At 45.1% G+C, this 71680-nt stretch overlaps 1 protein-coding gene, 1 long non-coding RNA gene and 1 pseudogene across 5 annotated transcripts in view; 2 read left to right on the forward strand and 1 right to left on the reverse strand.

Annotated features, from left to right (window-relative positions):
• Window positions 1-2879: 2879 nt before the first annotated feature.
• LOC129402713 (U2 spliceosomal RNA) lies at window positions 2880-3037 on the reverse strand (annotated as a pseudogene).
• A 16248-nt stretch (window positions 3038-19285) lies between these two features.
• Window positions 19286-43718, forward strand: LOC101539320 (urea transporter 1). 4 transcript variants are annotated; one of them, XM_055126420.1, is made up of 10 exons: window positions 19289-19354; window positions 20022-20095; window positions 28207-28369; window positions 29807-29996; window positions 33061-33189; window positions 34798-34990; window positions 36001-36148; window positions 36330-36464; window positions 39542-39591; window positions 41682-43718. In XM_055126420.1, the coding sequence occupies exons 3-10, from the start codon at window positions 28234-28236 to the stop codon at window positions 41853-41855; spliced, it is 1155 nt and encodes a 384-aa protein (XP_054982395.1). In that variant the 5' UTR covers window positions 19289-19354; window positions 20022-20095; window positions 28207-28233; the 3' UTR covers window positions 41856-43718. The 4 variants fall into 4 exon arrangements, with proteins under 4 accessions (XP_054982396.1, XP_054982395.1, XP_054982394.1 ...); XM_055126419.1 differs by having other exon boundaries at window positions 19308-19354; window positions 20022-20079; XM_055126421.1 differs by lacking the exon at window positions 20022-20095 and having other exon boundaries at window positions 19286-19354.
• Window positions 43719-71139: 27421 nt separating this feature from the next.
• The window catches only part of LOC129402242 (uncharacterized), a 4566-nt gene continuing 4025 nt past the window's right edge, over window positions 71140-71680 (forward strand). Inside the window, exon 1 of the long non-coding RNA XR_008628601.1 lies at window positions 71140-71522. This is a non-coding gene — a long non-coding RNA (uncharacterized LOC129402242). The remainder of the gene's footprint in view (window positions 71523-71680) is intronic.

Genomic DNA, 71680 nt, shown 5'->3' on the forward strand with positions numbered 1-71680 from the left:
TCCTAGATAATTCCTGACTCAGTGCTCAGAGATGACTCCTAATAGTGCTCTCGAGACCATATGTAGTGCCAGGGATGAAGTTTTAGTGAATTCTCAGCCTGGCTCTCTTGGAGGTTTTTGTGTGCTCACATGTTAGCATCTCTGGAAGTACCCCTGAGGATCTCAGACTGGCAGGCTGGCGGAGTCAGACAGCTTGTTTTAGTGCTATAAAGAATTTTAACTTTTCTCTTTAAGAATTAGGCCACAGGGGAGCCAAAGTTTGGTTTAGCGGGGACAGGAGTCTTTCCTCTTTAACCAGGTCTGAACAAAGTTGGTTAACCTATGAATTCCTCCGGTATTCCTTTTGGAAACTGGTTTAAAGTGTACTGTCTTATTTTAATTTTTTATTTTATGTATTGGGGAGGTCCCAAGCATCTGCAGAGGAGAAGGGGAAGATTCAGAGATAACTGGAACCAAGAGAATGTCTTTCTTGGACCCTTTGCGTGGTGGTCTCCTCAAATAGACACCAGAGGGCGCCAGAGCATCTTCAAAGTGGCACAAGAAATTCCTTCTCCAGTCTCCCTTCCCAAGCCTGACTCCCACCTCTTGGGTTCACTGAAGCATATCAGCTTGTACAGCTACTAAGTCACACACTTACTAATAGGGAGGTCTAGGGGTATTCACCTGTTAACCAAGTTTATTATCCTAAGAAGCAAATAATGCGAGTCTGTTATTGTTGTTCTTTTCATGGTTAAGAGCAATAACAGAGATGAAACTCCTCCTACCTGTGATGATTCTTCTTTCTCCTCCTCCTCCTCCTCCTCCTCCTCCTCCTCCTCCTCCTCCTCCTCCTCCTCCTCCTCCTCCTCCTCCTCCTCCTCCTCCTCCTCCTCCTCCTCCTCCTCCTCCTCCTCCTCCTCCTCCTCCTCCTCCTCCTCCTCCTCCTCCTTCTTCTTCTTCTTCTTCTTCTTCTTCTTCTTCTTCTTCTTCTTCTTCTTCTTCTTCTTTCACCATGAGGTACAGTTACAGGCTTGCAAACTTTCTTGCTTGTGTTTCAGTCATACAATGATCGTCTCATTATTCTTCTATGCTTTGTAATTTGCATCATGAGGAAAACAGAAACCTTGAATTGCAAAACTGTATATGCCTAATTTTATTAACAAATTGTAATAATAATAAATATATCTAAGTTTAGTCTCTAACTGTCTTATATTCATATCCTCAGCAAACTTTATATCTCCTTGATAATTTTCACACAAGACCTGGTCACTTTTCATGCAGCCTAGTTCACAACAGCGACTGTGGGCAGAAGTGCTGAGGTTCACCAGAGGGAACCTCCTTTCCACCCGGCAGCCAGACCCCTGCCCCACACTCATGCAACTTTTTTCCAAAAGCCATGGCAGGTGCCAAAAATACAGGCATCTGATACATGTGGTCTCCGATATGTCTGCTAAAGTTAACATCATAGAATGTTCTCTAGGGCAAGGGCACAGTGAAGGTGATGGAGATGAAGACAGAGGTATTGGCTGTGTCGGGGAAGATGGAGGTGGAAGATTGGCAGTGTTCGTGGCGCAGTTTAGCTTGCATTGGAATTTTTGCTTTGTTTGTTCTTTGAATTAAAATTGTTTTATTAAAAATAGCTGGAAATTATCACACTGAACAAGAACTGAGTGTTAAGAGTAGGTAAAGGGATATACCTGATAACCTTTCAGTATCTATATTGCAAACCACAATAGCCAAAAGGAGAGAGAGAGAGAGACAGAGAGATAGTGAGACAGAGAGAGACAGACAGGCACAGAGACAGAGACAGAGAGAAAAGTGCTCACCATAGAGGTATACTGGGGAGTGGGTGGGGGATGGTGGGAGGGAAGCTTAGGACACTGGTGCTGGGAACTGTACACTGATGGAGGGATGGGTGTAGGAACACTGTATGACTGAAACCAAATCATGAACAGTTTTGTAAGGGTCTAGCTCACAGTGATTCAATAGTTTTTTAAACTATTTTATTGAGGAAGACTAATTCTAAGGAGAGTGTGGGATGAGAGAGACAGACAGACAGACAGATGGAGAAGAATGGCCAGAGTCGGGGCAATCCACAACTTTTTTTTAAACATATAGGTCTGTCATTTTAATAGTAGATTTTTTTCAAGTCACTCATCATCTTTATTAGATTATTTTTTATCATAAAGGATGCTTGCTTTATTTTCATCATATAATTTTTCCCTTTTATTATATGAAATTGGCCAAATACAATTTTTTGTTTTTAATTATTATTAATGAGTCGCCATGAGGGTGCAGTTACAGAGTTTCATGTCTGTATTACAGTTATACAAAACTCCAACTTTAGGGAGAAAGCAGTAAGGGGAGCTCCAGACACTTGCTGCCCAGGGGTGGAGCCTGCTTTGGATCTGGGCAGAGGCGCGGTCTGCATGCTTGCTCCTGCTTCTCCTGCAGCCTTGCCGGGGCACCGCCGCCACCAGTAGCATGGCGCATCTTCAGCCTCCTCCCAGAGCTCATGTCATCCACCCTCTCTGCTGCCAAGCGCCAGGCGCTTCTCCCCGTGGCTTGTGCTCTCGGTACGACCAGCCATGTGTGTCTGACACCAGCTCACATTTCCTGCGGGTGTATTCCCGGAGACGGGGTAGGCCTGGGACCCCCCAGTTGGTTGGTTCGAGGGTGATTCTCCCCATGCGTGTCCCTGGTCTGCACCTTCCCTGCCACAGCCTACACGAGTTCCAGTTGCTCTGCTCCCTCCCCAACACTCGATGTCATTATTTTTTCCTTTTTAAAAAATTCTTCCTTGCCCTTTTTTTTCTTTCCCCTTTGGTGGGGGTCACAACCAGCCGTGCTCAGGGTTTCCCAGGGCTCTGTGCTATGTGTGCATTGCCTTTTAGGCAGTTGGAAGTTTATTTCAGAAGTTTAAGTAATATCAAGCCATTCACTACACTTCTAACTTCCAATCCATTAAAAACTACTATCAGAGCAGTTTTTGAGGCACTACTGTTAATTTTAAACTGATAAGAACAGATACTACACTTGATCTTAGCCAAAAGGGTTTACTCCTGCCTCTGTGCTTATGGATTACTCCTGGCACAACATGTGCTATGCCAGGATTCTAACTGGGGTCTGCCAGTGTACGACAAGGAGCTTAACCCTTTGCTGTTTCTTCAGTCTCTAAAGCAGTTTTTATCAGTCTACCATTTGTCACATTAAAAGATAACCAAGAATTTCAGTATCAGAATAGTTTTCACTGAAGATCTAGATGAAGAGATTTTATCAGTTTTCTCAGGGGGGTGAGGGTGTGCTTTTAGGTCACATTTGGTGGTGCTAGAATTTTCTTCCGACTCTCCCTTCAGGGATCATTTCAGAGTGATCACTGCCTGCAAGACAAGCACCCACCCGGACAGCTATACTATTGCTCCAGTCCCGAGTGTATTATTTTCTTGCCAGTTATGTGCCAGACGTATGAGTGCCAGGTACACTTTACTCAATACATAAACAACTCTAATACATTTTTATTTACTCACCAGGAGGGATGTTTTCCAGCATCATCCTGAGAACAGGATGTCCAGAGATCAATCATATGATCTTGTGTCCAACTATTTAGACTCAAGTTACAATATTTCATCCTGTCAGTATTGAGAGCCACCAGGGCTACACCTGGCAGTGCTCAGGGATCTTGTTTTGCTGGGGTTTGAACTAGATGTTCTTGCATGCAAGGCATGTGCTCAACACTTTGAGTTGCCTCTCTGGCCCTGTATAATTCCATTTAAAATTATTCTAACTGGGACAAGAAAGACAGTACAGTGAGTAAGACGCTTGCCTTTGGCCAGCCTGTATTCAATCCCTGTGATCCCATATGATCCCCCAAGTTCTGAAGGAGTAATTATGACACATTTTATTTGAGGGTCACATCTGCCAGTGCTCAGGGCTTATTCCTGACTCTGCATTCAGGGATCCCTTCTGGTGGGCGTGGTGGACTGTAAAAAACTAAAGCACACCGACGGGCGCCGACGGGCATGTGCACTCGAGGGCTCTCTGGGTGGCTCTGTCTCACCGCCCACATCAGAGCTCTGGGACCGCTGTGTGTGGCTGTTGGTCAAGGGTAGGCGATGGAAGGAAGAAGGCCAAACTGGTTGCTCGATCAGTTTATTTTGTTCTCTCTCTCTACTTCTCTCCCGGTTCTGGATCTCTCTCTGGATCTTCTTCTGTCTCCTTCTTCTGTCTCCCTGGTCTTCTGTCTCTCTTCTCTGCCCCACATTCTCAGTTTATATAGCAAATTACATATGGCAGTAGCACAAAGGTGGGTTTAACGTCAACAAATCAACAAAGTAGGGTAAGACCATTTCTTGAAGAGATTAACAAAATCTCATCTAGGGAAATTTCATCTAAGGAGATCCGCTCAAGGGTGTGATTCCAAACAAGGGTGTGTTAGGGTGTGAGCTAGTAATCTGCTTAAGTAGTTATAGTAAATCTACTTCTAATATTTCTAGCAATGTCATTCTGTATGAGCACAGTAAGAGATATAAAGTTTGGTTCTTCCTGAGGACATCTCACTATACATTCCAGACCACAGTCCTCAGGCCAGGTTAATCTTCCTAACCTCAGCAGGGTCCTAGTCTCGTCGTTACCTTTGAATTATGACAGCATTGTCCATGATCATTACAGTTGAGTATTGTGGCCCTTTGGCCTGGCCCATTTCGATGCCAGGGTAGCTCACAGCTTGCCCTGGGTCTATTCCATCCCTCGTCGGGAACCTGCTTTTGGGGTACTAGGAAAGCAGATGCCCAGGAGTAAATATTATTGGAGTCAATCAGCTCCCAAGTTACAAAGCATAATATTAACTGTCTTCCTGTGTCCATACAGAAAGGACATTGCTCTAAGGTAAACTAAGTTCCCTAAGGCAAGGCTAAAAGGACAAACCCCATGTTATCCTACAGTGGACCATATAGTGTACCAGGGATTGAGCTTGGCTCAGTTGCGTACAAGGCAAGTGCTCTACCCACTGTACTACCTCTCTGGCCCTGGGTATATTTTTTCTGTTTTTCTGGGACTAGGGGCTAGAGCGATAGCACAGCAGGTAGGGCATTTGCCTTGCATGCAGTCAACCCGGGTTCGATTCCTCTGTCCCTCTTGGAGAGCCCGGCAAGCTACCAAGAGTATCTCACCCGCATGGCAGAGCCTGGCAAGCTATCCATGGCGAATTCAATATGCCAAAAACAGTAACAACAGGTCTCACAATGGAGACGTTACTGGTGCCCACTCGAGCAAATTGATAAACAATGGGACAACAGTGCTATAGTGCTACTGTTAATTTAATACAGAAAATGTTTTTGATGTGGCATGAAATGTGATTTAAACAATGCAATTATACTTTGTGTATGGGGAGGCCTGGATTAAATCCCTGGCACCACATGGATTACTACTACTGGGAGCCACCCCAAGCGTGGAGCTGGGTGAGGCCCCAGTTTTTTTGATTAATGTTTTTAACTGGAACATAGTGTAGACTACAGATGTGTCTCATAGCTTTTATGAAATTACAGTTGCATGACATTAACAAACATTCATGGCAGTTTGATTGGTCATTTCTCTGGGGACCATATGGGGTGTCAGGGATTGAACCTGGGTCAGTTACATGCAAGGCAAGCTTGCTGTACTATCGTCCCTGCTGTACTATCCTTCTGACCCCTTGATGCCATCTTTCACTCCCTCGTCCTATATCCCAGAACTATTCATTTGTTTTCCCTCCCGCATGATCTCTAACTGGCATCCCTGTAACTGCCACACTCCTGTCACACTGGCAGCCAATGGTGGGGCCTTCAGCTTCCTCGTGAACCCCTCCCATGTTCCAGACTCAATCCCACGCATCCATCCCCAGAGCTGGGCTGTGGAGTGCACTCTGCATGCTTATCTGGTTTGACTCTGCAGACCTTGACAATGACCAAGCTGAACCCCATCTCTCCTTTCCTCCTGCCACACCTTCATAATCCCCCACACTCTGCACCCCAGTGCCTGCATGCCTCTCCCTGTATGCCTCAGACGGCAGCTCGGTTGGCAGAAAAACGGTCTCCTTTGTGAGATTCTGTAAGAAACTCCCAGCCTGGCAGAGCCTCCGGGAGCCTGTTCCCACACCCTTGTGGCCAGAGAAGTCCTAACTTACAAAAAAGTTTTTAAGAATCCTAATGACCTTGTAGGTGTCCTTATGACTTTCATAAAGTCACGTGTTACTGGCTGGTAACATGTTTATTTGTTCTAAAATTAAGGGAATGGGATAGTGATGAGAAGGACAATTGTTAGCCCTGCTTTTACACATGCCTTTGAAACCTCCCATCATTGCAGAGAAGCAAAGAAATATGTTTGTACTCGAGAGCAGGCACATTTCCCCCAGTCCTCCTGAATCTTAAGAAGGCAAAAAAAAGCATGTGTATCGTTTGTTTGCAGTATCTTATGATGATTGCTTGAAATAGACTTTACACAAGGACTTTCCCCACCCACAAAACTTATGTTCCTACTGTTCCTATTTAAAACAGAGCATACATTTACTATTTTCATGACCATCAAGGATCAGAGTTGGCATATTTTAATCACACATGACTTTTATTAACCATACTTGCTTGGATCCTGATCCAAGGTGGGGGTTCAATGCCTGATTATTGAATCGCATGGGAAGCAAATATCAACATGCACTGTCAATCTGATGCATTATACAAGCAAGATGGAGTGATATTTCCCTTGAAGACACCAACAGAAGCTGGATTCATGGACCAGGACTTCCAGAATACCACACAGGACCATCATGAGATCACTCGGTATCCATCAGTCTGCTACATTCCTCTCAACTTTCAAGTCTCTTTCTGGAAGAGGGTTCTCCCCTGGACTGGGAGATAGTACACGGATTAGGGTACATGCCTTGCACCTGAGTTTGATCCCCAGCACCTCTGAACATGCTGAGTGTACCCCCTGAGAGCCCCCCAAAACACCACCAGATTAACCCTGGGGTCCCCAGCACCGCAGAGCCTGAATAGCATGTGTCCTTCCTTGAACAGTTGCATTGAATTGCATGGCCTAGCTGGCTGAGAATCAGTAGTCCCCAGGCCCCCAAAGTATGACTTGGGAGCACTCCACAACCGAAATAAACAACAATGTTATCTCTCTTCCTGCTCAAATGCCAGGAGTCTTCCGAGGCCCATCTTCAGGCCTCTGGGGCATCATTGCAGGCAACCAAAGCCACATCTCCTTCTGCCTACTCAAGAAACAACTGATATTACCCAAACTCATTTGCCCTCAATCATATCTGCTCATTTTTGAGCCCCTCATTGCAAGTCATCTTTATCAGTTAAGGGAGTTTGGGGGTGGGGCTTCCCTAGGGGTGCTCAGAGAACCAAGTGACTCCTCCTGGCAATTCTTGACCACTGGGCCAGTGGTTCTATGCAACTGCTGGACTTCAAATCTCCTGTAAGTCCCAGAGAAATATTCTGAAATGTCTTGCATGGGGTTAACCTCAGTTCAATCCCTAGCACCACATTATTTCTCAAACATCGATCGCACCACTGGGTGCAGCTCTAGAGACCCAGAAGTACCTCTGGGTGGCTTGGATAATCCCTGGCATCATAGGACCTGAGCAGCACCATATCCCTGGGCCCTCGCCTCATGCCTGCAAAGCAGGTGCTCTACCACCGAGGCCCCCTCATCCAGGAAAAATGCTGCAGAAAGATCCCTCCCCCACGGACTGGGAAAGGTGGGTACCCCTATAGAGCAGGGGATGTGGGTCCTGTGGGAGGCTGAGACCTCTGGCTGGGCTTTAGGAACCACTGCCCAGCTTCTGGGACAGGAAAAGGCTTGCCCTGTGCGTGCAAAGAGCGGCCTCACGTGACCTGTGATCACCTGCCAGGTGATTGATGAGGCACACAAAGTCCGTGTGGAGAAATTTGCCCTTCAGAGGGTGGGACCTGATGGGGTGTTCTGATAGAGATAGAGGATGAGGCATGTGACAGCGTGCTGCTCCTAGAAATGCGTGACTCACAGCGACTCACCATGGCAGCTCCAGTCGAGGCAACCTGGACTTGGAAACTGTCACCATTCCACATGCTTTTGGCTTCAGCCCTTTGCACCAAGAACGAAAAAGAGGCATGCTTTAGAGCAATGCTCCCCAAAAGAGAATGTGTGTGCAAATTCCCTGGGGAGTGATAAAAATGCAGATTTCATGCCAGAGAGATAGTACAGGAAGTCAGGCTCTTGCCTGGCATCCTGTCCCTTCATACAACCCTGGTTTGGATTTTTAGCACTGCGTAAGGCCCCCTGAGCACCGCCAGGGGTCACTCCTGAGCACAGAGGTGTCTCTTGAACACTGAGGAGTAGAGCACCCCCTGCTCAAGAATTAATGAAATAAAATGCACGTTCCTATTCTAACGGTCTGGGCAGAAATTAGAAATGAGATTCCTCATGGGGGTCTGAGCTGCCCTTGCCGCAGGTCTGTGGACCACCCTGTGCAGTAGCAGAACTTGAGAATAAGAGCAGATGAAATTCACCTCTCCCTGCTCAATTAGGAGTGAGGATGGCCAGGACCACGCTTGGGTGCTGGTCAAGCGTGTGTGCCGAGTCTATCAATGGGGATGTGATGACTCAGCATCAGAAATGAGCAAGTCACAGGTAGGAGCTGGGTAGGGGGGCACAGAAATAGACTACCTTGGCTTGAATGTCTATCACATGCCACAATCTCAGTTTGATTTTTACATTTAGCAAGGCAGTATTAATGATTAATAACCACCATGAAATTAAGGTTTGGAAAGAAAAAGTCTTTTTCTCCAAGATATTAGAGCTAGCTGGAATTTGAAACAGGTCTGTTAAATCCCTAGATCCATCTGATCCCACCATTCTTTGTTTGGGAGGAACTAAAATGTGAGTGGTTCTGCATGTAACTTCACTTGTCACTTGTCACTGGTCATCCCGTTGATCTTTGATTTGCTCAAGCAGGCGCCAGTAACGTCTCCATTTGTCCCTGTCTCAAGCTAGTGCAGCCCAATGATATCTGCTTGCTCCAGGAACAGGAAGAGCCTCAAATTGTTCATTCAGGGATTTGACGAAGAAATCTGACCATCTAGTTGGTGGGCGGCCACGAGGTCTTCTGACATCCCGTGGGATCCAGTTGGTAACAGCTCTAGTCCAGCGGTCGTCTCTGAATCGCATTACATGACCGGCCCATCTGATTTTTGATGCCTTGGCAAACAAGACAGCGTCTCTGATTCTTGACCGTCGATGGAGGTCAGAACTCCGGATTCCTTCTCTCACTTGAGTGAAACGTGATACTCCTAGCATAGCTCTTTCGATTCCTCTTTGGGATACCCTGATAGCGTTCTCATCCTGTTTGGGTAGGGCCCAGGTCTCGGAGGCATATGTTAGTGCAGAAAGAACAGTGGAATCAAAAAGATGTGCCCAGAGTCAGAGGTTCTTTTTTCTCTTAACCACTTCTTTGATGCTCTTGAAGGCATTCCATGCTTCTCTCTTCCTCCTGCACAGTTCTGGCACCAAGCCGTTCTTCATGTTGATTTCTCGACCCAGGTACATATAGCTGCTGCATTTGGAGATGTTTGTTCCATTGAGAGCAAATGGAGCTTCAAGGACCAGTTCGTTTTTCATGAACATCATGTTGTTGAGATTCAGCTGCAATCCGACCTTTCCACACTCGTGGTTGAAGTCGGCCAGCATTTGTGCCGCTTGGCTAATGTTTGGTGTTATGAGAACGATGTCATCAGCGAAGCGGAGGTGGTGCAATTGCCGACCATCTATCTTCACTCCCATTCCTTCCCATTCTAGTCGTCACATGATGTTCTCGAGGGTGGCACTGAAGAGTTTCAGTGAAATGGTATCACCCTGCCGCACCCCTCTCTTTACATCAATGATCACTTCCTTGTAGAATGATGAGATCCTGTGGTGAATCCACAATACAGCTCAAGGAGGATTTTGATATACTGAATTTCAAAGCACTGTTTGTCCAGGGCTTCACTGACCACCTTAGTCTCAACAGTCCTCTCGGAAAGCCCGGCAAGCTACCAAGAGTATCCCGCCCACACAGCAGAGACCTGTGGCTTATTCAATATGCCAACAACAGTAACAACAATTGGCCTCATTCACCTGTCACCGAAAGAGCCCCCAATATAGCAGCGTTAAGAAAGATGAGCAGGGGCCGGAGCGAAAGCACAGCAGGTAGGGCGTTTGACTTGCACGAGGCCGACCCAGGTTCGATCCCCGGCATCCCATATGGTCCCCCAAGCACTGCCAGGAGCAATTCCTGAGTGCAAATCCAGGAGTAACCCCTGAGCATCGCTGGGTGTGACCCAAAAAGCAAAAAAAAAAAAAAAAGATGAGCAAGGAGAGGCTGAAAAAATCTCGGGGATGAACTAGACTGCTGAAATGAAGAAAGACTAAAATGATTGTCTATACTTTCAATGCACGTACGCTGGCATCAGAAGCATCCATGGAGGACCTGATGGTGCAAGCGCAGAAGATCAAGTATGACATCATTGGTCTGACCAAAACAAGGAGACATCAATCACATCACACCATTTTTGACACTGGAGAAGAATTGTTCCTTGGAACTTGCGACAACAGAGGTGTGGTTGCATTGGTGTCCTTGTCAACACGAACTTGGCCATGAGCATTGATTCATTCGAATGCCTAACAACCTGAATTGGACGATTACACTTGAATAGATGTGGCTCACTGCCTGCAGTTTCTATCTTCGTCATCTACACACCAACTTCCAACTACGATGAAGAAGAAATTGAGTGGTTCTACATGGAACTGGAGAAGTTCTATAAAGAAGACCACACCTTCTACAAGATCATTGTTGGTGATTTTAATGCCAAGATAGGTTCGAGAAGGTCACCCGAAGAACTCCACATTGGGACACATAGCCTAGAATGGAACGATCAGGGTGAGAGACTGTCTGAATTCATCATGTCGACCAAGACCATCCATGGTAACTCACAGTTCCAGAAGGCCGAATCTAAACACTGGACATGGGAGTCTCCTGGTGGACAGTTCCACAATGAAATTGACCACATCATATTCAATCGAAGGTTTTGCCTGACCGATGTCACTGTTGTTCCAAAATTCCAAACAGGATCGGACCACCGTCTCCTTCATGCAAAATTCTACTTCACGGAGTGGGGAGAAAAGTCTGCAAAATTTAAGTCTAAGAAGGCAACTCCCAGAATGACCACCAAGTGGGAGCTCTTTGGCACTATTGCAGCGATGTGGGAAGATGCTGTCCTTGACAACATCAACGAGGAATACAATCCACTGGTTCAGCACCTCCATGACTGTTCGAAGAATGCCAAGTGAGAAAGCCACAAACAGATGCCTGTCTTCGGAAACTCTTGAGCTCATTCGTCAAAGTGGTTTGGTGCGAGCCTCAGGCAACGACAAGCTAACGTCCGAGCTCACAAAGCTGTGCAGAGATGCGATAAAGGAAGACCTCACAGAGAGAAGAGCAGCAGTGTTGGCTAGTGCAGCAGAACCCGGGAAAAGTATTCACAGTGCTCACCTGTCCTTCACCAACTACAAGACCAAGATGACTGCACTCTGATGTCCCGATGGATCTATCACATCTTCCAGAAAGGCAATGGAGAGGATTATTCACGACTTCTACTCAGATCTCTTTGACAGCCATGTCCACCTGCCCACATACCAAATTCCACAGGATGGATATGTTGTTCCCAACATTCTCCCTTCTGAAACCTGACACGCCATTTCATTGGTAAAGACGCGAACAGCACCTGGTCTGGACAAGGTCAGACCCAAACACCTGAAGAATCTGCCACCTTGACTTAAAGCAGGGCCCTATTGCTTCAAGCACTGATAAGAAATGATGCACGGTAGGCTCTAGAAGAACCTCAAACTGTTTATTTCCCCTCCATTTAAATTTTCACTTGGTGCTATCCATTCTACTACTAAAATCTCCTAATCTTGGAGCAAGAGAGATAGTACAGCGGGCAGAGTTCTTGCCTTGCATGAGGCCAACAAAACAAACGACAGACAGCAGGCAGATTGGGTGATAGTTGCTGATGTCGTGGGTGTCTCCCTTCTTGTACAACAGAATGGTCCTACTGGTTTTCCACTGAGACGGAACCTTGCATTCAGACAGGTAGCATGTAAAGAGTTGAGCCAGTGTATTGATGAAAAACGAACTGGTCCCTGAAGCTCCATTTGCTCTCAATGGAACAAACATCTCCAAATGCAGCAGCTATGTGTACCTGGGTCGAGAAATCAACATGAAGAACGGCTTGGTGCCAGAACTGTGCAGGAGGAAGAGAGAAGCATGGAATGCCTTCAAGAGCGTCTCATCAACCCAGAAGAAAGGCTTAAGGCTGTACACAGTCTCCTCCAAAGAAATCACAGATTGTACAGCAAACAAAGCTCTGCGTCACCAGCCTGCACCCAAGACTGCCGTTAGGGTGACTTTCCTCTCCCTTCAGGCTGGACGATACAAGATGTTCATTTAAAGTTAGTTTCTCTCTTCAATTGTGGACAAGAAGCTACTAAAACATGGGTTGTAAGATTTGCACGGACTATGATTCTAAAAATGATTCTATGATTCTGTACAAACATGATAGACAAGAAGCCAACGTTCTGAATGTGCCTTAACATTAAGAGTGAACACGAGAATGTTTTGTTCAGCATCTATTAATTTCTTTAAAATTTTTACTGGAGCCATATGCCTCAGTCAGCAGTGTTAAGCTCATTACCAACGTCATGTGTGAGTTTCATTATTAACAGAGAGAGAGACAGTATGTGGGATCATACACTTGCATTGCGGACAGTCCACCCAGGTTCAATCTTCAGCACTAACAGGAGTGATCCCTGAGCACAGAGTCTGGAATAATACCCAAGCACAGTCAGGTATAGTAAAAAACAAACAAACAAAAATGATGAACCTAGACTTTTCAAAATGAACCGCCCAAGGGGCCAGAGCAATAGTAGCACAGTGGATAGGGTATTTGACTTGCACACAGCCAATCCAGGTTTGATCCTTGACACCCCATATGGTCCCCTGACCCTGAGCACCACTAGGAGTAAATCCTGAGTGCAGAGCCAGGAGTAACCCCTGAGCATAGCCAGGTGTGCTTTCCCTCTCCCCCCCACCCCCAAGAAATGAGCGGTCCATAAGCTCAGTCTTAGTATCTTTCTCTCCTCCCCCATCTACATCCCCCTGGCCCACTCTGAGCCTTCAGGTAACACTTGAGTGTAGTTAGCCAGAGGCCCAGAATGTTCTTCCTGGCGAGGGGGAGGGTGGTGGTGGTAAAGAGCTTCTCAACCTTCTCAACAATCAACTCAGGGCTTTGACACACATCGGCACATTCCTCACCCCCAGCCCAGCCCACAGCTTATAACTAAAGATTAGACCATACAAATGGGGGTTCATGAAACAACATGGGCTCAGCAGAGAATGGACTACAGGTGGAAGAGTGATAAAACAAGGTTCTGCCCTTTCCTTCTGGACCCCACTTCTCCCCACATCTCTATTTCCCCAAGACCTGGACTAGCCACTCACTTGGGAAAAGGTACCACATGCTCCAAGATGCCTGGAGCCTGGCGTCCTCTGTTTGAAAAGTGAGTAAATCAACCAAGTATTCCAATAGAGTTGAGGATTGCTGTGTTTTCATTAAAATTCAGGATTTGTGATTGATCGCCAAGCCTTCCTCTAGTTATATCATCATTTTTACATCTTAACTTTAAGTAAGAAATTATTTTTTTTAATTTACAAATAGTTAAAGACTGAGAATAATGTACTGATTTTTTTTTACTCTGAAAAGAGCTGAGTGCATATATGTCTTCTCTGTTGTGTTTAGTTTTGGTTTGAAATAAAGTGTGGAACCATGTGTATTCTTTAACCATAGGACACATTGTCAGAGGGACAGGGAAATTCTCTGTCTGCTGCAGAGTCCACAACTGCGATTACAACCTCCCTGTGCGGGTGAGGAATGCCAAGGCCCTCATACAAATTTATGGTGAATTAGATTCTAAGAGCTCAGTTTCCCACCTCAGTGCTTGAAGCAATAGGGCCCTGCTTTAAGTCAAGGAGCCAAACATTGAACAGTTTGTCCACAAGATCCCTATGTCTTTGGATTTTAACCCCAATCTTAGTAGATGCCACCAGTAAGGAAAAGAGAGGCTAGAGGGATAGGCAGAGGGAGGAGGGCCAGGAGGGCCAAACCCCTCTCTGGGGTGAGGCAGTGGGATGATAACAGGGAGCACATTTCTGATAAGCACCAAGAGTCCTTTCAATCATGCAGAGCTGGCAAATTGCACCAGTGGCAGCAGCTGGAAACCCCAACTGGATCAGTCGTGAGGAGCCTGAGTCAGTGGTCAGCCCCCTTAGACGCAGCCCTGCCAGCCCTTGGCAGTTCTTGGCTTCATCCCTGCTGACTGGCTGCACCCAGGCTGCAGTGGGTCTCAGCCCCTCCCACTCCCCCGAGTCACAGAGAGCTGACGTCTTTGCTAAGAACCCCCAGAGCAGCCGCCTGGCCCAGAATGGGGCCAGAAGGGTCATTCATCCCCCCTCCTTTACCTGGCCCAGGTGGAAGCAAAGAGAAACCCACCATGCTGGGAACAATGTCCTGATGCTAACCAGGAGGAAGCCGTGAAAGGGGTTGTAAATGAGAGAGGGTCAGGGAACAGGGGCGTTCCACTCCCAGCAGTATTGTTTCCCCAAAACATCAATCCTTCCCTTGTTCAGCCTACTAATCTAGAGAGACTGAGACTATTCTCCTGACTCTCTCCACCCTGTCTCTCACTGGAACATTATTAGCACTGTAGCACTGTCATCCCGTTGTTCATCGATTTGCTGGAGCAGGCACCAGTAACGTCTCCATTGTGAGACCTGTTGTTACTGTTTTTGGCATATCAAATACGCCATGGGTAGCTTGCCACGCTTTGCTGTGCGGGTGTAATACTCTTGGTAGCTTGCCGGGCTCTCCAAGAGGGACAGAGGAATTAAACCCAGGTCAGCTGCGTGCAAGGCAAACGCCCTACCTACTGTACTATTGCTTCAGCCCAGAACATTATTAGTACTCTTAGTTCTCAAAGTTAAAAAATAGCATCAGCAGGGACATTGCTGGACAATCTAGCTTCTTTCCTTTGTGCCCCACAGGACTGGTGCCACTTCCTCGAGCTGTCAGAGCACCACCTGCAGGAGCTGTGTGGGACCCTCACCGGAACATCCCGCTGTCCTTGGTTTCTCTGTGCAGTGCACAACCTGCACCCCCTTAGGCTGTGAACTCCAGGGACCGCAGGACCACGTGCTGGGGCTCTCATGGGCCTACATTTGGTATCAAAGGCAGAATAACTTTGGAGAGATACTGCAGTAGGAAAGGCATTTGCCTAACAGGCAACCGACCCCAGTTCAATCCCCAACATCCCATAGGCTCCTCCAAGTACCGCCAGGAGTGAGCCCTGGGCAGGTGTATACTCTGAGCACAGCACATTCTGTGGCCCCCAGACCATATTGCAGATGCCAATATGTGCAAGTGGATGGCAGCAGACACTGGCATCCTGGGAACTTGCATAGGAGAATGTGGCAGCTCCTGGCACAGTCCCTACCCTGGGTGCAGGTTCCTGCCAAGTTGCTCTCCACATTCCCCACCGGGCACCTTTGGATTCCAGGACCACGTGCCCCGAGAGTGCACTGGTGGCCCTGAAGCCTTGGATCCCGTTGCTGCCACACAGAGTGTGCAATCCCTGGCACACCTCAAAACCAGATGAATTAATTAAAAATAGAAAGGTGATGCATGCGGGCACATGATAAAGAGAGTGAGCAGAGATGCCATCTGCGTTGTACTCACGACACTGTCGGCTCTTGAATGGAACCGAATAATTGAAGAGTACTGATGGACTCCAACCACAGGCACCACCAGGCCTTCTCCCCTCCCCCCACACCCCACCCCCGTCCCTGGCATCGCACTCCCCTGGGAGGACGGGGGAGGTTGCAGAGAGACACTCTACTAATGCCCACAGCGTGCTGTTTGGCCGGGCTTCTAGGGAATGCCTACCACAAAGAGCACCCCCCTCCTTCAGAGTGGCTTTCTGGGTCACCAGGGGGGTTGGCTCCCATCTGGGCCTCTTTGTCTGACTGTTTACGAACCCAAATGCCGTGGACTCAGAAGACACTGCTGCAGAGAACGCTGTGTCCTGGACTGGCGTCCCGGTCTCCCTCAGCGGGGGGGCGGGGGGGAGTGCGTTTACTCCTTAGTAATCTCTCTGCCATTGAGAGGAACTCTGGCCGGGACCTAGGAGTGCTCGCTCCTGCAGCATTCTCCTGCGGGAACTGGTCCCTTCTCTTACCTGCTGGCGCTCTCTCTCTCTCTCTCTCTCTCTCTCTCTCTCTCTCTCTCTCTCTCTCTCTCTCTCTCTCTCTCTCTCTCTCTCTCCCCCTCTCTCAGCACACACAAGAGCGGGTGCTGTCCCATGATGTGGTCCCCACAAAGAATTTGCATAACAACCTATTTATAGAGAGCTGGGAGCCCGTGGAATGAGTGTGAACTCAGAAATGAGTGTGAACTGTGGCTTGCCTAGAAAACAGACAGATGTAAGAGATTGTAGAAAAAAATATTTGAATCATGCCACTAGCCAGAATTTAGTTCTCTTTCATCCCCACGTTTTCATCTCACTCCCGGGCCCTCTTGCACAGATATTGCGCACTGCTTCAAGCCCTTCCTAGAAGGAGTTGTGTCATTAATAAAGAGAACTCTGACAAGGCAATCACGTCCTTCCAGTATCTTCCGGTACTAGTGGGGCTCTGCAGTCTAAAATATTATTTTAGTTATTGGCGAGTCGCTGGGGTCCCACTCAGTGGTACTCAGTGCTCAGAAGTCCCTCGTGACAGTGCTCGGGAGACCATATGCCGCTAGAAAGCAAACCTGGCCTCCTGCATGCAAAGCATGTTCTTAGTTTGCTGTGCTCTCTCTCCAGCCCTAACATTTGATTTTATATAAAACATAGCCATGGTTCCATGGCAGGGCAGATGTCCATCCAGTGAGGAACAGGGACATAAATTGCTTTAAGTTCCCAAGAGTGGACTCTGGACGGGGACTGGGATCAGGGTGTCATCTGCTGGGACAGCCAGATGGAAGAGGAAAGAAAGCAAGTGCAAGAGTCTGGGCTGACTGGAGAGAAAGAAACTTCTAGAAGCAGGAACTCTATGAAGAAGGTCAAAGAGGAGACACTTTTGTAACATATTCCCCTGTGACTGAGCAGACAGTAGGTGGATGATGAAGTCAGAGGACAAGGAGAAGGAAGGATTTGTTGGCTGAATGACAGGGGTGTTTGGGGGGCTGGAGGAAAGACTCAAGGATACCTGCTCCCTGTTACCTGGGAGTGGGGTGGGGGAATCTCATCATTTCTTCAATCATCCAAAGCCAGGGCAAGTGGATGGCAGCAGACACTGGCTATCCCGGGAACTTGTGTAGGAGAATGTGGTGGCTCCCAGTACAGCCCCTGCCCTTGTCCAGGTTCCTGCAAACTTGTCTCCACATTCCCCACGGGGCACCTTTGCCTGCCAGGACTACATGTACTGAGAGTGCACTGGCAGCCCTGCCGCCTTGACACTTGTTGCTGCCACACAGAGTGTGCAATCCCTGGCACACCTCAACCCACCAAAGGTGCGTGAGCACCACTACCAAGAATGCAACCACGGTCAACAACAGCAGCCACCCAAAGGGAAGGGATGGTGGGAATCAGGAACTTTGGGCTGGTACCTCAGTCTGTCCTAGCACACACCTGGTTATCAGACAAGTTGCCTAAATGCTGTGGGCCTCAGTTTCCTCACCTGCAACATGGGAATAATGGAATGTACCCGGTGGGATGTCTGTGACGGTTGGGTGTTTCTACAGAGGGGAGCACAGGGCCCCAAACGGGGCCGATGCTTTTCACACTCTCATTGTTCCTTGGAGGGTGCGTCCATAAGGAGTTCAAGGAAACAGAGCCGCTTCCTTTCATCCTGTCCCAGGCTCTGTGGCTGCTTCCTTGCTTCCTTGGGATTCGTATTCCTCCTTCTGGGGAACACATAGCCTTATTGACTCCTTATTGTAGCAGGACAAGAATATTAGGCTGGGAGGGGTAGAGTTGCCTGAACCTCATGATTCTAATCAATGGCCTGGACCTATGGCCTTCCTCCCAGGCACACATCAGAGTTGCAGGGGGCACCTGGAGGGAGGGCGGACACCCCCCCCCCCCCCCGCCCCGCACCCAGAGGACAAGGAACCCTGCGGTTTGGCGGATGTCCAGGGGGTGGAGCCAGAGAGTTGCCTAGGGCCTTGCTCAGTGTGACAAGGGCTATCAGCCGCTGCAGGCGGCCAGGCGGGAGGTCAGGATGAAGGGACCCATGTGCCCAGCAATTTAGATTTTACTCTGTGAAATTTCAAGACACGTATGCCATGCTTTGCCCTAATGAAAAGAGCCAGGACACTGAGGTTTTAAGAAGAATGGAGAAGGAAGAGGCTCGTCGCCTACGTCTAGAATGTTTGTCTCCTGACTTTTCAAAGGGAAGAAGATTTGATCCGAGATCCTCACCTGGTAAAAGGAACATTCCAGAGGACCATTTCTGCTCTGTTATTTCCTGCCTGGGGAAAAGGGCAGGTTGATTTCCAGACAGCAAACTGGACGCCCCTGGTCACCTCCGCCTCAAACCACGCCCCCCTACCCCCCACCCCCTGCCCCAGGCCTCTCTAGAGTCTCTCTATGCCTGTACAGAAACGGTGTCCAATGAAAGAGAAAATTTCAGCCCGAAGCACTCACGACTCTCCATGTATCTGGAGACCACTTGGACGAGTGGTCGGGGGGTGGGAGGTGGTGTTGGATTTAAGCAAGACTCTCTGGTGACTTGAGTTACAAATCTCCTGCCCCCAAGGATTTCAGGGTGGAAACAGACGTTAGAAGCAACAGCTTGGAGAAGAGAAAGCTGAGCTTCTGTAGGGTCACGGCCTGGCAGAGACCCCGAAATGGTATGAAAATGATGGCAGAGCTGTTGGCACCATGTCTGGAAGAGAGAGAGAGAAAGAGAGAGAAGAGAGAGAGAAGAGAGAGAAGAGAAAGAGAGAGAGAGAGAGAGAGAGAGAGAGAGAGAGAGAGAGAGAGAGAGAGAGAGAGAGAGAGAGAGAGAGAGAGAGAGCGCCAGCAGGTAAGAGAAGGGACCAGTTCCTGGGCAATGTTTTGGCACTGCTGCCTATGGTGGGAGGAGAAAGCCAAGCAGGGCTACGCAGAGCGGGGCTCTGAGTATAAAACCATTGGGTGCCTCCTCCCAGCACTATCTCCTCCCTTTGAATCGAGCCCGGCAGGGCTTTATCAGCCAGTGCCTTCTGCCACCAGGAAACCAGCTGCGGTGAGTTCCCTGTTCTTTGTAGTCGGGGCAGGGGCTGGTTTGCCTCTTCGTCTTCTCCTCTTTCCACTCATTTTCCCCTTCTTTGCGGGAGAAATAGGTTTCGGGTGATCCGGACTGAGTAGAAGCAGCCAGGGCAGGGTTCTGGAAGACGAGCAAGCAATTTTCCATAGCCCCCGGCTCCCTGCTGGAACATGGGAAGGGGTGTCTTTCGTTCAGGATTCTGAAGCAGGGTGCAAGCACCCCCCCTGACTTCCATAGGAAACAGGATTTTCATGCAGGCATCCTCCTGATGTGGAAAAATTAATTCTGGTCTTAGCCACAGCAGTTTGGGGCTGTGATCTTGAAACAACTGAGTTGGAGATGTATCAATGACTCAAAAAAAAAAAAAAGAAAGAAAGAAAAAGAAAAGAAAGAAAGAAACCAGGGCACTGGGCAGGGCCCTTTCCAATTATGGTTTTATGCCCTGCCTGCATGCGCTGTCACGCTGAAAGAAGGAGGGACTGGTGGTGACAGTGAAGCCACGGAATTGGCAGAGTCTTTACAACTTGCACTTAACTGTTGTGGAATTCAGACCCCAAGGCTCCTTCGGAGCGGTGTGCTCTGAAGAGAAGTATTTTAATCAGGAGCCAGGAATATTTGACAGCATTTTCTTTGTTTCCAATTACAGCGTTAAAGAAAACCGTCCCGCAACTAAAATAAAAAAACTGCCTAAAATAAAGATTATTGTAAGTACCAAAGAAGGTCAGTGCTGGGAGACTCTATTGTGACAATGACTATTTAAGCACTTTCTTCTCTATGCGAAACTTGGGGGTTATTTTAATAAGTGGCGCTTGAGGCAGAGCCAGACTTTTGGGTCTCTCTGACTTCGGATATTTCTAATGTGCTGTTCAGAGAATGATCTGTTTCGTAGAATGCAACAGAAAATACTGGCCAATGACATCTTGATGTTGCTTATTGTAGGGATGAGTAACTTCTTCGTTCACCAGTGATCAGAGCTTTGAAAAGCACTTTCTGATGTGTGCCGGAAAGCTCCCGAAATATTCTTGGGATGTTGGCTTTAGCATATTACAGACTTGGTGTGGAGAGATGAGTCCTAGGGGTACGTGTGGCTCATGTTGAGGCATGGGGAGATGTTTGTTAGGAGACTCTTCTTTCTGCAGGGGCAGTGGTGAAAGGGGACGGTTGAAATTGTGGTTGTTCAACCCCCAGGGGTAAACCAGGATGATTTCAGTGTGTCAGGGAGGACTTGCTGTGTTTACTCCCTCGTTGTGAACCTAGACTTTGAGGAGCTGTTCCTTCACTCTCTGTCGGCTCAGGGAGAATCTTAGGCAGCATTCAGGGACTGACTCTGCTGAGTAAACTTATATGATCTCTACTCTGAACTGCGAGTTTTCCATTCTGGAAAACAAAGGCTTGTAGTATGTGCTCTCTAAAACCTCACCCAGCTCTCAATTTTCTTGCATCTTGTGACTCTGAACAAATTGTGGAGTTGAAGGACTTCACTGTGTCCGTGATATGTGTGATTTAAGTGGTGGGAAACATACAGGAACCTTTTAGCCACAGAAAAGGTAAGTACCTTCACTGAGGGACTGTGACAATTCTCACTGCCTTTTATTTCTTTTCTTATTTTTTGCAACCACGTATAAGAGGAAATCATCCTATTGGACTGATTATTGTTCTCTATCAAACAAAAATATACCAAATGGAGTCTGCAGAACCATAGCTTGTTACTTAACTAGCCAAGCGGTTTAAGGGTGGAGTGAAAATACAGACACACAATTCATTTCTAAGACATGTCATGTTTTCCACCATTATGGATTTTTTCTGAGTCATTTAGTTGAGTGTAAGTTTTTCACTTTCAAACCAAGCCAGTAGGAAAAAAGTAAAAATTTAAAGGGGAAGAAAAAAGAGAGACACCAGACATACAACCTTTCTAGAATATCTGTAAATGTAAAAAACTTTTATTTATTTTTGGGACCACTCCCAATTGGGTTCAGAGCTTACTCCGGCTCTGCACTTAGGCCCCACTCTTGGAGGTGCTCAGGGGACCATGTGTGGGTGCTGGGAATTGAAGCTAGGTCAGCCACATGAAAGGCAAGTGTCTCACTCATTGTACTATCTCTCTGGCCCAATAAGAGTCTTTATTTATTTTTTTTAAAAGAGAGACAAAAAATTGGAGACACACCCTCACTAACTGAGCACAAGCTTTGCAGGAAGCCCGAGTTCCATCTGACACCTCAAGGTCCCCTGAGCACTTTGAGAACCATCCTGAGGACCCCTCAGCACCACTGGGTGTGGTCCCCAAACTACATGGACACCAAGTGGGAAAGAAAGAAAAATGAAATTTAGAAAAAGTTCTCACACTTGTGAATTCCCCTAAGTACACAAACATTGTCTATTATTATTTTAATTTTTATTGATTGCAATTTTGTGCTTTACAATACTATTAATAATGGCTTCTCATGCACATAATTTCAACACCCCATTGTCACCAGTGTGCTGTTTTGCTGACTATTAAGTTTATGCCAAGTATTTAATAATTCTTATCTAAATATGAAACAAAATGCCATTTATCAGTTCTTTTATTATGAATTTATTTGGTTTGGGGGCTATGCCCGGCTGTGCTCTGGACTTACTTCTGGCCCTGCTCTCAGGGATCATTCCTGGTCGGGCTCAGAGAATGACCATATGTGCTGCCAGGGATCAAACCCTGCTGGGCTGCATGCAAGAGAAGTGCCTTTCTCATTGTGCTATCACTCCTGCGCCCCTAACAGTCTTCCAGACTGGCATTCTGCTGTGCATTCACTGTTTGATTGCCAAGTAAATATGTATATATTTATATATACATATATTAATATAAAAATAAATAAATATATGTATAATTTAGTATGGTTCTGGAGCCAGGGCTGCTTTTCCATATTTCCATGTGTGACTGGGGGCTGGAGCAATAGCACAGCAGGGAGGTAGTACAGCAGGAGGGTGTTTGCTTTGCACACAGCTGACCAGGGTTTGATCCCCATATGGTCCCCAGAGCAACACCAGGGGTAATTCCTGAGTGCAGAGCCAGGAGTAAGCCCTGAGCATATCTGGGTGTGACCCCCACCCCAACCCCGCAAAAAAATGATGTCCATGAGTGTGGCTACCTTGCACACCACACAGTGTGTCACAGCAAGCCACCAACCCCAGACAACCACAAAAGAAAACCCGTCAACTGCAGCAAGCAAATAAGTTGTTTATTGTTGTTGTTGTTGTTTCAGTAGTAATATAACTTTTTAAAAGACTCTTATTTTTCCTATGCATTTGAGGGGCTCAGGGTTCCTGGGGTGTGCAATACAAGACAACAACAAAGAGAAAGCCAATCCACAGCAGCAAGCAAATAAGGTGGGGTTTTTTGTTTGCTTGCTTTATGTTGTTTCGTTTTTAGTAGTACATGTATCTTTTTAGAAGACTTATTTATACTTTGTATTTGAGGGGTTCAGGGTTCCTGGGGTGAATGACTCCTGGGAACTCAGTCAAAAGGCTACAGAGTTGCTTAGGGGCAGGGGTGGGAAGTGGGGGGTCCCGGGGGGCGCAGCACCGGAACCTCCCAGGCCACTCCCAGGATCCTGGGGGGTCCGTGCAACGCAGGGGCATCCCGACCCTCAAAAAGAATCCTGTGACAGGAAATAGAATCATGTCACAGGAAGTAGAGCCCGCAAGGATCTTGTAGCACCCGTAAATAACCAAACGGCAGGCCGGGTTATTGAATTACCAAAGTGGAACCTTAAGTAGTGCCTTGGCAAGTCCCCCGGCCACCCCTAGAATGGAACCCTCCCCCTACCCCCCCACCCCCGACCTCCCAGAGAAGAACAGCCTAAAGCAGGCGTGTGCGTGCTCGCGGCTCTCCCCTTTACCGTGCCGTTCTCGGGGTCTTATCCCAAAGCCGGGGAAGCCCTCCCCCACCCCCCAAGTGGAGATTCTCTCTAGGGCGATCCTCCGGCATCGAGGGGCTGCCCCCATCGGGATGGTGGTGCGAACGTGCAAGGGCTTGGGACTGAGTCTTGCTGCCATGCTCTGGGCGCAGTTTTGTTCCGAAATAAAATGCACCCTTGGCTTCTGTCCTCAGCAGCTTAGCTCCTGTGGATGGGGAGGTCCGCCAGGTTCCTGGGGAAAGCTCTCGGGCTAGGAGGTGCTCGCTGCTCCCGGAACCCGCCTGCCCTCCTTGTGCGGTGCACGTGCTCCCCCAGACCCCCACCCCGCACCCCCAGCACAAAATACTCTGTGTCAAGGAGAGAAAGGAAGGGATGAACAGGTTTTGATTCCCGGCGCTGGTGCCATCCCCCATTCTCACGGCCCTCTTCGGGCAGACTCTTTAGAGCATAAAGCCTCGCGCCGGCAGAGATCACAGCTGGCTAAAGTTGGAAATGGTCCGTGGGGTCCAGGGCAGCCGTGCTCTTCGTGTTGCAGCCGCTGGTCCTGGGAATGTCTGCCTGCACCCCAAGTTCAGGATGTCTTCTGAGCATATCTGCACGTGTTATGATGCCCAGGGCTGTGCCTGAAGCCAGTGATCCAGAGTGACACATAGCACTCGACTTGCTTTTGGTGCTAGACTGCTGGGATTGTATGGAATTTGTTTGTTTTGTTTGGGGGCCACACCTGGCAAGGCTTGGGGCTTAGCCCTGGAACTTTGCTCAGGCATCATTCCTGGCAGGGCTTATGGGACCGTATGTGGTGCCAGAGATGGAACCTCAGTCAGCTGTGTGCAAAGCAAATGCCTTAATGCTATCCCCAGCTCACTGCATGGAATTTTGACAACTGGCAACGCCAGGGGAGGCTCACTACAGACTGCATCCAATCTTTTGTATATTGTTGGAGTTACTTGCCTTTATTTTCCCCTTAACCTTAAGTTCCATTAGGCTGTGGATTTTTAAAGTTTTCTAAAGAAATACCAGTACCTGATGTGACATGTTAAGGTGAACTATAGCTTTAACTTACTGGTTTCTCATGGCCAGTTCTCAAGCCTGAGCTTTTTATCTCCCCACTTTATTTAAACACTGTGGCCTACAAAGGTGTTCATGATGATTTGTTACAGGTATTCTATTCAAACTCCAATCCCACCGCCACCCTCATCGTCCCTCCATCATTGTCTCCATTTTCCCAACCACCCCTCAAGCCTGTCCCTGTAGCAGCCCCACAATAATTTATTTTCTAGTGCTCATTACCACTGACTATTTAACAGAATGATTAAAAAATACTTCTGTAGAAGAAAATTTGTGAAATTGTTGTTTCTCACTATGGGGACATGAATTCCTTGTCTGAGGGTTTACCAAGCTATTGTTGCAAGTTAAGCCTTATGTGTTCATGGTTTGTTAGTTTATATTGTTTGGCTTCTATGTTACATCCCATCCAATGCAGTGCACTATATTGTGTGTCAATGTTGTAGAGTTTGGAGATGTCGCAAATGTGGCCGCATGCTACAGAAAAATCCCGAATCTTTCATTGTACCATCTGTGAGACTCAGTCCTGAGGTGGCAGAATCCTGCCAGAAGCATGGTGGCAGCTTTGGGTTGTGGAAGTGACTGCCTGGGCTTTGGTAGGGCAGAAGCTAGCCTGTCCCCTCCTCAGATTGCCCTGGAGGTCTCAGCCAGGAAAGGGCATCTGAGAAACTTCAGTAGCTAGTTGATCTCTTTTAAGATTTGTTTATGAGTCAGGTCTGAGTTTTGGAACAAATAGTCAAGGCTTCCTGGGGCTCCAGAGGATCCACTGTATAGAATAAATGGTTCCATGAGAGGCAAGGAGACTGCTCCATGGGCTGAGAGCAGGAGGTGGGGTTAGAGCTCCAGCACCACCTGGTGCATCTCCCTCCACCCCCATCACACCCCCATATAAATAAATGATTCCCTGGGGCAACGAATAGTCACTGTCCAGCTCCTGGAAGATCTCTCTCATTGAGACCTGAATATCCTCTACTTCACCTCAGTCTATGGATGTTGGAGTGACACATGGCAATATGACCTCTCTATTAGGCTATACCTTCAAACAAAAATAGTTCAGTCTTGGCTTAACTGCAGGTGAGGGTGGGGGGAGGGGATTCTAGCCACTCAGGTTCTCAATCAGGTCTGGCCAGTTATATTATCGAGTTTCACATCTGTATCTCCAGATCTCTGAGGTGATGTATTTAAAATGCTCTAAAATAAATAGGCATATACCGGAAGTTTTGCAAACATAAATTTGTTGACCCGTAATAACTCATACATAATTGCTTCTGCAGGGGATAAAAATGTCACTTTCCTGTTTTTATTCATTACTCCCTGCTGTAGAACTTGACGAACTCAGTAACAGAAACTCAGCAGTTGTAGTTGATTTGGTTGGGGGCCGTTCCTGGTAATTCCTAATCCTGCACTCAGGGATCACTCCTGGAGGGGTTGGGGAACAATATGGGGTTCTGGGAATTTAACCTAAGTCAGCCATGTGCAAAGCAAGCATGCTATCCACTGTACTATCATGCCAGTCCCCACTGAGCTGTTTGGTGTTTGTGTGTCTGTGTGTGTGTGTTTGTGTGTATGTTTTCCAAGAATTAAACCTAGGTCTCACACATGCAAGACAAGTGCTCTAATCACTGAACTATATGTGTGACTTAAAAACAGTAAAAAAAAAAAGCCCTTCCTGGGGCTAAGAGATATGTCAAAGGGTTGAAACATGCCCAGCTGGCACCTCCTGGTATTATCCTAATAGCCCCCAAGCACAGGCAGATGTGACCCCTGGCCCCCAGCACTACTGATGCGCTCCCACTGCCAGGAAAAGGTAAAAGAATTTCTTGGCTGAGACTATAGCTTCAGTAGATATGAAATCTTGAATCCTGTGTTCCCTTTCACACTCCACACACACAAATCCTTAATGCAAACCTTCATAAGAGAACTAACCAATGATGACGGCTAACACTCTTTTGCCCAGACAAAATTAGCTTTGTTCAGAACAGGATGCATAAATCACTCCTTTATGTAATGATTAGTGGTCTGCCATTGTTTCAAAGTGAGATGGTGAGTTGTTCCCCATTGGTTTCCATCCTGAGATTAATAGAAAGTCCAAGTAGAGTCAGTAATTTTCTTAAAGGGCATAACTTTTTATCTGTTGATAATGATTTGTTGGCTCTGGTAAATGAAGCAGTGTTAGAGCCCCAAGGAGCTGAGCAGACACCTCCCTTCCAGTGAGGCCATGGGAGACAATGGCTGATTTAGCTGCTTTGGCTGGGGGTGGTGCCTTGGCATCTCCCAGGCACCTACAGAGCCAACATTTACCATTAGGCCTTCAGGGTTTAGAGGCGGGGCACGCTCTACACTCACCTGGCCAGGCTCTTGACTTACCTTACACACAACGTGCTTTTGCTCTTGGCTGTCTTTTTCCCCTCACTTGGATCCCATCCTCAGGGTCCTTTTGTTTCTGTCCTTGACACCAGGACCCCTTCCTTCCGTTTTGTCTGCCAAATTGTAGGGTTCCATGTTATGATGCTCTGAAGGCACACTGTTGTTCCTATTATTCAGGAGATTGGAAGAGCATCTGAGTGAGCACAGCCATGGTTAGACTCTAGGTGTTTGCCTGGAGCACATTTCTTGTCTTCATGCCCTGTCCATTCCCTTTCCCTTAATCCCCCCTACCCTCATGATTTCCCTTGGTTGTTGTGATGACTGAGGGTTGCATATCTGCTTGGTTATGGAGCTTGAGCTTCCAGTGACGATGCTTGAACACCTGCCTCAGTACTCATAGAGGTCATGCACATGGGAGCCAAGATGCTTGTGTGCATTATGCCCACACAAAGCTCATGTGACATCACTGTAGTGTTTATACATATGCTATATAAGTTGGCCAGGTGCTCACACACACGCTCTCAGGGTTCCGACTTTGGTATTGAGCTCAAATGCCTTTAGTTGTGGTGCTATCTGAGGATCACACACTCGATTTGTGCTCGCCCACACCTGGTTGTGCCCCAGAGGTGGTGCACTCGGCTGAAATGTCAGGTCGGTCTCACACAGCAGAGCTTCCAGGATCACATTTGGTGCACATGGGCCTCACCAGGGATGGAACTCATGGCCTCACAGTGCAAAGGAGGAATTTTTGCTGCTGAACCATGCCTGGATCTCACGTACTTTATTATATTACAGCTCTATAGTTTTCAGCAGCTCTGTCTGTCTCTACCTTCTCTAGCTCCTAAACCGTTGTACATAATTATCCTTGCATATAAATAAAAGTGATGTAGCTGGGGCAGTTTATCAGGGGTGAGGATCTAGTCAAATCATCTTGCCTTGAAGAATTGCTATCAGAGGTTACACAGTCTGTGTCAACACACTGTTTTGAAACGTTTTTTGTTCCTTTCCAACCTTTGAACTACAAAACCTAATTTTTTAAGATGAAATTTTAATTTCCAAAGACTGCTTGTCTTAGAAAGCAATGGATTGGTCTGCATTGGTGAGCAGATCATATGGTCACTTGGTCCCTGGTTCTTGTGTCAACAGGGGGCAGCTTAAACACTGGAACTTAGCCCTTTTGACATTTTTCTTTTTGACTCCTTCCACTATAACTCCCCATGTTTCCATCTTTCCCAGCAGATGGAGTCTTTTGTGGATGGCATGTAGTACAGTGCTTAACCAACATGTGCTGAACTAAAACTAGAACTTGATGAGATCCAAGGCCAGAAATGTGTCTTGGTAGTAGTGGTAGCAAAGGTAGGAGAATCTTGAGATGAGGGTGATACTAAAGGAATGATGTCAGGGTCCAGAAGCAGTGCCTTTGAACCTCTGATTGCTCTGCCCAGACACATCACTAGGCAGTCCTAGGTGTTCTGCACCAGGGGTTGAACAAATCTTGTTCTTTTCAAGGAGCCTGAGAAAGAGCAAGCAAGCCTCATGGAGGACAGTACCAGGATGGAGAAAGAGGACTCAAGTGAAAGCCATATGTCAGCATACCGACAGAGACGGTGCATCCCCAGGGTGCTAACCTACATCACTGGGGATATGAGAGAGCTTGCCAACTGGCTGAAAGGTATGTGTGCCTCCAGCCCTTGGAGAGTTGGGAGAGTCACTTTGGGAAGCTTTTTTGCTGGTTCTCCTACTTCAATCTTTAGTTATAGTCTCCTGCCTTAATTTTTTAAGCACAGAAAAATGTTTTGCTATCAAACATGATTCTTTTATTTACTTATTTATGCTTTATGTTGAAAGGATCACAACATGAGATTTACCCTCTTAACAATTTTTTTTAATTAAAGAGCCATGATTTATAAATTTGTCCATGATAGATTTTCAGGGGTATGTTGTTTCAATGACACAACTCACTACAGTGTCAATTTCTCTCTTGACAATGACCCCAGGTTCCCTTTCACCCCCAGCCTGTCTCCATAGCAGGCACATTTTAAAGTGTGTTTAGAGAAGTTTGGGGCTCCTTTTTGCAGTGTTGTTGGCTCCGTTACTTAGACATATGCATACACCTCACCTCTACACCACCAATGTAACAGGGCCCCTGGCCCCTACCCCTGTTGCCTCCCTACTTCTTACTCACCCCACCCCTCAATTTCTTTCCTTCACTGTTCTCACTTCTCTCATATTCCCCTACCTTTCAATGCATTTCTTCCTTCCCCATTTTATAACATTTTTTGGAGGAGGGGTGAGAGATTGAGCAACACCCAGCTGTAGTCAGGGATCACTCCTAGTAGTACTTAGAAGATTCAGTGTCAGGGATCCCATCTGGATCAGCCATGTGCAAGGCAAGTGCTTTACCCCCTATTATATGTCTCTGGCTTCTGTTTTATAACTTTTTAAGTGGTCTCTTCACAACCTGGTTCTAGCCTATAACTTTATTTCTTGAAAACTGACAGTTTAGAGCCAGGAGCTAGTATAGCAGCTAGGGCACACACTAGACTTGATCCCCAGCAACTCTTGGTTTCTCAGGTGAGACTGGAGATTGCCCTGGAGGGACCCTGCTCTTGGCACTTCAAGGACATAGCAGCATCGTGTCCTCAGACACTAGCATTTGTCAAAATCACCAGGAGTAACCCCTGAGCACCTTTAAACTGAACATTTAAGGGCCTGGAATATAGCTCAGTGGTATGGCATGCTCCTTTGTGTGTGTGAAGCCCTGGGTTCAATTCTTACATAGCCACCCCACACATCCTAAAAGTGGACTGTGTAATTCATTCCGTTGATTTAAATCTGTTTCTCTGAGCACAGTAAATCACTGCATTCAAGGCTTCCTGAAGCTCGGGTTCTAGAAGGGTTTGTGTGGGTAAGCATAAAGCTTTCAGAGACTGGGAATCTCTAAAGGATTCAGAGAGAGCTTTAAGGAATTGAAGATCATTTTCACCTTCATTGAAGGAGGAGTTGATGGTTATGTTCAGGACTTAGAAAGTTGTTTTGCTCAGGGTGATTCCTTGACTTAGTCACTTGCACCCCACTTTCTTAGCACCATTGATCTTGTGTCTTCCAGACAAACCCCTGCTGCTCCAGTTCGTCGACTGGATTCTTCGGGGCATATCCCAAGTGGTCCTCATCAACAACCCCATCAGTGGAATCCTGATTCTGGTGGGGTTCCTGGTGCAAAGCCCTTGGTTGGCCCTCACTGGCTGTGTGGGAACGGTGGTGTCCACCCTGACGGCCCTCTTGCTCAGTCAGGACAGGTAGGTGTGACCCTCTAGCCTGAGAACACAGGAAACCCATGAGTGATTTTGGGTAATAAAGCCCCACCCTTCCCAGGATAAAAAAAAAAAAGATCTTTGTCTCAGAGAACTCTCTATTTGCCTTTAGTCAGGGCTAAAGGAATCATTTATAACCTTTTCTTCATAGCACTTGGGGAGGTGGCCAGTCTACATGAACCTAGGTTCTCATGGCAGCTCATGGTAACCAGAACTAATCTACACTTAATTCCCAAGAAGTGTCTAAAGAAAACTTGTTGGATGCCTGATTAATTATTAACATTTTTATGAGAAAAAATGTCTATTTTTCTGGAGCCAGAAAAATAGTCCAGTGGATAAGGCATTTGCCTTGCATATGTCTGATCCAGACATGAGACCCCTTCATTACATGTGGCCAACCCAGGTTTGATCCCCGGCATCCCATATAGTCCCCTGAGCATCACCAGGAGTGATTGCTGAGTGTAGAGCCAGGTGTAATCCCTGAACAATGCCAGATGTGGCACAAAAACAAATAAAAAATATGTCTATGTGTTCATGGGGAAAAAATGTCTTATTGGTTTGAGAGTATCCATGATAGCTTGTTTCCATGATTATTTTATCAAAATCATTCTTCATAAATAATGCAAAGTTTAGCTCAGCTTATAAAGACATGAATGAACACAAATTACAAGTTCTGCTTTAGGAAGTATTGATGGGTCTTCTGAAATACGTTTTAGGTTTAAAATAGTATTTCTATAGGTGGGTCCATCATTGGATAAGGAGTGAGATAACTCCTCTGGGGAGAAGATAGCTAACTACTGACTAACCAGTTCAGTCTTTCAAGTGTCCGAGATCAAGGCCTAGTTCCCAGAAGATGGTCCACAGAAACTAAACTCTTCTAACTCTTACTGAAAGTTGCCTGAAGTGGTTCTCAGGAGTCAGCCAATATTCCACTTTCCCAACAAGTCAAGGAACCTGATTTGTTCTCTGTCAGTGATGATGTTGTATCTTAGTTTAAACCCCATTCTAAGGCTTGTGAGAAAAAGAAATAGACTTTATAGTTTGGGAGTGGGTACAAAGTTGTGCCATATTGAATAAATTTCTTCACTGCTTTGCTCCAGCAGGACATGCTTTCCTAATCAGGTTCTGCCTATAAGACCAGCCATGACTGCAGGTGTTAACTTGCAGACCTTCACGGTAGACTTTCTGAAGTGCATTGAAGCCACATGAATGTGGGAATTTCTATCATAAGAGACCGTATCCTACTGCTGTAAGGCTGCCATCTGCGTCCTGCAGACACTGCCCTCATTTTCTGTTGAGCACATCTATGCACTTAATCTCCAGAGGGGAGGACAAGTCTTTGCACAGCTCCACCCTGTCATCGGAGAGTCCCAGTGTCTAGAGGGCATTAGCACTTCCTGGGCTAAACAACACAAGTTTCTTCCCTCCCACATGTCCTGAGGGATAATTTAAAGGAGACAAAAGACTAGAACAGGAGTTGCACTTCTCATCTCTCCCAAGATGAATGGAAGTGACTTCACCTTCCTGTTGATTTGGAGACTCCATTTCAGAGCAAGCCAAGTAGACACTCATGCCATCATGTTACCTGGTCCCACCCTGTGCAGTGATTCCAGACTGCTTCACCTCCCCCTCAGGTCCTGCACTAGACCCCCCTCTCCCTTAACCATATTCACACCCATCTTCACAGCTGCAGCCCCAAAAACGTTTACCTTGAGCCTTCACGGCGCTCTCCTTTGTCACATCTCAGAAGTTCAGGAGACCTTGTTGGTCAACCGTTTTACTCAGTAAATAAGCTGGAGGGATTGTAGAGCCAACTAGGCATTTTCCTTACACAGAGTTTCCACAGGTTCCATCTCTGATACTGCATTTGATCCCTGAACACCACCAGGAGCTATCTCTGAGCACAAAGCTAGACATAAGCCCTGGGCACAGCTGGGCATATCCATCAGGCCTCCATCCATATGCACACAAAAGAATTATTCTGAAGAGAGTACAGAGATAGTACAGGGCAAAGGTGCTTGCTTTACATGCAACCAATTTGAATCCCCAGCACCACATATGGTCCCCTGAGTACTGCCAGGAGTCACTCCTGAGCAGAGAACCAGAACGGTCCCTGAGCATGATAGGGTGTGGCCCCAAACCCATCTCTTTTCCCCAATAAATTATTCTATAAAATATGTCCTGCTCTCACCTGTGGGAAAGTTACCGGTAGAAACTTCCTCATAGGACTTTTTGGGTGGTTTGTTTACTTTCTTTTTAAATTTATTTTAAACACCATGATTTACAATACCATTTATGATAGGTTTTCATACATACAACATTCCAGCCCCACACCCTCCACCACCAGTGGCTGCTTCCCTCCACCATTATCTCAGTGGAGGACAAGTTTCAGAAGTGAGATTAAATTCTGTGAAGTAAAAGAGACATTAAAAAGCCATGGGTGTGAATTCAGCAGTCATTCCATGGAGTCCCTTGCCATAGGAAGGCAAAGTCATTGTTTTCCTCTGTAATCACGTGAAAATATATACTCAGAGGTAACACTTGGATGCCCTGGAAGATGAAAATATATGCTGAGTTGGAAGATGAATGCTAGTGAGTTCAAAGACACTTATGAAAGTAAATTTACTTTTCAAGCATCTTACATCTTGCACCAAGAAAATCAGACGTAGGAAACAGTTTCATGTAAAAGTTCCATTCAAGTCAGTGGCCTTTAATGATTTAAAAGAAATACTCACTTTTCAAAGGAAAGGCTGAAAGGAAGCAGAACGGGTTGCTAATTTCCTTTTCCTCCCCTGGATGCTAGAATTTCTATCTTTAGCTGGGATGCCTTAGTCCAGGAGTCATTATCTGCACATTTGTAGTTTTAGCTGTGTCTGTTGCACCTTATCAGTATGTGTGTGGTTCTTCTAAAATTTTGAAATGTATTGCCAGGTAATCACCTCATTTTATCAGCAGGATCCGGAAGCTATACCCATCATTAATCAGGGAAATGCCCAAGTGCCACTGCCCCCACCCTCTAAAATATTCTCGTTGTGCCTCTTGTGCTCAGGGCGGCCATAGCGGCGGGGCTCCATGGCTACAACGGCACGCTGGTGGGGATCCTCATAGCTGTCTTCTCACTCAAGGGAAATTATTTCTGGTTGCTGTTAATCCCTGTGACTCTGATGTCTATGACATGGTAAGTTGTACCTGGTTTTCAAACACGTTTTAAAAATAAGGATGAGGGGGTGCAAGGTGGGGGTGGTGGGCGGGCAAAGAATGGGGAGTTACTGTTTAAAGGGCGCAGCAGTTTGATTTTATAAGACAAAAACTGTGAATGGAGTTGGAGTTGATGGCTATTCAAAAATGTGTCCTCAAAGCTCCTGAACTGCACCCTTGGAACTCATGAAGGGACCAGGGAGATGACTCAAATAATAGAACACATGCCGAGGCTGGGCATGGCTCTGCTTTGATGCCTGCTCCTGTGTGTCCCTGAGCTTCCCAGCACTGCTAGCTGTGGCCTCTGTAAAAAAAATTAAAGTCAGTATATGGTCAGTTTGAAGTGCTCTGCATTGTGCACATACTTTGGGGAGAAACAATAAATAGAGATTCAAAGTGTGTCTGTCAGAATCTACTGGTGCATATGATTTTTCCACATACTCCTCGTCCACCCCCAAGATGTTGGTGTAATGGGTCTGGGAATTGCCCTGGCAGTGGGACTTTTAACTATACTCCAGAGAATTCTAAAGGACTCCTAGAGCTCAATTCGCTTCCTAGGTCAGAGGTCATCAAAACTGCCCACTTTGAGAATTGATTGCTGTTTCTCTCCAGTCCTGAGGTTATGACTGGTCAATCTAGAGCAGGGCCTCAGGTTATGCTTTTCCCAGAGGTTCCCAGCTGAAGCTGGTGTGACTAACCCAGGAACCCCACTCTAAGAGCGTGTCTCGCTGCACTTCACCACTTTCCTTGCTCCCTTCTAAAATGCTCTTTATTGAATTCAATTCCTTTTTTTTAAATTGACCCTAAATTCTTTAAACTAGTTTCTGTGTTGACATTATCTTAAATCCTTTTTCTGGAAGTCAGCATTCCTTTCTACTATGGTAAATTGAGAAGTAAAATATGAGGAGCTGGAGACATAGCGCAGGGGTAAAAGCAGTTGCCTTGCAAGCAGCAAGTCCAAGATCTATCCCCAGAACTGCATGGTCCCCTGAGCACAAACCCTGAGGAGTCTCACCAAGTATGACCTCCAAACATAAAGTAAAACAAGTATGGCTACATGTGATAAGCACGGGCCCCTATGGGCAGTGTCTGCAACCTGCCCACCATTCTAACGCGATTTGCTCTTAAGTGGTGGTTGCAAGTCTGGGGGTCCATGAGAGCAAACCCAAGAACTCCGGATCATGGGATCTAATCACCTTTTCACACACAGGGAAACAGCAGCTTGCCCAGGGTTGACCCACTGCTCCAGGCCCCCCTCTCTGCCCACTGCCTGCACACTCTGGACAATTGTTTCTGTTTCAAAATAGATATTCTAAAGACTTATGGAAGGGCTGGAAAAAGAGCCCCATGGATGGAGTGCACAGTTTGCCTGTGGGAGGCTCAGGTTTGATCCCTGAGCACCACCAGGTGTGACCTTGAGCATTACTGGGTTCCACCACCACCCCATCCCCAAAAAGTGTATTAAAAAATACTAGTGGAAATGATGTCAAGTCCAAGGATTTGTCAAACTACTCCAGCATATAAATATTTCCTTCATCTGCCTGACTTCTCCTATTATTCTCTTCCTCTGGGTTATTACTGTTTTCAGCCCAATTTTCTCAAGTGCGTTGGGCTCCGTGCTCAGCAAATGGGACCTGCCCGTCCTCACCCTGCCCTTCAACATGGCACTGTCCATGTACCTGTTGGCCACAGGACATTACAACCCCTTCTTCCCGACCAAGCTGTTCACACCTGAGAGCTCCGCTCCCAATGTCACCTGGTCTGAGCTCAGCGCCCTGTCGGTAAGAGACACAACTTTCTCCAATTGACTTATTTATGGATGTGATTTCCTCCAATTCCCCTGCCTTCCTCCAACTCCAAAGCTTTGGTGTCCATGAGCCTCCCTCCTTTCCCTAACTCCTGGAGAAGTGCCCTCCATTGGAAGCCAAACATGCATGCAAATGTCGCCCTAGTTTGATCTAGTGCAGATGGGGGGCAGTGCTTGCTAACAGAGGCCTCCAGTCCAGGTTTAAGTCTTCTTCAATCTGCCTCCTTCCATCAAGGAGGTGCTTCCATTAGATCTCATTATGGAACTATTCTGCTTTTCCTTAGAGTCACTCTCATAAAATATGTACAAGAATTCAGGATTGCTTCTCAGCTTTGGCAGATATCAGAACCATTGTTCTGTTTGGCTGCTTTGTTTTACTGAGGTAACTGGTTTACATAACCATATATGCCTTGGGGTACATTTCCACACCTCTTCAAAATGTACATTGTACCTAGGGCAACGTAGTTTTGAGGGTGGGGGTGGGGACAGCTCCCTTCTGGCCTTTATATCCTCAGTCAAGTAGCAGGGAGTAATACTCTTCCCATGTACATAGACATGTCTGGCTCCATATCCTGGCCACATGCCTGAGAAAAGTCCACGGGGATAGAAGTGTAATCTGGGATTCCTCCCATCCTCAGTGCAATATGAGTGTGTGTGTGTGTGCGTGCATATGTGTGTGTGTGTGTGTGTGTGTGTGTAGGGTGATAGCAAGACCACCCTAGGAACTTACCAGCCAGCGGAGCAGAGTGTCAGTGTGTGATGGGTCAGGAATGGGGAGGTGTTTGGAGAAGGTGTGCCTACCCAGCACCAAGGAAAGGTGGGTGTGTCTCAGGGTAAAGCAGAGCAAGTTGGGTTTTTCCTCAGTGAAAAAGATTCCTGTGGTTGCTAGAATAAATCTATGACTGCACCCCATGTGTTTGTGGGTCTCCGGTAGGTTTCCATCCTGCTGTTTTAATCCCTTCCTTTTCTACGTGGCTTTTGCAGCTGTTGAAAGCTGTGCCTGTGGGGATCAGCCAGATCTATGGCTGTAACAGCGCATGGACCGGAGGCATCTTCGTGTGCGCCATCTTCCTGTCCTCCCCACTCATATGCCTGCATGCAGTCATTGGCTCGCTGCTGGGGATAGTAGCAGGTAAGTCAGGGTGCTGGCCCCCAGTTGTGGACTTCTTCCTCCATCCTGGGTCCCTGTCCCCTACTCCCTTCCTAAAGGGTCTGCTTATTGGGGGAACAATGCCTTCCCTTACATCTGGACCCCACTTGGGAGCATTCCAAGTTCTCATCCTGCCTCTGATCCTGCCCACCTTGCCCACTAGGACTCAGCCTCTCGGCTCCATTTGATGACATCTATGATGGCCTCTGTGGGTTCAACAGTGCCCTGTCCTGCATTGCAATCGGAGGCATGTTCATGGCACTCACCTGGCAGACCCACCTCCTGGCTCTTGCCTGCGGTAAGTAAGCCCGGGTGGGGAGAGGGGCCAGTCATTTGTTACTCTGGGCTTGAAAGCAAGGAAGGACAAGTTGTTAAAAAAAAAATCAATGTGATAAATTTAGAGTGGGGCTCCAGTGAGGATCCCTTTTCTAAGTATGTACCCAGGTAATACCAGCCCTGTAGGAGGCTTGAAGCTAAGCTGCTGCCCCAGGGGGTGTGGTAAAGACAGGCACACCCTGTTGGGCCCCACTAGCCAGCTGCCATACCCCTATTTGAGGAGTAGCCCTGACTAGCCCTCCGTCCTTCCTGAACTATTTGACCTAAGGAACCCAAAGGAAAATGCTTAAGCTAAGTCTGGAATGCATTGCTCCTGGCCAATGCATGCCATCATCTAAGGTGCTGAGGGAACCATGCTAATGCAGCCATTGCCAAATTTGAGGGTTTGGCAGGAAAACCATTTCAAAAGCGTATTGGTCGTTGCTGCCCCTCCCCCACCCCTTCCTGCTCTGCTCCAGTGCCTGTCCTGGTGTCATTGCTGGGGAAGTAGGGGAGGGGTTATATTTCTAGCGAGGTGTCTAATGGCTCTGAGACTGCTCTGGGGGGTGGGGGGCCAGGATGTGAAAACCACTGTGTTAATGAACCCCTTCAGAGCCCCTACTCTGACCAGTAGTGATACCTCTGGAAGGGATGCTGGTCTTCCCGCCACATCCTCCTAACTTGGGGTTCTGAGCCCAGAGAAGTAGAGTAAGGCATCAGAACAGCATAAATGCCAACTCAGACCCCGTCTTCAAAGTTAACTTCCCTGTCTGTTCCACCCCAGCCCCCTCTAACCCACCAAGTTCTCTTCAGCTGTCACAGAGTGACCTTCAGTCCCTATGGCAAACCCATTGGTGTCAGAGCCTCTCCCCAAGGGACAAGGGTGGCAGACTAGAAAAGGTGCAGAACTTCATTTTAATCTAGTGGGAATACTTGTCCAGACTCTTCATCACCTGATGGATCAATCCAATAGTAGTGCTGGGATCGAACCCGGGCAGGTCATGTGCAAGAAAAGAGCCTTACCCGCTGAACTATTTCTCCAGTCCCTGACCAACTGACTCTTGCCAGACATGGGAAGGGACACAGCCCTCCCTGGCATTTATTTGTGTTCCCCAAAGTAGGAATGTCTCCATCGTTTTCTTTATTAAAGAAACTGGCTGAGCTTACTGAATAAAACAAGTGAAAACTCAATGCAGATACTAGAGTAGGAAGCAGGAAGTGAGAATATTTTTCTCCTGATTCCTGAATAGAGCTTTCTGCCTCCTCCTAATCAGAACCCTGGGATTACAGTATGTTCACTTAGATATTTCCAGATCATCTCCCCCATCTCAAAATCCTTAACCAAATCCCAACCAAAGAGTTGCTTTTGTGGAATAGACATGGGTTCTAAGGTTGAGGAATGGACATCTTCGGAGGCGAACATTGGCTTCCCATGCCTTCCTCTGCATAGTTCAGACTTTCTTTGCTAAAACAATGTAATAGTTAAGCCACTGCCCTGAATTTGTAAAGGGCCAAATTCCAGTGCCAAAATCCCAGCTCTATTCACTTAAATTTCACCAGAAGACAGCTTCACCCTCAGAAAAGTCATACCAATTTTTCCTTTCATTCACATTATGTGAGGTTCTGTTTTATCCTCAGTGGGTACTTTCGGCCTCTTTAATCTTTGAACAAGAGACACATTTTGAGACAAATTTCCAACCCCTCTTGTCAAGACAACCTCACACGTAGAATACCATGACAAGTTTCAGCTTGCCCATATCACCCTGATACTGCCAAGCAAATGACCAGCCTTTATTTGTCAGCCAGAGTAAACAAATAACAGTCATTTACTGTGGAACTGCTCTCTTCACTCTCTTCATCATTCTAATGACTCTTTTGGGCAGAGAATTCAAATAGAACCTGGGGTCATGCTGCCTTTCTCCAAACCTGAAACTACATTGCCAAGGAACATTTTTACTTTCTTATTTTTTTCCAGCTTTTTCTAGCAAAACTATAAACATGTTTTGTATCTCTTTCTCATGGTTAGATTCTCATAGTGGGATGCACTCATGGAAGCCTGTTGGGAGAAAGTTTGTTTACAAAGAACTGAAAGGCTGTTTTCCCTTAAGCACTTAGCACACGCAAAGCATATACTCCAGCCCTTAGCCATTTCCCTGGTCCCTGGGTAACAGTTGTTCTTGAGCGGAGGGGAGAAGGCAGATGGAATAGAGAAGGGATCACTAAGAAAATGATGGCTGGAGGAATCAGTCGGGATGGGAGATGTGTGCCGAAAGTAGATAATGGACCAAACATAATGACCTCTCAGTGTCTGTGCTGCAAGCCATAATGCCCAAAAGTAGAGAGTATGGGGAATATTGTCTGCCATGGAGGCAGGGGGAGGGTGGGGAAGCGGGGGCATACCAGGGATATCGGTGGTGGGGAATGTGCACTGGTGGAAGGATGGGTATTTGATCATTGTGTGATTGTAACCCAAACATGAAAGTTTGTAACTATCTCAAAGTGATTCAATAAAATTTAAATAAATAAATAAATAAATTGCTACCTTGCTGTATAAACCACTGCTTTCATGGTGTATAGATAATCATTGTAACCCTGAATTTTTAATCACAGATGTAGAAGGATGGTACAGAAACCACATAGCTCAAGAAACACTTAGAAATTTCATTTTAATTCAGCTGTGCTTGAATAAGCTCACGGGGAGCTTTGTCTGCCACAGAAGGACCTAAGCTACAATAATACAGCAACACAATAGTAACCATAGACAAGCCACCTTGACTGGGCACTTTCTGTCTGCCAAGTCCAGACATTAACTCCTTTCATTCCTATACAATCCGTGAACGATATTTTCGTTCTCTTCATGGCACAGGCAAAGGATTAAAGGCAGCAAGCTCCTAAGTGGTAGAACCCAAATCTGAACATCGAGTTGCAAACCCTAAGCTCATACTTGTAGCCAGGGTACAGGGTTAGCTGGGAAGCCGGCATTCCTGGGGATTTGGGTCAGGAGGAAGTCTCTCTGGTAAAGTACACCATCCATTGTTCTTTCCTCTTTTTTTGTTGCAGCCCTGTTCACTGCCTACTTTTCAATCAGCATGTCCCATATGATGGCTGTGGTGAGTCCATATGCTCCTGCTTCAGCAGCACAGATCAGTTCTCTGTCTTATGGCAATGCTCCTGGGGGTCCCTTGGATGGTGACAGGGGAAGGGCACAGGACACTGACACTCGCTGCTGCCTGGTCTTGCTCCTCAGCTTACAGTACCAAGGAAATGTCAATCCTGGGTACTAGCACCAGTGTACCCCGGTAGGTTTTCAGCGTGCTGAAAAACAGTAGATGCTTGACTTCAAGGAGGGAAATTTAAGTTAAATAATGTGCTACCTATCATATTCTGATTGTCACAAAGTTGAATTCAGAATAATCCTTTCCCCTCCTTCCCTTCCTCTGTTGATACTGTGTTGCCATGATATGGTGTCACACACTTTACTGCTCAAACATTTAGTTATAGTGTTGACACACATGCCTGCCGGGGTCACTGTGGTGTTCCCACACCGGCTTATGGGGGGTCAGCATGGTGCTCACATGTATGGTCTTCAGGGGTCGCCCCAAAGGTCGCACACATTCTCCCCAGAGGACATACTCCTGGCCATAGCACTGGTCCATCCTTCCCCCCACCTTTGGTTTTTGGGTCACACTCAGAAGTGATGCTCAGATACAGGATGCCAGTGACTGACTCTGGGTCAACTGCTTGCAAGGCAAGTGCCCTAGCTACTGTACTATCTCTCCAGCCGCACTGACCCATCTTTTTAGCTGCTGGCACACACCTGACTGTGGCGAGGCCGGAAGTTGTTCACAGCATAGAGCAGCTCCTACAACAGAGCCAACAGCCATAAACGTCAGAGCTGCAGAGTGACACTCAGCCCCATGGCAGCACCAGACAGCCTCACACTTCCGAGGCTGCCATCTTGATATACTGAGTAATGCCACTTTGAGAATATACTTCAATCAAAATCCCAGTTGTTGATTTTTTTTTCTATTTTAATCAAGTCAGTAGTTTTTCACACCTCTTGTCTTTGTGTAAAGCCACACTTAGTCATCAAGACATAATTGGACCCATCTCCTGGCTGAATTATTTCATAGGCAAAATCCTTGCCCATTAGCTGCCTCCTGACACTGTCCTTCCATTTCAGCACTGTCCTGCCCGTGGATCTTCTCCATCCTCTCTGCTGAGGAGCTAGTGCCTCCTGACTGCTCAGCGCACTGCCCCTCTCAGCAACCTAAGCTGTTTCTCTCTCCCTTCACCTAGTAACTGGTGAAACAAGCCAGTGTCTGCCAGCCCCAGCCATGGGTGTGAGGTTTTGACTACTAATGGGTCAGACTGTGTCGAGCCATGTCAACAGCAGGCAGCAGAGTTGATCTGGGAGGTCCTTTTGCAGATGCACTGTCTGTGTGGCAGGAAGTCAAATCCCTGTCACAGGCCCTCCAACATGTTCACTGGAGCATTGTGGACCCCTTTACATGCCAACAGAGGTCCGAGGACTCTGATCTCTGGGCCAGAAGCGGGAAGACTATGCCCTGGCATCAGCGAGGGGGATTTCGAAAACTACAAATCCTTAGCTTCTGTTCCTTGGCATTTCTGATAAAAGTGGCTCTTGAATGGGGCTTGGAACCTAGGTTTTTAAAACAACTCTTCCAAGGGATCTTGTCAGGCAGTCAGAATCCCACCCCAGGAGCCAGATCCAGGGCTTAGCTTGGCTTAAGAAGGACCTACCCTCGTGGAGTTTAGGATGAGAAGACAGAATAAGGAGGAGCCAGAGTGAGAAGGAGAATAAGCAGAACCTAGGAGCTAGCCTAAGAGAGAGAGGACCCCATCGGCTGAACTAACAAAGGTGGCTGTGTGCATGTGATGAGTGGTTAGAGACCAGTGGTGGTTTGTTAAGTGCCCAGACTCATCTTCGTATCTCTAGTATGGGACGTCTTAGTGGAGCGGGGGCAGGGAAAGGAAGGCAAGATAGACATGTAATAGAGCAGCAAAGAATGGAGGATGATAAACAAAGATTTAGACGTGCTGCACACCCTGATATCTTAGTCTCTGTAGGGACAAGCCCGGGACTCACCCCTCGTACTGAAAAGCACAGGGAGACACTGTGTGGGTTCACTCCCTGATAGGGCTTCCAAGAATCACGAGCTTTTCTTTTCTTCCCTAGTTTGGTCTGCCAGCCTGTACCTGGCCCTTCTGCTTGGCCGCGCTCCTGTTCCTCTTGATCACCACGGGAAACCGCAACATCTACAAGATGCCACTGAGTAAAGTCACCTACACAGAAGAAAACCGAATCTTCTATCAGCAAGCTAAGAAAAGGATGGTGGAAAGCCCTTTGTGAGAACAAGGTCAATGTTCACCACGGCCAAGATCACAAGGCATATCTGACTCCCTGCCTGGCAAACTGTCTTTTTCATTACTAGTAACTTTCATACTAACTGTTCGGCAATCTGTTCTTAAGATATTTTGGTTTTTCATTTTAGACTCCATGAACATCTTCAGATATGGGAGCACTCTAGCCCATGGGTGTGCTCTGGCTGGGGAATTTAAAACTCTAATGGGTCCTTGGCACTAGGACTGTCACATGCTTATGAGTCGTGGTGCTCCAACAAAAAGACGGGAGACTGGAGCTAGATATTGATTTATTTTTATGGGTTCATTATATTTGATTGCTTAGATGACGCTAACAGTATTAAACATTAAGCTCTATGAACCAACTGAGCCTCAGGTGAATGGAACTCACAGTCACAAAATCAAGGTCAACCTGGTATTCTCAGCTAAGCAGGCTGGCTTGTTAAAATCAATATAAGTTACACATTGGAGCCATGGTTAGCATTGGGGATGGGGGTGGGGAGACAGGAGTGGGGCAGATTGTTCACGGAGCTTATTCCTGTCTTCCTCAGTCTTGATGTTTGGGGATGGGAGATGTTGAGGGTTTGTTTTTTCAGGCTGATGAAGCTGCAGGAGAGACAAAGAGATTTAATTAGTACAATTTTTCTGTTTTGTCACTTTCCTTAGAAAGCTGAAAAGGTTTTTTTTTAACTGTATTTTTTCTTTCTTAGAGTAGCTTTGTTTTTCAGTGAGATAAAATAAGAGAAGTTCTTGGCTTACTCAGTTTCTTGATATTTAAGAACGTTTCTGTTTTTATAAAATACCATAGTTAGATTTGTGTTAGTCCCTAAACTGATTTTTTAATGCCACCAATGCATTAAAATCAAGTCATCCACATCCAAGGAGCCCTTACAATCACATTTTCTATTCATCTGAGGTATGATGTGTTATAAAGACTGAAAGTGAAGGCCAACGCTCCTCCAGAAGTTTTGAAGCTGTTGAAAATCTTTACTTTTCTACTGAAAAAACAAAATCATTCTTGTCCACATATTTACCAGACTCTTGCTCAGGAGCCAAGAGTATCTGAATAACCAAAGAAATCCAAGTAAGTAAAATATTGTGCTGTTTTGCCAACTAAACATTACCCATTCTATAAAGATCCAGTAACCCGATAGGCTGAAAATGGTGGTGGAAAGTATGTTTATCACCTTCCACCTGAATTTGTATCAACTCTGCATTTTGGAGGATGAGAAATTGTGACAGTCTGGAATCCTCAAGGTTTTCCTGAGCTTGCGATGCTCAGTGCAAAATGCAGTGTGCTGGACGAAACAATGACAAGAAAGGAGAAGTCACCTTACTGATATGTGAAGGAGAAATTCACTTCTTTTTCTCAGGAAAACACTGTTTCCATCATAAAACCCTGTCACCAAAGAATCTTCGAAACCATGAATCTGAAGCAGTCATAAAGTTATGTATATTTCTGTGGGGAAAGTCAATTTTCAATGTTTGAACTGAATTTATTCAGAAGGGAATTTATGAAATGAAAGATGAGGGAACAGATGTGGATAAAGAAGCAGCATCAGTTAAGACAACCAGCAGGGACACCAAGGGTCCATGTATTGGATGTAACATTCAGCTCATGTGCTAAGTACATGCTTCTTCCCTGTGTGCTCTCAGACTTGTAAATAGGAATATTGAAAGTCTTATATATTTGCTACTTTAAATGGCCTTTATTTTCCCAAGCTATTTTTGTTATTGAGTATTGTTCTAAAATTAAGTATTTTATTCATTTTTTGAGAGAACCCTTGAATTCTTTCATATTTTTCATTTAACCAATTTCTATGCAAGAGTGTTAATAAATAATACAGCTCAGTTTTGTGTAAATTATGTTTGTAATTCTTGTGTACCTTTTGACTAACATGTATATTTGCAACCACATGTCCAACTCTGTACTGCTTATATTTCCAAGTGTCCACATTTTTAGACCTTTCTTATACTTGATAAAAACACCAGATGTGTGACTGAGGAAAGCCCTACTTTCCTACTCAATTTCAGATTTATGAACTCATCCTTATGAGCTTTCCAAGTATCCATTGTTGAAATGAAAAAGTCACAGATGAAAATGAATGAATTGTTAAGGGCTATTCAGGGCTTGTTCCTAACATCTGAGATGAATTATTCTGAGATTCTGCTTTCGTAAGTCTCCATATTGGCCATAGATGTCCCAACCAAGCTGATGAGTTGATCCTGGACCAGTATGAGTGAGAGGAGAGTAAGGGAAGGAGGAGGGTCAGCATTTTAAAATTAGTGACTCCTCATATTCTGTCCCTAGAGTCAAAGTATTACTTTTCTCTGCCACCTAAAACACTTGTCCTCCACTTCCCTTTGCCCATGTTTAACATATGTGAAAGAAAACATGGTAAGAATGAAAATTTAGCCCAGAAAATGTCAAAGGCAACCCAAGAAGGATAGTAAGAAAGAAGGAAACAAGAAGAAGCCACAATGGACAGGTCCCTTTGCAGTGTCCTGTCAAAACAAAACCTCTCCCATCAATTGCTATTGATTCAAGATAATTAATTAAATATCTCAATTGGTCTGAGGTAGAAATTTTCAGAAAACTGAAATTTTTTTTCTTTTATTGAATCACCATGTGGAAAGTTACAAAGGTTTCAGGTTTGTCTCAGTTATACAATGATCGAACACCCATCCCTTCACCAGTGCACATATCCCACCACCAGGAATCACATTATATCTCCACCCCGCCCCCCCTACATCCCCAGCCCCCCACCCTGCCTGTGTAACTGATATATTTCACTTTACTTTCACTTTACTTTGATTACATTCAATATTTCAACACAAAACTCACTATTATTGTTTGGAGTTTCTCCCCCATAAAGTCGGACATGTTGAAAAGGAAGCATTTGATAATTTGTTTTCCATTGCTGAGAATGAAGCGATATGAGGTCGAGTGGCTGCACTAGCAGGTGCATGGTTTTGGATTTCTGTATTTTAGTATTTTAGTAACTAAGTCCAGAGAAATATCTGCCAGAAATTGCATCATTGCAAACTTGTACTTCTCAGCTATTTTATATTCCACATATGAGTGCAATCTTTCTATATCTGTCTCTTTCTTTCTGACTCATTTCACTCAACATGATACTTTTGATGTTGATCCACTTATATGCAAATTTTATGACTTCATGTTTTCTGACAGCTACATAGTATTCCATTGTGTAGATGTACCAGAGTTTCTTTTGCCAGTCATCTGTTTTGGGGCACTCTGGCTTTTTCCAGATTGTGGCTATTGTAAACAGTGCTGCAATGAACATAGAAATGCAGATGTCATCTCTACTATACCTTTTTGGTTTTTTTTTAATAGAAGTATTTATTTATTTATTTATTTTTATTTTTTTAATTTAATTTATTCTTTTATTGAATCACCATGTGGAAAGTTACAAACGTTGCAGGTTTAAGTCTCAGTTATACAATGCTCAAACACCCATCCCTTCACCAGTGCACATATTCCACCACCAAGAATCACAGTATACCTCCCACCTTCCCCCCACTTCCCCAGCCCCCCACCTCGCATGTGTAACTGGTAAATTTCACTTTACTTTCACTTTACTTTGATTACATTCAATATTTCAACAAAATACTCACTGTTATTGATTTGGAGTTTCTCCCCCCTAAAGTTAATCTGCTGAAAAGAAAGCATTCGATAATTTGTTTTCCATTGCCGAGAATGAAGAGATATGAGGTTGAGAGGCTGCACTAGCAGCCGCACGGTTTTGGATTTCTGTATTTTAGTATTTTAGTAACTAAGTCCAGAGAAATATCTGTCAGAAGTTGCAACATTATAAGCTTGTACCTCTCAGCTACTTTATATTCCACATATGAGTGCAATCTTTCTATGTCTGTCTCTTTCTTTCTGACTCATTTCACTCAGCATGATACTTTCCATGTTGATCCACTTATATGCAAATTTCATGACTTCATGTGTTCTGACAGCTATGTAGTATTCCATTGTGACTACTATACCTTTTTGCCTCTCCAGGATATATTCCCAGGTGTGGTATTTCTGGGTCAAATGGAAGCTCAATTTATAATTTTTTTAGAATCGTCCATATTGTTTTCCAAAAGGGCTGAACCAGTCGGCATTCCCACCAGCAGTGAAGGAGAGTCCCTTTCTCCCCACATCCATGCCAGCGCCAGTTGCTTTTGTTTTGGGGGATGTGGGCCAATCTCTGTGGTATGAGATGATATCTCATTGTTGTTTTGATCTGCATCTCCCTGATGATTAGTGATGTTGAACATTTTCTCATGTGCCTCTCAGCCATTCGGATTTCTTCTTTGGGAAAGTTTCTGTTCATTTCATCACCCCATTTTTTGATTGGGTTGGCAGTTTTCTTCTTGTGGAGTTCAACCAGTGCATTGTATATCCTTGATATCAACCCTTTATCGAATGGGTTCTGCGTAAATATCCTTTCCCATTCTGTAGGTTGTCTTTGTACTTTGGTCACTGTTTCTCTTGAGGTACAGAAGCTTCTTAGTTTGAGATAGTACCATTTATTTATCTCTGTTTTCACTTGCTTGACCAGTGGCTTGTCAGCTTTGAAATACCTTTGGCTTCAATGTCGTAGAGTTTTGCCGACCTTGTCTTCAATGTACCTTAGGGATTCTGGTCTGATGTTGAGGTCTTTAATCCATTTTGATCTGACTTTTGTACATGGTGATAGGTGGAGGTCTAAGCCCATTTTTTTGCATGTAGCTGTCCAGTTTTGCCAGCACAATTTGTTAACCATGCTTTCCTTGCTCTACTTCACATTTCTTGCTCCATTATCAAAGATTAGATGATCATATATTTGGGGGGATGTGTCAGAGTATTCAACCCTGTTCCATTGGTCTGCAGCTCTGCCTTTGTTCCAGTACCATGCTGAGAAAACTGAAAAATTTAAGGTCCTTTTGCCAAGGACTCCAACATTATATACCATGAAGAGCTGCAGGTGCCAATTTGTTCATTACTCATGGTACCTGGCTATCATGGAGTATGTTGGGATGGTAGGTCAAGTTCCATGAAAAAATAAGAACTTCCAAGGAAGTTTCTGACAACCTTGCAAGAATATTTATGTGCTTGGTAAACACAAGTGGAGGTTTTAATAGCTTGCTCCTATCCAAGAACTTCCTTCCAAAGGCTTATTCTCTAGAGTATAGTCTCCTTTCCCTACATTGATAGCTCCACCAGCTATCAGAAGGTACGGAGCTCTAAGACCAAAGAGTGTTATCTGCTAAAATAATCTGTGGCATAGATCCTAAAGAAATCTAAACAAGAATAGATAAGAGCGCTTTAAAGGAAAAAATAGGGACTGAAACAATCATACAGCTGTATGAAAGGCACTTACCTTTCATACAGCTGACCCAGGTTTTATCCTTACTGTCCCATGTGATCCCTGCAACCACTACCAGAAGTAACTCTGGAATGCAGAGCCAGGAGTTTATCCCTGAACATTTCTGGGTGTGGCCCAAATTCCCCAATTTTTTAAATTTAAAAATAAGTAAGGGAATACATAGTTTCACTGGAGTCCTCTTTCTCAGCTCTTAAAAACAAAACTAGAAAATACATACTCTACATCAGAGAAGATAAAAAAAAATCTTTCCGGAAAAGATTGCTCCTAGGTCTGACCCTCATTTCCTTAAGTAGTAGGCAGTAAGTGTAAACTTACCTAAGCAAGTCTGGGGTATGACAGGTCAACTACTGAAACTTAGAAGTTGAAGGCTAGTATAGGCAAGAGATCTTCATCACTGAGCACAGTATCCCAGACAGTGTAAAAGGAAATCTTTGTGATGAACTGGACATAGCGGGGTCCCCTGGTTTAGCAAATAATCATCAAAATCAAGCAGCTAATGCCACTTATCTTATGAGCTATTTGGCTTCAGGTGCAAACTTGTCTTCTGAAGAAATAAAACATTCCCAGGAGTTTCTGGTATTTGATGGTGGCTCTTCTTATTTTAACTGATAACCTAATTTTGATATACAAGTCTGTTTAGGGTTTTATTTGCTTATAGAGGTATTCAAAGCCCAATAACATGATGGTGCTGATCTGACAAAGTTAAATTTCTGAAGTCACAAGGCCAATAAAGTTGAGGAATGACAAGGAAGGTCTTCATGAAGTCCTGATGTTTTGGCTGAAGTTGAAGAATGGATGGAGGAGATGGCAGGTAAACTAAGGTGAAGGAAGACAAGAGGGTATATGTTTTGGAGTGGAAGCATGGTTTAGGTCTATGCACAGTGGTTTTTAGGGCTTATTCCTGGATCTGTGTTCAAGAATCACTCCTGGTGGGGGAACTATATGCATTGTCAAGGATCAAACCCAGGTCTACCACATGCAAGACCTTATCCACTCTACTATCTGTCCAGCCCCAGAAGTTGTGTTATCTATCAAGGGAGCCTTGTGAAAAAAGCCTGTAACAAGAAGATGGGAACTTTCAAGGAGGGAAAGAAGATGGTTGTTGCTGGGATTATAATGAGTGAAGGGGCTTTGCTGTGAATTCAAGAAACCAATTAGAGGAGATAATGCAAGATGTGGTGAGTTTGAACTCAAAGAGAGGGCACAAGGAGGATTTAAGAAAAAGAAGGTATAATCTTAGGACAACGGATCTATGTCAGGAGTGAGGCGAGAGAGGTGTCAAGGATGGTTTCCTTATTTCCATTGGACATTCTGTTGGACACAAGCGGGGGCGGGTGATACCACAGAATGTGATGGGAGATTGGAGCATCATATTCATCCCCATAACCTCTTTCTTAAGTATTGGTTCAAATCTTATGTGCCAATCGCTACGGGACTTCACCAAAACACAGCCAGGACAAAGCTCATCTCCTTCAAGGCTCTGTTTCCCCTCCCATGTTGACTCATCCAGAAAATTACCACCCTCCAGCCAGCCACTGATGCAGACACAGAGTATCACCCTTGACATCATTTTCACCTGCAGACAACAGCCAAACTCTAGAGATTCTGCCTCCAGATAGGCACGTGAATTCATCTATTCATGGGAACATAATTACTGAATGGCTTTATCATATATTGAGAACTGGGATGACAACGGCGAACCAGTCTGTCATAATCTCCTTCTTCACATAAATCTTATGGGGTGTATTGACAAGTTAATGAGTGGATGGTGTGTTGAAATGAGGAAACAGTCAGGCAACAAGTTCGAGGGAAGTATATTCCAATGACCTCTCCCTTTAAGAAAAAAGAACAGATCATTTAATACCCTGCAGCCAGAAGTTGGATGATTTGGGATGCAAGTAAAAGAATCTCTAAATATAGGTGATTAAAACAAGAATTTCAATACCCGAAAATTGTAAATTCTATTTCAGATTGGGTATGCTCAGTGATATCACCAAGGATGCAATCTTCTTCCATTCTTTTACCATCTTTAACATCCTTAAGAGACTTCCCTTTCAGTCTCATTTCTTGCTTCGTGAGCACAAATTATATCAGGGAGAATGGAGGAGAAAAGAGGGGCAAATAAGTCCTGTTTTCATATTGATCTTATTTATGAGAGAGACAAATCTTTCCTCAAAATACTTTCACATGTGTCTTTTTGAGCAGAATTTGGTCATATGGCCCTTCCTGATTGCAAAAGCATCTGGGAAATCCTTTATCTGGTATTATCAGCATCCACTGTAGCAGGCAAGCACTGCCATATTGCAGCAGAAGTAAGAGAAATGTGGTCAACATGTGGTTAACATGGTTAGACATGTGGTCAACACATCTGCCTCAGCAGCTTAATAACCCGCCCTGTTCTCCTTCTGTATCCAGGACTATGTGCACAGATCACACTGTGGAAAGCATATAGGGGCCCATAGTATATGGCTATCACTTGGGAATTCACAGAGAAATTTGGAAGCAAGATCTATCCAAGAATTTTCACACAGAGACATTTTATGGAACACTTGCTGGAATATTCCCAGAATATTTTTAGGCTATTCCAGACTCATCCAAGGTTTTGTAGCCTCTGACTAACAGGATCCTGAGCAAAGGATAAGATGGTCAGTGATAATGATCGGAACAGGGAAAGCCTAGGACCAATTCATGTTCTAATTAGTTCTCTTGATCTAACAGTTGAAACGTCTAAATTATTCTAAGTCAGAAAGCCCCACTGGAAATTGCTGAGTCTCCATTCAGTTCCAGCTCAAAAGAGGTGCTGAAAACAAGTGTCCATCTTTTTCTGCTTCACAGATGCAAACAAACAATGAGAAAGCCAGTTTCCTGTTTGGGTTGGGTCCTTTGGCTCCAGGCCCATAGGAGCTTTGAATTATATCGCAGTGGCATGCAAGGACTTGATGGGGAAGAAGTGAAGCACAGAGGAAAGATGGCACAGTGCCAGGGGACTTGGCTAAAGTTAGTTCTTCTGACCAAAGGACACAATGCCCTCTAGGACATGAGTCAGGGGCCCCAAGAACAAGCGCATCTTAGAGCAACAGGGGCAAATTCACACTCAGGTCAGGAGCAAGCAGGCTTTTCTCTCTCTTCTGAGACCCCTTGGTGCCTCTCAACAAGAGGTTGAATCTGGGGTAGCAACTAGCTAATGCAGTCCTTGAAACAGCAAGCCCACGTCAAGGTAGAATGAAGTGTGAGATGCACAATGGATAATAAACAGGAAGGACAAAAATATATATATGGCAACAAAAATATATATGGCATTCAATAATTTTATATTGACTAATTGCTGAGATGATATTTTAATGCGCTGAATTAAATATTATTTATGTTATAAGTGTATAAAGATTACTAAAGATTATTAAATCAGGGACAGGAAACTGCAGTGCTAAGGGCACATGCCTAGCATGCATCTGACTTGGTTCCATCTCCAGCACCACATGGCATACAGAGAGCATTGTGGGGTGAGTCCTAGAGGCCCCCGAACACACCCAGGTAACCCTGGTGGTCCCTGGCACCATAGGGCCTGCGCATCACTGCACTCTCGAGCCTTAGCACTGAGCCACTGTGACCCAGATGACCACATATCGCTGGAAGTAGCCTTAGGGATCCCTGAACACTGCTTGAAAACACCCCACCCAAGAGAAGGATTATTAAATCAATTTCAACTTATAAAAATTTCTGTGTGATTACTAGAACATATTTGGGATTTGGGCTTTTTATTGTTGTTGTTTTGGGGGTCACACCTGACAGTGTTCAGGACTTATTCCTGGTTCTGTGCTCAGGATCTCTCCTGAAAGTGATCAGAAGACCAAGTGGGGTGCCATGGATCGAATCTGGATTGGCATGTGCAAGGGAAGCACCCTGTCCACTATACTATCTCTCTGGCCCCTAGAACATTTTTAAAACATGCCATCATTTACCTTTGTGGCTTATATTATACTTCTATTAGACAACACTGGACTAAACAAAGACCAGCTCTGGATTCTCAGTGGTTTACAAAGGCTCCAACTTGACAAGTTGGCAATTTAGATGACATTGAGCTATAGGATCTTCAACTTCTGGATAATTCATTCTTCCCTTAGAAAGAAAGAATGGGAAAGAGGCCTTCTCTCCAGCATTTTGTGCAGTCAGAGCTAGTTAATACTAGAGTCTTTATCTCAAATGCATAAATTCAAAGATTGTAAACCTCAATTTCAGGCAAAAGTTCACACCTTTCAGGAATGTCTGTAACCGGAGGACAGGGTGTCAAATTTTTTAAATAATCACAAAGTGACTGCAGAGGGAGAACATTGATTGTGAGAGTGTGTGTTATAAAGTTATTCTAAAGATAGTATCTAAAGAGAAGCCTCAGAAGTGCTCAGAGCTAGAGCAGAACTTTTGGGAGCTGTGGAATACTTCCTGTTGTCCCATATATGAATTATATAGTCACCCAGATCTGTTAAATGTTCATTAGTCACAAGAATTAAAAAAAAAGTGAAGGGACTGGAGTGATAGCACAGTGGGTAGGGCATTTGCCTTGTATGTGGCAGACCCAGGTTCGAATCCCAGCATCCCATATGGTCCCCTGAGCACCGCCAGGAGTAATTCCTGAGTACATGAGCCAGGAGTAACCCCTGTGTATTGCCGGGTGTGACCCAAAAAAAAACCCAAAAAAAAGTGAAGCATCTGGTTATAAGACAACAGGGAATAATGAGGAATGTGGCAAATTGAAGCTTGCACATCCCTACCTGAAAGATGCACATTCAGATTTGTTTTAACCTGAGCTAGCTAGCAAACAGAAAATAAAGAAGTTTAGATGTTTTCCAGGCTGCATTTGGCAACTTCTAACCCTAGGAATCTCCTATAAATGTTCTGCAATATTGCAAAACCAAGAGCAGTGATCAGAATTACACATAAGCATCTTTGGAAAAGTGCTCCTGTTCTATGCCTCTGCCTGCAACTCCTGTGCCTCTTTTTCTCTTTCCTCCTCCTGGCTGCTGTGGTGATGGCATGGTGGAGGTCTCACACACAGTTGGCTGCATTGTGCTGGGGTTGCACTCATGATGCCAGGCAATGCACTCAGCAATGTGGAGGATGCCAGATATTGAATTCATGACCTCATGCAAGCAAGACAGCTTCTCTGCTGTTGAGCCATCCCCAGGCTCAATCTCCTGAAGCTTAGGAGGCTCTACAGGTGATTCTCACGTACTCTCCTCCTGTGTAATCCCAACATATGCAAGCTGTGTTGTATAGAATAACTGGATGGGGGGGATGTAATGTAAAGGGGGAAGCCTAGATCACCTTTGCACACCCGGGTGTATCTTCTGTATATCCGGGGTACAGAAATGAGGGCAGAGAAGGAAAGAAATTGAGAGATGTAATAAGAAGATGAGGAGGGATCCCAAACCTCTGCCTCGGTAAACTCATAAGTTTTACTGATTCTCAACCAATCTCAAAAGAGATGCAAGCCAAGCTGCTAAAATGCACAAGTACACAATTCTTCTGGCTGAAAACTCAGGAGTGCCCTGGGTGGTGGGGGTGGGAAGGGGGCTGAGTCCTGGCCCTGTCGAAGCCCCAGCAGATAACACCCCACAGCCACCGCCATGCCAATGGCCCAGCTTCACAGCTAATCTCTGCAGAGACGCCAAGCCTACAAAAATTCCAGGTACACTGGTTTTCAGCCGAAAACTCTGGAATGTTCTCAGAGTGGGGGTGGGAAGCCTCACCGACTCCGTTCTCCCCGAAGCCCTGGCAACCACATCCATATTCCATGTAAACTCATGGGCCGCCCCATTCTACAGATCCTGGGGTTCCTGGGGTGCAGGGCTGCTCGACACCTCCAGATTCCACAATATTGACAGTCCAACAGAACCATACCAAATTAGATGAGAAAGTACTATTGAAGCCAAATATGCTCGATAAACAGCAACAATAAAATGTATAACACAGAAGGCTCAACTAGCAACAAACAGCTTAGTAAGGAAGCCCTAGGACAATGACTTAAGTGACCTTACAGTGAGATAGCACAATTTTTACACATTTTCTCTTACTGAAGTATTTTTTATAATTTCAGTTTTCATTTACTTGTAACAAGCAATATAAAATTATTTTACGCCTGTTAAGGGGGTAGTCTGAGAGGAGGGGGGGAACTGTGGAAAATGGTAGAGGTCAGGTCACATTGCTGGTGGGATTGCAATTGGAATATTGAATGCCTGTAACAACTGTATTATGAACAACTTTGTAAACCATGGTGTTTATAGTAAAATAATTTTTTTTAATTAAAGAAGATGAGAAAGGGAAATAATGGGGGTCAGGAGCCCCAGGCATATCAGTAATGTGGAGGAGTTCTATAGCTATATAGCCAAACCACATGAAAACATGAGATCCAAACTACAACAACTAAACTTTATACTGTGCCTGCAGGGCGGGGGTGAGATGAAACTTGGTAACACTAGTGGAGGAAAGTTGACACTAGTGGTAGTATAAGTACTAGAGCACTATATCTAAAACTCAATGGCTAAAACATTATGTATCTAAAAGTTTGTAAATGATGGCTTTGTAAATCACTCTAAGGGCAGTGCAGTGCTTGCTGGCAGTCAGATGCTTAGTTGAGGCCCACACGTATCAGTGGGGTACTCACTCACTAAGGAGGCGCTGTGGTGGTGCTCCCCAGGGGCTAGGTCCCTTTTTTTGTGGGGTTCACATACCCTTTGCTGTGGTGTAATCAGAAATCATTGTGGGGGGGATCACAGACAGTAGAAACTGCCACAATCACACTGCAGAACTGATGCCAGGTCATGTTCTGCACATGTGAGTCACCCAGATTTGCACTCATGACCATATGCTTCCAAATCAGGCACTCCAAGCCACTTCACTGTTTCTGAAGACCCAGAAATCCATTTGCTCAAGTGCTCAAGGCTCACCTAAAGTGTTAACAGTCCTCGTTTCCCATCTCACTACACTCAGCCGGTGCCAAAGTCGTGAAGGAGCCAGGGTTCATCTTACCCACCAGGAGCTGCTGTGGGATTCCTCCTCACCTGGACAGATGGCCAAATTTTATACAGACACAAAGTGACTAAAAGAAGATGGTCACTATGATTGTCCAGAGCTGTACCCTCCTCCTCCCACTCCTCTCTCATCATGTGAGAAAGGCTTATCCTTCTCCTCCCTTCTACTAGGGACATCTTTTAGCTTCCACCCCTGGCCCCCTTGTCCTGCCTCTGGCCTCCACATTCCTCATGGACACTACCCTGCCATCTGCAGTCCTGACCCTCCCTGCAGGGCCCTAGAGGCTCCAAGGCACAAGCCTTTGGGAGACCCTTTTTCGGCATCCTGGACCTGATTGGTCAATATTCTTGCCAAACCAGTTAAGGATTTTTGCAGGCCACCTTGTAAGCACTCACAGTCAGATGATCCAATCTGATGCAGACAGACTTTGTGTGACTAAAAGCTGGTTGAAATTTAATGCAAACTGTTCTTTCTTCCCAGGCAGTGAGGTGGGGTCTAAAGACCAAGACTTGGCATTAAGGTCACAACCTTGGCTTCAGAATCTGTTCCACCTGGGCCAGATCAGGCGAGTACCTGAATGATCTAAAAGCACCAAAGCCCTCAGTTACCATTAACAGCAGTCCAACAAAATGCGTGCCCTGGAGCCTGAAATCTCCCCTATATTGCTCAGTAAAGGAGCATTCTGCTGTGACATCAGTCAGTCATTAAGATATCAGATAGTCAGGCTTGATGGAATTCAGTTATCCACTTATTTATCACCCCACCCTCACCCTCCGCCCCACTGCTGCTCAGAATCAACAGAAACAAATGCTATAGGAAAGAAATTCTAGAAACAGTTTTGTTGCTGGACGAATCCAAGAAAAACATCCATGGAGAAGTAGGTCAGTGGTCATGGAGAGGAAGGAAAGAGTAGGAAGAGGGCGTTGGAGAGGAAAACACGCCAAAGCATCATTAAACCCATCCTCTGCCGAGCCTATCAATGTGGCTGGAGAAGCTGTGGGCAGGGACCTAGGAGTGCAATCAGGTATGTGCAGTTTCTGAAGTCAGGGTGAGTTAAATAGCAGCTTCCCTCCGTTGAGCCATTAATAATTAAGATCCTTCCTCTTCCCATAATCTCGAAATCCCAGCTTGCTTGTCCTAATGGTCCTTTGTTGTTTTTATGTTTCCAAATACTTTCCACCTCCTTCTGGTAAGAACACAACCCTTTCCCTAAGGGACAGGTTACTTCCCCATGTGTGGAGAGTTCTATTGGAGCTGTCAATCTGAGTATGTTAAATCCATTCGCAATGGAACTGTGACCTGGTCAATATGGGACTCCGACCCTTGGGGACACAGGGATTGGTTCGAGGAAAACCACCTGACCCAAACTGAGCCAATAAGATTCTGCCCTTCCAGAATTTGCCCTCTCATCAGATATCTCAGAAGAGAAGGAAATGGAAGCCAAATCTCACAGCTGTGGTCTGGACTCGGAAAGACCATAAAATCATCACAGCCACCATGGCTCCTCCCTCCCCCAGCCCTAAAACTATGCAGCAAATGTACCCCTAAAACATGCCATAAATCCAACTGGTACTTGAGTCAGCCTGTGTCGGTTACAACTGACAACCAAAATTGGTAAAGAATATTACAAGGATATTCCTAGAAGAACAAATAGAGTGAGTCAAGATGAAGTGAGATGAAATGGGAAACAAAGGTGAAGAGACACCCCACCACCACCACCACCATCCCTTAGCGTCCTTATAACACAAGGGGGTCACGATTGTTAGCTGCTGTACATTTGTGCATTATGTTTCCAAAGACTCCCCACCTTATTCTGCTAAGAACACTGCCCGAACCTAGCAGCCTCATACTTATAGCAGCCTCATACTTAAAACTTTAGAAACTTTCAGCAGGGGAATGTCAGACTATAGATCAAGCCATGTTTCTTGAGTTACTGCCTTTAGCAAATGCCACAGGCCCCACAGGTTGCACACTTGGCCTGGGTAGCCAGTGGCCCACTGCCTCCGAGTTCTGCTCACCTGCTTATACTCCACTCTGCCTGCACAGGGGCTGGAACCCTGATGCTCACATTCCTCCTTGGACCTGGGAGGACCAGAGCGAGCCAGAGCAGCCAGGAGGGAAGACAGGTTCACCATGGTCAGTCAAGTCTGTAGAATCTGGGTTCACAGTATCCCAGTTTATGTTATTTGAGTCCACAGTATCCAAGTCCATAGTGTCTGAGTCTACAGTATCCAAGTCCACAGTACCTCAGTCTATGGTATTTCAGTCCACAGTATCCTTTTCCACAGTATCCAAGCCCACAGCATCCCAGTCCACATTATCTGAGTCCACAGTATTCCAGTCCACATTTTCTGAGTACCCAGTATCCCAGTCCACATTATCTGAGTCCACAGTATCCAAGTCCAACAGCATCTGAGTCCACAGCATCCCAGTCCACAATATTCCAGTCCACAGCACTCAGTCCACAGTATCCCAGTCCACAATATCCCAGTCCATAGCACTCGGTCACAGTATTCCAGTCCATAGCATCCTAGTCCACATCATCTGAGTTCACAGTACCCTAGTCCACAGTATCCCAGTCTATGGTATTTGAGATACTGTGTACACGGTATCCGAGTCCATAATGTCTGAGTCTACAGTATCCCAGTTGACAGTTTCAGAGTCCACAGTATCCAAGTCCATAGTGTCTGCATCTGCAGTATCCAAGTCTACAGCTCTATCATAACCTGTGCTCCACCCTAAACATCCCCATAGGAGGTCTCAGTTCTAGCTGGAACTCACAAGTTCTTGTTCCACTAACAAAGAAACTTTTCATCCCTGCAGTAAAACAAACATCCTGAGCTGCCTGGGAGGGTAAAGAGAAATGGGTCTTCCCCAATCCCTTATCCTCTAATTCCCTCCTGACCTCATAAGGGCAGCACTTCTTGGTCCTGACACTGTCTCTGGGGAGCAGCCTGGCTCAGGGACAGTTTTGGTTTAAGGCTTGAGATCTGCACATGAGCAGGTCCCTGTCCTGAGTCTCTTCCTAATGCTTTAACATGTCCAGGGAGAAAAAAGATATGGAGAAATAGTAGGGGGTAGCTGCTTTCCTTGCATGCACCCCACCCTGATGTCATTCCTCCAAGTACATATGGTCCAACCAGCACTGCCTGGGGTGACTTCTGAGAATCACTGGGTATAGATCCAATACCCCAAAATGAAATAAAATGCCCTAATCTGACCATCCTCTGGCCTTCCCTGCTGACAAATCCCCAAGAGCGATGCCTTCCAAAGCCTGAAATTCCCCTTTTAAATTGCGTTTCATGCACCCAAGGTCACATAACATCTTACCCAAACAGCCACACTGCCTGTTCCTGACCTGGGAGGGCCCCTTCCGCTCCTTCTGACTGGACCTTGCACTTCCAGGTCACACTGTTTGGCTCCATTTGCAAATCCAGCTAAGGCACAGGCATGGGGCCAAGCAAGCCCATTTTCTAGAATAATCATCCTTAGAGTATTAATGACAAATGATAAAAGTGAAAAGTTCTGTCTGATCTCCTGATTTCCCCCCACTCTAAGCACGTTTAATTACAGAGCAGATGGATTCTATGGAGGGCTTGACTCATAGTCTCTCTCTCTCTCTCTTTCTTTCCTTCTTTCTTTCTTTCTTTCTTTCTTTCTTTCTTTCTTTCTTTCTTTCTTTCTTTCTTTCTTTCTTTCTTTCTTTCTTTCTTTCTTTCTTTCTTTCTTCCTTCCTTCCTTCCTTCCTTCCTTCCTTCCTTCCTTTCCTTCTTTCCTTCCTTCCTTCCTTTCCTTCCTTCCATCTTTCTTTCTTTCTTTCTTTCTTTCTTTCTTTCTTTCTTTCTTTCTTTCTTTCTTTCTTTCTTTCTTTCTTTCTTTCTTTCTTTCTTTCTTTCTTTCTTTCCTTCTTGAATAACTGTGAGATACAGAGTTGTAAAACTGTTCATGGTCAGGTTTCAGTCATACAGTGTTCCAACACCCATCCTCTACCAGTGTACATTTCCTATCAACAATGTCCCCAGTATCACTCCCACGATCCTACCTCCCAGCTGTCTCTATGGCAGGCACTTTCCATATATATCTCTCTCTTTCTCTCTCTCTCCTTTTGGATATCATGGTTTGCGATACAGATACTGAAAGATTCTGTTTTTACCTATTTTCAGCACGCAGTTCTTATTCAGAGTTATCATTTCCAACTATCTTTGTCATAGTGGTCCCTTCTCTATCCCAACTGCCTTCTTCCCCAGCCCTTGAGACAGGCTTCCAACCATGAACAATCCTCCTTGCCCTTGTTTCTACTGTTCTTGGATATTAGTCTCATATTATGTTTTTTATATCCCATAAATGAGTCCAATCATTCTGTCTATCCCTCTCCTTCTGACTCATTTCACTCAGCCTGGATATGGAGAGCATCATACTGAGTGAAATGACTCAAAATCTTTCATATCAGGAATCGATCCACCACCAAGATGAGGAAGGTTTTCGCATGATCCCAACCGTAGTCCACTTTGGCAAGCATTGGAAACACCTAGGAGATCTGGATGGTGCTGGTAGCCTGGCCCCATGGGATCAACTCTGACAGATGTCATGCAAGTGACATTAGAAGGGTTGACACGAAGCATCATCACTTATAGAGACTATAAGTTTATGCCCAACTGTCAACTTTGATCAGCTGAGGACCATGGTCAGTGAGAAGACAAGGGTCACTGCCACTGAAACAAGACCAGGCTATGTCTATCATCGACATGGTATGATATAACTCCTCCCAGTTCTGGGGAAGGGAACGCTCCTAGAGCAACATGGCTAATGAAGGTAAAACTCCCCAGCATAAATGCTAAAGAGAAGATGGGTAATGGGTGATGGGTGTTCTGGTAACTTGAAGCCATACAAAGGCATCAGCAAGTTCATTCATTATTATAAGTGCTTTTCAGGGCCACTGAGTTGGTGTGGCACTAGTTTACCTCCAAAGGTTTTGGTGTCCCCAAAACACTGAGTGTTATTTAAATTAAGATTGACATGAGTGGAAAGAAATTAAAAGCATCTGTTTGATTGGTTGGTTTGTTTCTTTGATTTTGGTCTGAGGGCCACATCTGGGGGTGTTTGAGGACTAATCCCAGCTCCATGCTTCATCTCATGGGATCATGTGGTGCCAGAGATTGAATTGGAGTCTCTGTATTACCTATGAACTCTCTCCCCAGCCCCTAAAATAATGTTCTTTTAGTCTTGAGTTCCTACATTCTCTTATTTCATTGCTATCAAAGTAAAGGCCCAATTTTGACACATCTACCACATAGAGATACTCTCTGTTGGGAGTTCCAAAAGACTTTTTAATGGAGACAACAGTGAAATTGAGTTCTAAAGTCTAATTTAGGTGTAAGTCACAAAAGAAGTAGGATTGATGTTGAATACTGGGCAGGAGGCCCCCCATAACCAAGGTCTGGAAGCAAGGGATCCCTAATGAAGTGCAGAAACTTTGAGAGAGTCAGTTTTCTGATCAGAGTAGGGAGCGGAGACAGAGAAGACTGGGAAAGTAAGCAATACTGAGTAAGGGAGACTTACATTATGAACACACAGAGGAGCAGTATTTCTTGACCTCTTTCCAAATCTGCCCCCCTTCCAACCTTATTTCTAGCTGGTTCCTTACTAGCCCCCTTATCTCATTACGTGATGCCACCCCCGCTTATATGATTTTTCCCCAGTGGTCACCTTGGTCACCTGGGAGCTCACAGGGGTTCAAATGGCCCATGATTGAGAAACAATGGTCCAGAAAGCAGTGGTGACACCAGATGACTCAAGGCAGAGGATAAGATCAGCTGTGTGTAGACAAGAGCTTGCAGTAGAGCTGGACCCCAACTAAAGAGACTTGGTGGTGGTGATCCAGGTCGGAGAGGTCGAATCCAGACCCAAGAGAATGGTAATGGAGGGGACCAAATCAAGACTATGAAAATGGAATGAGCACTTAGTGATTGGTTTCACCTGGAATAAGACAAAGTTGGGTGTCAAGGATGATAGCTGGGGAACCAATCAGATGGTAACATTCATTGAAAAGTAAAACATAAAAAAGATGCAGCTTTGCAAGGGTGGAGTAACGTGATCCCAAGAAGGGGCTCCCAAGAGGCAGTTGGCCATGGTGGTCTGGAACTTAGCAAGGAAATCAAGGCTGCAAAGCAACAATCAATAAAATGCGTGTGGGGTGAGATAATAAATGTGAGACTACAAGGAAAATCAGCAGTAGGAAAAAGAGGGTATGGAAAAGGCTGGGGTGTAGTCAGAGTGGGAGAAAAAACGGAAGAATCTACAGATGAACAGATTGTCAGAGGAAGGCAGGGCTAATAGTGCCCCAGAGCTCTCTGTGAGAGATTTTTGTCACAGAGAGTGCCATGGTGAGGAAAGCTCAGACTCATTGATACCTCACTTTGTCTTGCAGCATACAAAATCGGAGAGTCTTGGATTTTTTTCCTTATAGTTTAAGGCCAAAGAGACACTGCATTTTATCTCCTCAGCCTTAGAATTGCATTGTGCTGGGAAGGCCCTCACACTGAGGCCACAGGGTCAGTGTTAGCATTTGGATTTCAATTTGCTTTTACAGATATAGTACAGGAGGTAAGGCACTTACCTTGCATGTGGCTGCCTTGGTTCAATCCTCAGAGCCACATTAGGGTTCCCCAAGCTGTCAGATGTCACTCCTGAGCATAGAGCTAGGAATAACCCCTGAGCACTGCCAGGTTGGCTCTAAAACAATAATAAAAGTAGTTTAGGCAATATGGGCTACAGTAGTGTTAACATCCATGGCACTGATATACTAAGTTACTTCACCCCTCAGCTCCAAGTGCCCCCACCCCTCCACCACTGGCCTTCTCTTACCTCCTCTTCAGCTGTCCCTCACCTGCCCCCCACTGCTTGGTAAGCACAACTTTGTAGACCAAGACCAAGTGTTTGTCTTTGTTCCATACTCTCTGTTTCCTTGAATTATCTTTCTCTATACCACAGATTAGTGAGGTTATTCTGGACAGTTTCGGATTTATGTGAGAATGGGAAACAGGAAGTGATAAAATTACTTGGAATCCCTTCACAGTTTATCATGTTTTTAAGGGAGACACAAGATAATTTAAATGATTTGGATTTTATTTGGTACTCATATGATCTCATCTGAACCACAATTAACCTCCATGAAGTTTCCCACTTCTAACAATGTGGAAAAGGAAATTTTGGGAAAGCTTAGACTATTCAAAGAGCCAGCAGTGGGTCCATGGGAGCATTTGGAAGAGAAGACACAAGCATTTCTTCCTGCCCCCTCCTCCCAAGGCCCTTCCAAATTACCGCAGCAGAAGCAAGAAGAGGAGAGGAAAGGAAAGAGCAGGTAGAGGAAGACTCTTACTCTCCAAGGCTCTGAGACCAGTGGAACTGTGAGACACACAGCACTTGATCTTCTCTAGCAAATCCCGCTCAGCCTCAAAGTTGCACTGTGCTGTGAAGGCCCCGACACTGAGGCTGCAGGGTCAGTGCTGGCATTTGGATTTCAATTTGCTTCTGAAAGAAAGTGTTGGGACGATTGACTTCCACCAAGCTTTCATCTCAGGCACCTTAGCCCTCCCCCCATCCACTACTCTATGGTCTCCATGCATCCCCCATGGCCACATGTTGGGCTATTTATCCCCCCCATGCCCTCTCAAACCCCACAGGGCCCAGCTATCATGTCAGGGTCAGAGCACACAAAGCACTGGGAGATCATGTGTTTAGAGTAGAGGTAGATGAAAGGGGACCCTGGTATCTTCCCTCTTATTCAATGTTAAGTAATTCACAAGATTACTTTAATTTGGGGGGCTAGGGGCACACCTAAAGGTGTTCAGAGCTTACTCCTGACTACTCTCAGAGATGATTCTCGGCAGAGCTCAGGGAACCATATATGGTATAGGAACCAAACCCGTGTGATCTGATCTTAACCACAATTAATCCCCATGAAATTTCCCCCTTCTACCCTATGTTGGCCATGTGCAAGGCAAGCACTTACCCTATGCTATCTTTCTGGCCCAAAAGATTGTTTTTAAGTTGAAAGTAAAACCTGAATACATTGTTAATATAAAAACTACATTCATTTCTGAGATAAAACATGACTTCCATAAAATGTCTTGTTGCTTTACTCTCTGACCAACTGCCACTTGAAAGATTTCAGGAAAAAACTATGAAGAATAACTGGCAAAAGGATTAAAAAGCTTAAGATGAAATTTCAGAACTTGTCTGTCCCACTCACCTCCCTTTTCTTCAAGATCATTACTTGATACCTTCTGTCCCTTATTTTTTCTTTTTTAGGGGGTCACACCCAGCGATGCACAGGGGTTACTCCTGGGTCACTCAGGAGTTACTCCCTGGCGGTGCTCAGGGGACCATATGGGATGCTGGGAATCTAACCCAGGTCAGCCGCGTGCAAGGCAAACACCCTACCCGCTGTGCTATCGCTCCAGCCCCCTTCTGTCCAGCTCTTGATCTCCCACCACCATCGCCTTTGCTTCCCCTCCAGCATGAAGTTTCCCCTTCTACTAACTTATCTGAAGTATACTAACCTCCCATGAACTCCCATAGTATCAATGAATTACCCCTCTCCTGCGTCCCTGTCTAATTAAGCATATGCCACAGCTCCTTTGTGTTATTATATCATCCCCATATATTGACGCAAGGTTTGACTCAACTGCTTAAAGAACAAGAACAGAATCTGCTGCCTTTATACACGACCACCCCCCCCCCAAAATCACAGAGGGAGCAAGAGACCATTCCCAGAGAAATAAACAACAGCAGCAGCACCAACTTAGATTTAATGAGCACTCACATGCAGTATCTTGTCTGAACCTCTAATAACCCAGAGATGATATTTTCCTACACTACAGTATGAAAAAGACACTTAGAGAGGCTTAATTGATCCTAGGACAGCCTCACAGGTGAGAAGAGACAGCTCTATTAGCACTGCACAGCCTCTGGTCTCAGTCACCAAGGGCTGAAAATAGTTGATATTAAATCTTAGAATGTCAACAGAATATTCTAGAAGACCTTCACAGACTCCACATAGAAAAGAAACACCCAGCAGAGATCCACCCTCATGCTGCATGCACCAATCACTAAACATCAGTAATTTAAGCCACTGGATCTTGGTTTAAGTTACTAAGTTTGGGAATAACTTATTAGGGAGCAGCAGAAGTGAGATCCTTCTCACTGGCTCTGAAACCGCCTCTTCCTGTAGCTGGCATTTAACGTTTCTTGTGCTATTATCACTGATTGAACATTAGACAAGGACTCCCCTCCCAGTTCCTGGTTGATGCTCTTTCACCCAGAGCTCTGAAAGGCTCTGGGACACACCCAATTCTTTTCACTGATTCCCTCCTGGGCCTCTCTTCCATACACACCCCAAACCTCAGATAGTTCTTTCTAATTCTCCTATATCCCTTCCCCACTTTCCCATCATCTGCCCTCTATCCTTGAGGCTCACTCTACGTGTTTTTGAATTTTAAAAGAATTTAGTAAACCAGAAAGACAGATTAAAAACATCCTCTTTTGAGGAGGCTTGGAAGAAAGAGTCCAAATTTTTAGTGGTCTCTTGATATGTCCTTCCCACCTTCTGCTCATTTGCCTACATGAACCAGAAGACCACGCACTCATTCATTTTACGGCAGATATTACAAACTTCCTCCTCCCACCCCCACTCCCCAGCAGGAGGTTCTAATTAATGCTTGGTCCCTCAATCTAAAAATTGTTTGATGTTTCATTTCTCTTGAAGCCATAGTAGTGCAGGTTGCTTTATTTCTCCAAGAAGACATATTAGGAAAATTAAACATTAACATCGGTAAGTATGTCATAAACCTCAGTCCATCTTTCGGAATCTTCTGTGCTGCTCTACTCACACAATACCTTCTTTCCCTTCCATCCTATTCTGATTAATCAAGAACCCATTGAAATTGAGATTTCTCCAGTGCTATTTAACTGGTGAGAATAAGCCATTAACAGTGTCTAAACAAGCCTTCCAAACTTAAAAATAATTTCCTTGGAAGATAAACTAACTTTTCTATTGTGTGAGCCACCCAAGGAACCTCAACAGCTTCCTGTTTTATTGTCTGGACCATGTGTGCCCACCAAGCCACACATGCACCTTCCCCAAGCAGCTCTCAGGGATTGTATAAAGGCAAAAGTCCCCAGAATTGCATGACTCAGTCTTTGTCTTAAGCCTCAGGCATCACATCCTGTTGTCCACCTAAAATTCCAGAAGGCAACTGTAAAGACAAAAGACACTTATTTAGGATCAAATGCAATTTGTGATATACAGCTTCCAGTAGCAAATTTAAACCATGACCCAGCCCAGAGGGAGAGTGTCAGGACTTTTTATGGAAAGAAAGGAAGATTTTATACATAACATAAGATTAGTGTTAACAAAGGTAAAGAATTCTTGTCTATACAGAATTAGTCATTGAGTCAAGGGGGGGGGGGAAGGATGATAAGGGACCTTGACTTATTCTTTTCTTAACCTAAAAGTTCATAGTTATCAGTTCTAGCAAATACCAATTGTTTGCTTGATAGTGTATTGAACAAGTGCTTTTGGCCCAGCTCATGGGACAATCTCCGGCCAGTTTTCAAAGCCCTTTCCATATCTAATGCCCTCCCCAATCAACCAAAATAACCCCTATAACAAATTTGTTCTTATCTTTTTTATCACAAATATAATGTTTCTAATTTTTTCTCACAAGCCTACAATTTTCCTTTTTTTGTTATTGAATCACCATGAGAAAAGTTACAAAGCTTTCAGGTTTAAGTCTCAGTCATACAATGATCAAACACCCATCCCTTCACCAGTGCACGTTATACCACCAAGAACCCCAGTAAACCTCCCATCCCACCTCCCTCCTCCCGCCTGGGTGGCTGATGATTTTCACTTCACTCTGTCTTTACTTTGATTACAATCAATATTTTAACAGAAAACTCACTTATTATTTGGAATTTTCCCCCAACAATCAGACCTACTGAAAAGGCATCATTTGATAATTTGTTTTCCATTGCTGAGAATGAAGAGCATGTGAGGCCGTGCGATTTTGGATTTCTCATATTTTAGTAATTAAGTCCAGAGAAATTTCTGCCAGAAGTCATGTCACTGCAAGCTTGTACCTCTGTTTAGTGGGCTCTAAAAGATGGTGGTCACCATGCCAACGCCGCCATCTCGAAAAGGAAAGGCCGAGAGAGAAAAACCTTTCCCCTTCCGGGGGGCATGGGACCGTAGCTTAGTTCACAGTCTAGAGGCATTTGTGCAAGAAGCCGCTGGGTTCCGAAAGTAGTTTATGGGCCTCCAGGATCATGGTCACTCAGGAACGGAGGAGTCGTTCCTGTGGGGCCACTCGGGGTCTCATCTGGTTCCTTTTCCTTTTTATGTTCTTAATTTGTCTCATCTCTTTCACATTTTTAAATAACCAGTTTTACTTAAGTACAAAATTATTTTCTTTTGTGTTTTTATTATCCTCAAAAAATCACCTGCCTTCTCTTACTGATTAATACACCTATTATTTCCCTTTACTTTTCTTCATTTTTATGCATATAAATGAAAATTCTTACTAAAATATCTCAAGTATCCTTAGTTCCTTTTAATTAGAAGACAAATATTTGAAAGTACTCAAAATATAAAAATAAATGTACATCTCTAACTTAGCAAAACACCAAGGGAATAAATAATTGAAAATAAAAATGGAAACTTTCAATTAATTTACACAAATTTTGGTATAGGGCCACCCCTAGAAGTGTTCAGGGTTTACTACTCCCAGTTGTGCTTAGGGTTTGCCCTCAAAGATGTTTAATGGTCTGTGTGGTAGTGGAGATTGAGGGGAGCTGGACACATACAATGAAGACTCTAAACACCTGTTCTATCTCTCATGTCCCAGGAAACTCTTTTTAAGACTATGGGCATATTGCTGAAACGTTTATCTAAAATACATTGCTAAAAAGCTTCATGTTGGGGCCAGAGAGATGGTACAGTATATAGTACAGCAGGTAGGGCGTTTGCCTTGCTCACGGCCAACCAGGATTTGATCCCCAGCATCCTATATGGTCCCTCAAGCTCCACCAGGAGTGAGTGCAGAACCAGGAGTAACCCCTAAGCATTGCTGGGTGTGGCCAAAAAAAGAAAAGAAAAAAAGTTTCACACAAGCATGGAGAATTCATGGGTAAAACATGGGTTGTAGCAGGGGCAAGTAAAAAATCCATTTTGGGGCACTCTGTTTTTTTCCATATTGTGGCTATTGTAGACAGAGCGGCAATGAACATGAAAATGCAGATGTCATCTCTACTATACCTTTTTGCCTCTCCGGGATATATTCCCAGGAGTGGTATTTCTGGGTCAAATGGGAGCTCAATTTCTAACTTTTTGAGAATCGTCCATATTGTTTTCCAAAAGGGCTGAACCAGTCGGCATTCCCACCAGCAGTGAAGGAGAGTCCCTTTCTCCCCACATCCATGCCAACACCGGTTGCTTTTGTTTTTTGGGATGTGGGCCAGTCTCTGTGGTGTGAGATGATATCTCATGGTTGTTTTGATCTGCATCTCCCTGATAATTAGTGATGTTGAACATTTTCTCATGTGCCTCTCAGCCATTCGGATTTCTTCTTTGGAAAAGTTTCTGTGTTCATTTCATCACCCCATTTTTTGATTGGGTTGGCAGTTTTCTTCTTGTGGAGTTCAACCAGTGCATTGTATACCCTTGTTATCAACCCTTTATCGGACGGGTACTGCATAAATATCCTTTCCCATTCTGTAGATTGTCTTTGTATTTTGGTCACTGTTTCTTTTGAGTTGCAGAAGCTTCTTAGTTTGAGATAGTCCCATTTATTTATCTTTGTTTTCACCTGCTTGGCCAGTGGCGTGTCAGCTTTGAAGATACCTTTGGCTTCAATGTCATGGAGGGTTTTGCCGACCTTATCTTCAATGTACCTTAGGGATTCTGGTCTGATGTTGAGGTCTTTAATCCATTTTGATCTGATTTTTGTACATGGTGATAGATGGAGGTCTAAGCCCATTTTTTGCATGTAGCTGTCCAGTTTTGCCAGCACAATTTGTTAAACATGCTTTCCTTGCTCCACTTCACATTTCTTGCTCCCTTATCAAAGATTAGATGATCATATATTTGGGGGTGTATGTCAGAGTATTCAACCCTATTCCATTGGTCTGCAGCTCTGCCTTTGTTCCAATACCATGCTGTTTTAATGACTACCGCTTTGTAGTAGAGTTGGAAGTTGGGGAGGTTGATTCCTCCCATTTTCTTTTTCCCAAGGATTGCTTTAGCTATTCGTGGGGGCTTATTGTTCCATATGAATTTCAGGAGCGCTTGCTCCATTTCTTTGAAGAATGTCAAGGGTATCCCTATAGGGATCTCATTGAATTTGTACAATGCTATGGGGAGAATTGCCAATTTGACAATATTAATTCTTCCAATCCATGAGCAGGGGATGTCTTTCCATTTCCTTGTGTCCTCTTTTATTTCCTGAAGTAGTGTTTTATAGTTTTCATTATACAAGTCCTTTACCTCCTTTGTTAAGCTGATTCCGAGGTACTTGATTTTTTGAGGCGCAATTGTGAATGGGATTGCTTTTCTCAGGTCACTTTCTTCTCTCTCATTATTTGCATATAGGAAAGCAATGGACTTTTGGGTATTGATTCTATAGCCTGCAACTTTACTATATGACTCTATTGTTTCTAGGAGTTTCTTGGTAGAGGTTTTAGGGTTCTCTAGGTATAGTATCATATCATCTGCGAATAGTGAGAGCTTGATTTCTTCCTTTCCTACCTGAATGCCCTTAATATCTTTTTCTTGCCTAATCGCTATTGCAAGTACTTCCAGTACTATATTGAACAGAAGTGGAGAGAGTGGGCATCCTTGTCTCGTTCCTGTTCTCAGAGGGAAGGCTCTTAGTTTTTCCCCATTGAAGACAATATTTGCCATAGGCTTGTGATAAATGGCTTTGACTATATTGAGGAAGGTCCCTTCTATACCCATTTTGGCTAGTGTTTTCATCATAAACGGATGCTGAATCTTGTCAAATGCTTTCTCTGCATCTATTGATATGATTATATGATTTTTATCTTTTCTTTTGTTGATATGATGGATTATGTTGATTGATTTCCGGATGTTAAACCATCCTTGCATCCCCGGGATTGGCTAAAGAAACTCTGGTATATTTACACAATGGAATACTACGTAGCTGTCAGAAAACATGAAGTCATGAAATTTGCATATAAGTGGATCAACATGGAAAGTATCATGCTGAGTGAAATGAGTCAGAAAGAAAGAGACAGACATAGAAAGATCGCACTCATATGTGGAATATAAAGTAGCTGAGAGGTACAAGCTTACAATGTTGTGATTCCTGGCAGACATTTCTCTGGACTTAATTACTATATACTAAAATACAGAAATCCAAAACTATGCTGCTGCTAGTACGGCCTCCTGACTTCATATCTCTTCATTCTCAGCAATGGAAAACAAATTACCAAATGCTTTCTTTTCAGCAGATCGACTTTAGAGGGGAGAAACTCCAAATCAATAATAGTGAATTTTTTTGTTTAAATATTGAATGTAATCAAAGTAAAGTGAAAGTAAAGTGAAATTTACCAGTTACACATGCGAGGTGGGGGGCTGGGGAGGTGGGGGAAAGGGGGGAGGTATATCGTGATTCTTGGTGGTGGAATATGTGCACTGGTGAAGGGATGGGTGTTTGAGCATTGTATAACTGAGACTTTAACTTGAACGCTTTGTAACTTTCCACATGGTGAATTAATAAAAAAAAATCCATTTTTGGAAACTGGCCTCACATTCTGGGGGAAAAGGCAGCTCAGATAGAGAATGGAATACCAAGTAGAGGATGTTGAGAGGACCCATTCAGGTTGAAAGATGCGAACTGAAAGTAGACTATAGACTGAACATGAAGGCCACTCAATACCTCTATTACGAACTACAACACCCAAAAGGAGAGAAAACAAATGGGAATTCCCTGTCGTAGAGACAGGGTGGGGTGGTGGGGGATAGGGTAGGGGTGGTGGGAGGGATACTGGGATCATTGGTGGAAGTGAATGGGCACTGGTGGAGGGATGGGTAAACGATCACTGTATGAGTGAAATGCAAACAAAAGTTCATAAGTTTATAACTGTGTATCAGAGTGATTCTCTAATAAAAATTTTTTTAAACTCCATTGTTTCATTTACATCTATTCTTTTTACTTCTTAATAAATCTCTCACAAAGTTGACCATTTAAAAATGGCAGGATCTGGGTGATTCAAAGAGAGCAAGGGCAGGTTTGCATGTGAGTGACCCAAATGTGCTTCCCAGAACTTCATAATCTCCCAAGTATCAGTGGGAGGAACCCCATTCTGAATGTCAATGCTAAGCATCACTGGGTGTGCCCACCCTCCAAATGGTTTAGATATGAAAGACAGTCGGGGCATACATTCTAGGTCCCAAAAGTACAAAGAAAGCATGCAAATTCCATTGAGAAAGACTTTATACAAATAGTAGTGAATTGGAATTGTGTCTTAGAGCCATCACGCCTAAGGTCCAATAAAGACTAAAGGTCAAAGTTGGTGCTCCAAACCACTGATCTATCCCCAAATGTCTTTCTTGGTGAATTTTTAAAAGAATTGCATTTGGCCCTGCCCGAACATCTTCAACTCTACCAAGAGATGCAATTTCTTTGTAGTGGTTTTCCAGGCTCCATTTTTAAAAATATCTCCCTAGATATCAACTTTTCATATTGTCACTGTGCTGTGTCAACTTGGAATAAAAACATGGGGCTGATTCTGCTAGAGGGGAGGTGGTCTCACTTAACACACATTTGACAAGACAGACCTGTGAGAACCTCTTCCTCCACTCCCAGCTTGAAAAGGATCCTTTTTTCCCCACTCTACTAAAGGTCATCCACTCCTCTAAAGTCCACTTCAAGTCCCACATCCTCTCTAAAGCCTCTGCTAGCCACTTTACATAACCTTTTCCTGTAACCTTCCTGCTGCCTATGGCAACAAGTATGTCATTTGTATCGTTCTTCGAGGCACCACCAACATCATAGAGAATAGTTTGTGAATTGTGGAATTTGTCTTCCCAACACCAATTTGAAGTGTAGAAAGTGTGTGTCAATACCTGGACATCCCGAGATGCCTAACAATGGACAATGCACAGTGCAAACGGTTGCCCAGTGGTTCTTTAAAAAAGGAGGGAAAGAAAAAAAGGAGGAACGAAGGAAGGAAAGAAGGGAGGGAGGGAGGAGAGAAGGAAGGAAGGAAGGAAGGAAGGAAGGAAGGAAGGAAGGAAGGAAGGAAGGAAGGAAGGAAGGAAGGAAGGAAGGAAGGAAGGAAGGAAGGAAGGAAGGAAGGAGGAAGGAAGGAAGGAAGGAAGGAAGGAAGGAAGGAAGGAAGGAAGGAAGGAAGGAAGGAAGGAAGGAAGGAAGGAAGGAAGGAAGGAAGGAAGGAAGGAAGGAAGGAAGGAGTAACTGGATAAATTAAAGGAAAAAGACATGCCATCTTTCATTCATTTAATTAAGAATACAAGTTCTTGATATTAAGCCTGCGGGGATTGCATAGAACAATTCGCCGGAGACTTGGTGCAAACAAGACTAGAGAACTCACTAAACATCACAAAACCATTCTCGGGAAGAGTACTTTTTCAAAGCCAAGATAGAAAGACTGGGAGGTAAGAACCTTAGGAAGGCGGAACCTTTAGGCTGCGTAATGCAGACCTCCGCCCGGAAGGGTTTTCTGCACGCTCCGGGACGCGCTAGAGGAAATGGGGCGGGGGACGAAGACGGTGCACCGTATCTCGGAAGTTGGGTGCTGTGTATCCGGACCCGCAATCCCGTTCTCAGTTGCATCCCCAAATTTTCCCGAAAGTTGCTTTTGCAGCAAAGCACTCAGGTCCCAGAGTGCTCCCGGCCCATGACTGGCTGTTTGGGAACCAGCGGCGGGAGGCACAGGAGGCGTGAGAGCGCGCCCAGGAGACTGGGCTGCGGGGACGCCTGCCTGGTCTCAGCTGGTGACCGTCTGCAGAGCAGCTCCGGAGCCCCTGTGCCACCCTGGCCGCACAGCCGCTGCCGAAGTTGCGCTCCCTTAGGTTAAGACGGTGCCTTCTTCAGGCATCTTCCTCTAAAGAGGGTTGTGGCATGAATCTGAACAACTCGCGCTCGTCCTTAGAGAAGGTTGAATGCCAAGGCCCAAGAGGGTCGCATTCTTGAAGGGGAAAGGAGGTAAGGTCACGCTACAAATCCGTGTCCTACATCCCATCTTGATTCTGTGGACCGAGGAGTCAGGGGAAACGTGTGGCAACGGCAGAAACGGCCTAAAAACTGCTTATAAGATTTGAGAAGTGGCTCCAAAGAGGAGTTTATGCAACGCCACAAGATAA

The sequence above is a fragment of the Sorex araneus genome, chromosome 2 (genome assembly GCF_027595985.1).
Source record: "Sorex araneus isolate mSorAra2 chromosome 2, mSorAra2.pri, whole genome shotgun sequence".
NCBI lineage: Eukaryota > Metazoa > Chordata > Mammalia > Eulipotyphla > Soricidae > Sorex > Sorex araneus.

Bases quoted from the DNA above. Each gene is read 5' to 3' on its own strand.
- LOC101539320 (XM_055126421.1), top strand. From the start codon at position 28,234: ATGGAGGACAGTACCAGGATGGAGAAAGAGGACTCAAGTGAAAGCCAT. The intron at 28,370-29,806 runs GTATGTGTGCCT...TGTGTCTTCCAG, and splicing joins GCTTGCCAACTGGCTGAAAG to ACAAACCCCTGCTGCTCCAG. The intron at 33,190-34,797 runs GTAAGTTGTACC...TACTGTTTTCAG, and splicing joins ACTCTGATGTCTATGACATG to CCCAATTTTCTCAAGTGCGT.